Source organism: Lithobates pipiens, unplaced genomic scaffold (assembly GCF_037356315.1).
Source record: "Lithobates pipiens isolate NorthernLeopardFrog02 unplaced genomic scaffold, aLitPip1_a1.2 Scaffold_28, whole genome shotgun sequence".
Lineage (NCBI taxonomy): Eukaryota > Metazoa > Chordata > Amphibia > Anura > Ranidae > Lithobates > Lithobates pipiens.
The window spans coordinates 206,461,419-206,533,223 of record NW_027507789.1 but is presented as its reverse complement, the minus strand read 5'-3'; the positions used below and the strand labels follow the sequence as shown (position 1 = coordinate 206,533,223).

General features: G+C 47.8%; 1 protein-coding gene across 2 annotated transcripts; it reads left to right on the top strand.

Annotated features, from left to right (window-relative positions):
- The first annotated feature begins 39,991 nt into the window (after window positions 1-39,991).
- Window positions 39,992-59,341, top strand: PCMTD2 (protein-L-isoaspartate (D-aspartate) O-methyltransferase domain containing 2). Of its 2 annotated transcripts, none has more exons than XM_077460370.1 (6): window positions 39,992-40,139; window positions 51,580-51,908; window positions 53,730-53,832; window positions 54,382-54,553; window positions 55,542-55,665; window positions 57,338-59,341. In XM_077460370.1, exons 2-6 carry the CDS (start codon window positions 51,602-51,604, stop codon window positions 57,718-57,720), a joined length of 1,089 nt encoding a protein of 362 aa, XP_077316496.1. In that variant the 5' UTR covers window positions 39,992-40,139; window positions 51,580-51,601; the 3' UTR covers window positions 57,721-59,341. The 2 variants fall into 2 exon arrangements, with proteins under 2 accessions (XP_077316496.1, XP_077316497.1); XM_077460371.1 differs by lacking the exon at window positions 39,992-40,139 and adding an exon at window positions 48,542-48,838.
- Window positions 59,342-71,805: the final 12,464 nt, after the last annotated feature.

Sequence of the window (71,805 nt, the reverse complement as noted above, 5' to 3'; positions counted from 1 at the left end):
CACTGTGAAAGATGCTCTTTCTGCCATCAGTAACTATGGAAACTGGCCTAGCAGATTTAGGCAGGATGTTGGCAGGATATATGTCATTGATAATAGCTGGGCTTCACCACCCATTTGCTATTTACACTGAGTGCTGCAAGCTGAGAAGCTTGAGTTTAGATTTTTTTTTAACCAGTTATGCTGTACACAATCAGAAAAACATGTCAAAGTCTGTATTTGCATAGAGAACGTATGACATGATAAGGTCTAGGGATTGGTTGCGTGGGTGAAAAAAATCCAGATCCTGAAAGGCAATCACTCCCCGGATCAATTATTTATTTCCTGTAAATGTGAATATTTATTTATATTTTGGGCTTCTAGAACATTTTTTGCAGCATTCGACTGAAGCTGCTGGAACCTGTTGCTATAGAAGACAATTCCACCTTTTTTTTACAGCTCATACAGTAAAGAATCCTTTCTGTACGTGGAAAGAGCACCTTTATGATGATATCCTTGTTCTCCAAAAACCATCCATACGCATCCACTACGTAACAGCCTTGTACTCTACAGTTTATTTCATGAAATTGTTTTTTACTGTGTTTTTCTGCATCCTTGTAACATCCCCTGTAATGCTCTAAACTTCTCCTTCCCCCCCCCCCCTCCTTAATTCTGTTTGATTGGAATGGCAGTGCACATTAGTTGTGGTCATTGAGTGGGAGGATCTTAAAGGGGCATTAAATACCAGGAGTGTACTACATACAGCATGCAGGGTTCAAGAGTGCACTACATACAGTTACGTACAGAGTGCAAAGTTCAGAAGTGCAATACACACACAGTGCAAGGTTCAGGAGGAGGCTATGTACAGTGTTTAGGAATGTGTTACAGGTTACAGAGTTCAGGATTGTGCTATGTACAGGGTTCAGGAGTGTGCTATGTGCTGAGTGCAGGTTTCAGGAGTGCGTTATGTACAGAGTGCAGAATTAAGGAGTATGTTACGTACACCGTACAAAGTTCAGATGTGCGTTATGCACAGGGTACAGAGTTCAAAAGTGCGCTATGTACAGAGTGCCAGGTTCAGGAGTGCGCTATGCTCACAGTGCAGGGTTCAGGGGTGTGATATGTACAATGTTCAGGAATGTGCTATGTACAGTGTTCAGGAGTGCACTATTTAACGTGTTCAGGAGTGCCTTACCCACAGGGTATAGAGTTTTGGAGTGTGCTATGTACAGAGAGCAGAGTTCAGGAATACATTACCTACAGAGTCCAGGATTCAGGAGCATGATATGTAGAAAGTGCAGAAGTATGCTATGCACAGAGTGCAGGGTTCAGGGGTGCGCTATGTACAGTGTTCGGGAGTGCACTATGTACAGCATTCAGGAGTGCGCCACTTACTGGGTACAGAGTTCAGCATTGCGCTATGTATCGAGTGCAGGGTTCAGGAGTGCGCTATGTACAAAGTGCCAAATTCAGGAGTACATTAGTGCATTATGTACAGAGTGCAGGGTTACAGATCAGGGGCAGTGGTGGATTGGGGGAGGTATATAGAGACCTTCCTCCATCATCACTAACTGCAGATATACTTCATCTGTCCTGTATACAGCTATATATACAATAACAGGACAGATGATGTATATCTGCAGTCAGCGATGATGGAGGAAAGTCTCTATATACAGAAAGGAAGAAAGTGGGTGTATATAGCTGTATACACTACACAGGACAGACGTAATCACAATTTGTGTATATCTGCGTAGTGTATACAGCTATATACACCCACCTTCTTCCTTCCTGTATATAGAGAATCTCTTTAGAGAGTATATACAGGAAGGAATAACGTGGGTGTGTATATAGCTGTATACACTATAGATATACACAAAATGTGAGTAAATCTGTCCTGTGTAGTGTATACAGCTATATACACACACTTTTTTCCTTCCTGTATGTAGCACCCTGGAGTATGGAAGGGTTGCTCCTCACAAATTTACCTGCCAGGAATAATTATTCTGGTTGATTGTTAGAGATCTATTGATTTCTCCCTAAGTTTGCCCTTGTTGCCCCTTTCTCTTCTACCGCTAGGCGGTCGAGTACTTGGTGGTACTAGATACGAGAAGGGCAACGCAAGGTCAGGTTATGGGTATATGGGGTATCTCAGCAGAGATTTTCTTGGATCCCTTGGCCTGCAGGGAGAGCCTATATATTCGGGTGGAGTCAGGTGATCGCGGTTCTGTGCCACCTGGACGGCTGTCTGGGTGGACGTGTGTTGTATTGCCCGGGCTGCTAGGCCAGAGATTGGGCCTATCCCGGGGGCATCTGGCTGCTAAACTGTCTGAGGGCCTATCCAGAAGTGGGAGAGCAGCGCAGGGTTGGGAGAGTGGGAGTGTTTGCAGGCACCCTGAAGACTCCCTAAACACAGACAAATCAGCTTCCCAATTGCAATCAGCTGTGAAAGCGTCCCATAGACAGCTGCGTGTCCGGCGCCTGGACACACTTAAAGGACAGCTTTTAAAAAAAAAAATGTATGACTAGCTTGGGTGGGGGGCAGGTGCCCTTGCGCCCCCCTATTAATGTGAGGTTGTGTGTCTTAAGGCAGATTAGAACTGAGGAGGAGCCTAGTGGAAGCTTTCTCGGTAGAGTTGCCACCTTTTCTTCAAGCCAAACCCGAACACCTTAGCAACCTGGGACACCTTTTGGTGCCCCAAGGAGAAAAGTAATGCGGTGCGTAAATTTCTCTTGCTGAAATCATCACCCTGCCCCCCCAGTGATACAGAACCTGTCCCCAGACAGCCGCCCACAGCTCCCGGGCGGCAACAGATTTGTGTGTGACTATCCTGTATACTTGGGGAGCTGCAGCCTGGTTTGAATAATTTTTCCGAGTTTCAGTCTGAGACCCGGACACATGGTCTAAAACCCGGGCTGTCCGGGTGAATCCCAGACAGGTGACAACCCTATTCCTCGGCTTTTGGCTCTGTTACACAGGAGGGGGATGCTACGTGTGTCGGCAATCACTGCACAGCAATGGATGTCCAGCACCAGTGATGGCATTGGCACCCCACCACCACCATTCCTGTATATTGCAGTAGCTGCACCCAGGAATGGTTGGAGGGTTTAGTGCAGCCGCTCAGAGAGAAGCTGTCACTTCTAAATACAGACAGCAGGCTTCTGTGTTTAGAAGTGAAGATAGTGAGTGGCAAGCACAGCGAGGGGTGATTAGGGTGTGCCCAGGCAAACCCCCAACACACCCTGTGCACAAGCCTATGGTGGCTACCTTCCTACACACAGTGGGCCCATGGAGAAGGAACAATGCCAACCTGAAACATAAAGTCAGATCACAGAGGCATAAGAAAGAAAAATTGGAGATTTGGAGGAGGCTGAGCACAAGAAGGGACTTATTTGAAGTATCACTGAAGGCAAAACTTTTTTTTTTTTTACTTTTGCATAGAGTGGAGATGAATCAGAACCCCTGTCAGTTTTTATTGCTGTCTGTGCCCCTGTTAGGGGGATCCACCCTCTCTATTTGTCCTGTTTACCATTACCATTGAAGGTAAAAGAAAATACTAATTTTGGGTTGTCCCCATAAAATTAATAGAGGGGAAATCTTCCAATAGAGACACTAGTTCTGGTGACCTGGGGATTCCCTTAATTTGCAGGGATTTCTTCTCACTTCCTGTTTTCACTATAAGACAGGAAGTGAAGGTAAATCTCTCCAATGGGACATAGATCGGAAAAAAAAGAGGGTTATGACCCTCCCTTGCTATATCCCAAAAAATAAAATATGTTTTTCCTATAGTTCTACTTAACCACTTAAGCCCCGGACCATTTTGCTGGCTTAAGACCAGAGCACTTTTTACGATTTGGCACTGCAACGCTTTAACGGACAATTGCGCGGTCGTGCGACGTGCCTCCCAAACAAAATAGACGTCTTTTTTTTCCCCCACAAATAGAGATTTCTTTTGGTGGCATTTGATCACCTCTGCGGTGTTTATTTTTTGCGCTATAAACAAAAAAGAGCAACAATTTAAAAAAAAACACATTATTTTTTTACTTTTTTCTATAATAAATATCCCCAAAAAATATATAAAAAAGCGTATTTTTTTCCTCAGTTTAGGCCGATACGTATTCTTCTACATATTTTTGGTAAAAAAATTCTCAATAAGCGATTATTGATTGGTTGGCGCAAAAGTTATAGCGTTTACAAAATAGGGGATAGTTTTATGGCATTTTCATTAATAATATTTTTTTTTTACTAGTAATGGCGGCGATCAGCGATTTTTATTGTGACTGCGACATTATGGCGGACCCATCGGACATTTTTGACACATTTTTGGGACCATTGTCGTTTATACAGCAATCCGTGCTATACAAATGCACTGATTCCTGTGTAAATGACACTGGCAGTGAAGGGGTTAACCAGGAGGTGGCTGTGTAGGGGTTAAGTGTGTCCTAGGGGCGTGTTGCTAACTGTGGAGGGCGTGGCTGTGATTTACAGATCACTGATCTCTGCTCCAATCACAGGGAGCAGAGATCAGTGTCACTTGTTGCTAGGCAGAACGGGGAGATACTGTTTAAATCGGCATCTCCCCGTTCTCCCTCCCCGTGAGACGATCGCGGGTATCCCCGCGGCGATCGAGTCCGCGGGATCTGCGGTTGGACTCGCGGGGGTCCAAACCAGCATGTGCTTGCTCCGCCACCGGCATGCACATGATGGCACAGCGGCAATTTTAAATGGACGTACCTGTACACCAATTTGCCTGTCTGTGCCATTCTGCTGACGTACATCGTCGGAAGCGGCTAAAGAATACATACTTGACTAGAACTACAGTATATTAACCCAGAGTTTAGAGTCACTTTCATCCTTTGCTGACTGCTGTGACATTTTAACTGGGTCTTAATTAGGGTTGCCATCTGTCCAGGTTTGACCCGGCCAGTCCGGGTTTTGAATCATGTGTCCAGGTTTCAGACCGCCTGAGGCTCTAATCGTGTGCTTCCAAAAAAAATAAAATTTATAGAAACCAATGAGTCCGGCACCCCGCATGGAAATTAGGGACCGGCTGTTGCTGGAATAGAATGCCGTAAGATAAAAAACCTTCTGCCTTTACAACCAGTTTAAGCTTTGACAATAAAAACTGGAAGCTGATTGGTTTCCATGCAGGGCTCACTCTAGAAGCTTCAGGTGGTGTTATGATCTACCAGGATGGGGACAGTTTTCTTCGCCTAGTCCCCTTGTGCCCCCCCACTGCACTTTCAGACTTTATGTTGTATGTTTTTAGCCAAGTGTTCTATTTATACTGAATCTCATTTGCCATCTTACAAGGTGATGATGGCCTCATGAGGAGTCATTTGCAGGTACCGTCTCTCCAAACACCCTTCTGTGTTCTCTACCCGCCTACATATCTGAATGTAGCACTAACCCCCGAAGGAGCTGCTGATTATTTTTGGGCTTACCGTTACCTTTCCGCTTCTTCTTATGGCACGTCTAGGGGATGTCCCGTGGTAGATGGCCCAGTAACTTGAGACTGACAATAGATCCAGTTGAATGGATTTTATTTGCAAACTTCAACCATTGAACAGTCTTTAACTTGGGATCAGAAGGTTGGAAAGGAAAGTTCAGGTCCTCTCAATGTCAAAGTCAAAAACGTTAAAGAACTTGCTTACTTTGACTGCATCCAAAGAATAGCCATTCGCAGCTGGATGAACACTCGGGTTGGACAGTCCCTCTCTCACAAGGCCTAGCAGCCAACAAGGTGCTTACTCAGGAACAAAACCTTTATCACGGGCGTTGTTGCAGAACACATAGGAAACTAAGCTGTAGAACACTTGTAGGATACCTGGATCTTTCAACCAGCGTGGTGATATCCACAAGTCCGGATTCTCTCGGTTACTTCAGCCCTTCCAGGCTCTTGTTAAGAAACCCAATCTCACTCGTGGTAATCTTCTAAAGAGTCCTCCCCTGGAATGCTTGAAGCTCAATGGGTCTCTCCCGAACCGGAGATGGCACCCAACCACCTCAGAATCCTCCTCTAGTTTCCCTGCCTTGGGCTAGCCAGCCCCGAGGCATTAAAGTTGGGTGGATCCGCACCCCAGGCCATAGCCTTCCTGGGGGCTGGTCAGGAGGACCAGGATCAAGTACTCAACACTTCATACTGGACCGGAACCCCCGAACCACGTGACGTCCATGCCTTAAATACCCTCTCCCAGAAGGCACAGCGGGAGAGCCACACCCACTGACCTGGCTCCGAAAGAGAGTAACCAAATGCCTGACTAGACCATAGTTTCACCCCTGCCACCAGGGACAGCACCCCCCTGTGGCCAGACTGAACATTTCACAGCCCAGTCAGACTGTAGTCTGGGTAAAGTTTTAACTTTGAAAAACATAGCGGGTGCTCTCCAGGAGCCCGCCGCTACATGAACATTGGTGGATGAGTGGTGCCATTGTTTTATTTGGAGGGAGGGTTCAGGAAGTGATGCCATTGCCTGCAATGCTAGGGTTCCAGCGTTCATATGTAGCTGTGTCACTGAAGATCTGAACCACCTTCGTGCCAGGAGCAGGACACAGAGATGGGAAGGTTATCCTACCAGCCAATGAACCATAGGAGGAAATATTGAAGCCACCTCTCAAGGTCACCTGTCAATCCAAAACGACTTTAGAGTGCCAGCTATGGGCACATCGGGGTGCTGTGTTTATTCTGACTCTGATTGTTGTGAAGCGACTATTCCTTGTGAGACCTCCATGCCTGGCCTGTATAAGATATAATCATAGAGGACAATCCTAATCAGATAGCTTGAACTCACCAAATGCCGATTCCATCCACAAGAAGCTTTTATTCTGAACATCAGGTTACAGCAGATGACAGGATACAAACAGATGAATAGGTCGTGGTATTTATGCGGTCAAAAGATGATATTGTCTGTAGCTTACAATGCAGAATACATGTGGCTTGTAGCTGCATCCATGACACAGGAAGTACAATCACAGGAAGAGGGGTGGAGCATTACATACAAAAGAAAGTGTGTCATAACATAATTGGAAATAAACTTGAGAAAACAAGTGCATTACCACAAAAGGTCACTAGATGGCAGCATGTGAACTAAATATAATAGTCCACAGAAAATGGTTAGGGAACAATCTATATAAATTATATACCCCGTTGGGGCAGCACAGTGTTTGATGCAACCCTTGTGATCCTGCCAAGCATATTTATTGATTGCAAACATTATTCTGCCTGTGCTTTAGTAGGTTATGTTAAATGGTCCCTGTATTGTGTTTTATTTCAGATGTGTAGGGGAAAAAGATACGTTTGGTGGTCGACGAGCTGTGTAAAGGTAATACAGACCGAGGGGCTTCAGATTAAAGTCAAGAACAAATGTTTTACATGTCACAATTTGTTTCTTTTTTTTTTACTAGACCAACTTACCGTCAGTTTACTGCCCTTCAAACACAAGAAGTGGTCTGTGGCCAGTGGTAATGTACTGGTATCAGTGGGTGTAAACAATGTCATAGGCTAGGTAGTCAGCAGAAGTAAAAAAAAAATTATTGGGAGGAAATAGTAACCCATCATTGGTGTCAGTGGGAGGAATAGTGCCCCATTATTGGTGTCAGTGGGAGGCATAGTGCCCCATTATTGGTGTCAGTGGGAGGCATAGTGCCCCATTATTGGTGTCAGTGGGAAGAATAGTACACCATTCAAATAACGTGTTTGAATGACACAGAAGAAGTCCCATTGGACGAAACGTACCTCAGGCCAAACATGGAGCACCTGTGGAGGGTGCTGGACGAACGCTTGCTTTTCCATTTAAGCCTCATTTTATCATCTCTAGTCTAAGTAGAACCTTTAATAAACTCTTGTGTGCTTTTAATGAATGTTGCACAATGAGTCTATCTTCCTCTTCCATATGTTTTACCGTGTGATCGGACTCTGGAGTTCCCTTGCGGGTTAATAGCTGTGGGGCATATCTTTGGAATCCAATAAAATAGGCTGAAGGCTGAACAACTAAATCAGTTATACCCGTAGTGAGGGGTGAATGCTCACTGATGCGTTTATAGACCTTGGGAGGTCTTAATCTGGTAAACAGATATATTTGCCCTATTTATCCTGTGGGGAGCACGGGGTGTTTGCACCGATTAGAAATTAGATGGACACATTTTCAAGTTCACTTTATGGATTTACAGCTGGAATTTTGGACTTCCTTTTTTTCACTTTTCTTCTAATTGATAGACTTTGTGCACTTTATGTAGATAAGGTCATGTTTGACAGAGCAACACGTCATTTGAATTTTTAATCTATGATGTGTACATATGTGTGAGTGCTGCTGTTTTGTCACTGATTATTTGCGTCAACAATTTATATACACACTAGGCGCAATATCTTTTATATATAATAGCATGCCATTGATGGTGTCAGTTGGAAGAATAGTACCCAGTTGTTGGTGTCAGTGGGAGGAATAGTGCCCCATCATTGGTATTAGTGGGAGGAATAGTGCCCCATCATTTTGTATGAGTGGGAGGAATAGTGCTTCATCGTTGATGTCAGTGGGAGGAATAGTGCCCCATTATTGGTGTCAGTGGGAGGAATCATGCCCCATCATTTTGTATGAGTGGGAGGAATAGTGCCCCATCATTGGTGTCCGTGGGAGGAATAATGCCCCATCATTTTGTATGAGTGGGAGGAATAGTGCTCCATCATTGGTGTCAGTGGGAGGAATAGTGCCCCATCATTGGTATTAGTGGGAGGAATAGTGCCCCATCATTTTGTATGAGTGGGAGGAATAGTGCTTCATCGTTGATGTCAGTGGGAGGAATAGTGCTCCATTATTGGTGTCAGTGGGAGGAATCATGCCCCATCATTTTGTATGAGTGGGAGGAATAGTGCCCCATCATTGGTGTCCGTGGGAGGAATAATGCCCCATCATTTTGTATGAGTGGGAGGAATAGTGCTCCATCATTGGTGTCAGTGGGAGGAATAGTGCCCCATCATTGGTATTAGTGGGAGGAATAGTGCCCCATCATTTTGTATGAGTGGGAGGAATAGTGCTTCATCGTTGATGTCAGTGGGAGGAATAGTGCCCCATTATTGGTGTCAGTGGGAGGAATCATGCCCCATCATTTTGTATGAGTGGGAGGAATAGTGCCCCATCATTGGTGTCCGTGGGAGGAATAATGCCCCATCATTTTGTATGAGTGGGAGGAATAGTGCCCATAATTGGTGTCAGTGGGAGGAATAGTGCCTCATCATTTTGTATGAGTGGGAGGAATAGTGCCCCATCATTGGTGTCAGTGGAAGGAATAGTTCCCCATCATTGGTGTCAGTGGAAGGAACAGTGCCCCATCATTGGTGTCAGTGGGAGGAAAAGTGCCCATCATTGGTGTCAGTGGGAGGAATAGTGCCCCATCATTGGTGTCAGTGGGAGGAATAGTGCCCCATCATTGGTGTCAGTGGGAGGAATAGTGCCCCATCATTGGTGTCAGTGGGAGGAATAGTGCCCCATCATTGGTGTCAGTGGAAGGAATAGTGCCCCATCATTTTGTATGAGTGGGAGGAATAGTGCCCATAATTGGTGTCAGTGGGAGGAATAGTGCCCCATCATTTTGTATGAGTGGGAGGAATAGTGCCCCATCACTGGTGTCAGTGGGAGGAATAGCGCTCCATCATTGGTGTCAGTGGGAGGAATAGTGCCCCATCATTGGTGTCAGTGGAAGGAATAGCACTCCATCATTGGTGTCAGTGGGAGGAATAGTGCCCCATCATTGGTGTCAGTGGGAGGAATAGTGCCCCATCATTGGTGTCAGTGGGAGGAATAGTGTCTCATATCAGTGGAAGAAATAGGGCTGGAGAAAGGCAAGCAAAGAGTCACATCCGCCCCACGGGCAGTAATTTGAAGACCCCTGTACTGGGCGATCTTGCCAGTAACCTCTTCCTGCCCAGGGTGACCCCGCTTCCTGGTTGTACTGTATCTATGCAGGAGCAGTGTTGCCCCCCTAGGACAGGAGATCAGAACACCCCTTCTCTTCTACATAACATCGCGGGGAGGTGTTTTGTAATCTTCAGGGAAAGCCGCTAAAAGTTTTTATCAGACACATATAACAGAAGACTTTCAGTGGAATATTTTACAAACTAAAAAGAAGCAAATCAGAGAAGATGATTGTTGGGGTTCACATGACTGTAATCAGAGTGTGGACCCCCGTGCTGGAAGGGGGTGCAGGGGGGGCGCTCTATACGACCTCTGACCCGACCGACTGAAGTTGTGAGGTCTTTTTTCCGTTATTCAAACCCCGACAACAGCTGAGCGCAGCACAACAATGGTAAGTTGTCGCTGAGTGTTCTGACATTCTGCTCTAAGCTGTTGCGGTTATTATGGTAATCAGGTCTCCGAAATAAAGTGGCAGATGGAAAGCAACAGAACCTTCCTTTTGTTTTGTCACTTCACACACAAAAAAGTTTTGGTGGAGCGACTGTTGGAAGTAAGCTTATTATGTGAACACAATGTACGATGGGACAAAAAAATATACACACACACACACACACACACACACACACACACACACACACACACACACACACACACACACACACACACACACACACACACACACACACACACACACTATATTACCAAAAGTATTGGTACGCCTGCCTTTACACACACATGAACTTTAATGGCACCCCAGTCTTAGTCCGTAGGGTTCAGGAGAATGCTTATATTTCAAAGCACTCTCATATCAAAGCGAGTTTCCCCATAGAAGTCAATGTAAACAAAGATAATTAGTTCTGCATTGACTTCTATTGCATGCAATACCGCATATGGCCAGAGGTGGGAGGGGGGCGCCAGAAATAATCGGGGCCAGCTCGACTGAACTCAGAAAGCCTCGGAAACACTCAGGAACTGAGTATTTCCGAGTGTTTCTGTGTATTTCCAAATGGCTCCAAACAGTTCCAAGTGTCACCGGTGCCCCCTGCACCTCTGGCCAAATGTGGTACTACACACCCCATTAGCTTGGATTCTGCTTCTGCCGAGTCAGAATTTAAAAAAAGAAAGTTACTCGTCTTTCAAAACGCTTGTTAACCGCGTTACTCATTAACCAAGGCTCCACTGTAGTCACACAAAAATCTGTTGCCATTCGGGAGCTGCGGGCCGCTGTCTGGGGGCAGGTTTGCCATCACTGGGGAAGGGGCATGATATCAGAAAGAGCAGTTTGGCCACACCCACTGTTTGCTCCTTGGGGCACCCATAGGTGTCCCCGGGTCTTTTATAACCCTATTGTGTATACTACGAAAACAAATGTGCCCTGTGCCGCTAAAGTGTTCGGGTTTGGCTTGAAGAAAAAGGTGGCAACCCTACCCATGCCACTAAGGGGCCCCATCAGGTTTGTCAGCCTCAATAAAACCAGGGGCAGTATTTAAAAATCTGTGTTTTTTAAAGAAAATCCCAAGATTATAGCTGCCCGCCTCTCCAGTACCTTTGTGTGTATGTGTATTCTGTGTGTGTTTACTGTGTGTGTATATTGTGTGTCTGTGTGTGTATACTGTATGTGTGTGTGTGTGTATACTGTATGTGTGTGTGTGTGTATACTGTGTGGCCCCATAATCTATTGCCTGGGGGCCCCATAATTTCCTATTGCCCAGGGGCCCCATAATCTTCTCCTATTGCCTGGGGGGCCCCATAATCTCCTATTGCCCGGGGGCTCCATGAGTTGTCAGTCCGCCCCTGGTCAGGACTATGTGCAGGCCAGTCCAACTGTTGGTAATACAGTGTGTGTGTGTGTGTGTGTGTGTGTGTGTGTATATATACACACACACACACACCCACAGAGTGCCTTGAAAAAGTATTCGTACCCCTTGAAATTTTCACATTTTGTCATGTTACAACCAAAAACATAAATGTATTTTATTGGGATTTTATGTGACAGACCAACACAAAGTGGCACATAATTGTGAAGTGGAAGGAAAATGATAAATGGTTTTCAACATTTTTTACAAATAAATATGTGAAAAGTGTGGGGGGGGGGGTGGCATTTGTATGGCGCCCCCTGGAGTCAATACTTTGCAGAACCCCCTTTCACTGCAATTACAGCTGCAAGTCTTTTTGGGGATGTCTCTACCAGCTTTGCACATCTAGAGAGGGACATTTTTGTCCATTCTTCTTCGCAAAATATCTCAAGTTCTGTCAGATTGGATGGAGAGCGTCTGTGAACAGCAAATTTCAAGTCTTGCCACAGATTCTCAGTTGGATTTAGGTCTGGACTTTGACTGGGCCATTCTAAAACCCCATACACACTATCAGATTTTCTGCTGATTTTGTTCCTTCAGATTTACCAAAACCATGTAGTAGAAGGGCCTGCCTGATTGCATACAAATTAAAACTCCTAAGGTTTGACCTCATATTATATGGTTTTGGTAAATCTGAAGGAAAAAATCAGCAGAAAATCCGATAGTGTGTATGTTTTTAACACATGAATATGCTTTGATCTAAACCATTCCATTGTAGCTCTGGCTGTATGTTTGGGGTCGTTGTCCTGCTGGAAGGTGAACCTCCGCCCCAGTCTCAAGTCTTTTGCAGACTCTAATGCCGCGTACACACGATCAGATTTTGTGACAACAAAAAACTTGGATTTTTTTTCCCAAGGATGTTGGCTCAAACTTGTCTTGCATACACACGGTCACACAAATGTTGTCAGAAATTGCGAACGGCAAGAACGCAGTGACGTACAACCGAGCCGAGAAAAATGAAGTTCAATAGCCAGTGCGGCTCTCCTGCTTGATTCCGAGCATGAGTGGAATTTTGTGCGTCGGAATTGTCTACACAGGCTCGGAATTTACGACAACGGATTTTGTTGTCGGAAAATTTGAGATCCAGCTCTCAAATTTTTGTTTGAATGTCCGATGGAGCCTACACACGGTCGGAATTTCCGGCAACAAGCTTACATCCAACATTTGTTGTCGGAAATTCCGATCGTGTGTACGCGGCATAATAAGTTTTCTTGTAAGACTGAATACAAATATACTCCACACTTTTCACATATTTATTTGTAAAAAAAAATTGAAAACCATTTATCATTTTCCTTCCACTTCAACAATTATGTGGCACTTTGTGTTGGTCTATCACATAAAATCCCAATAAAATACATTTGTGATTTTGGTTTTAACATGACAAAATGTGCAACATTTCAAGGGGTATGAATACTTTTTTCAAGGCACTGTATATATATATATATATATATATATATATATATATCATATATGCATCTGCAACCTCACAAGTGGCATCAATGCAGCCTCATCAGTCCACATTAATGCAGCTTCACCATTACCATCAGTGCAGACTGATCGATGCCTATCTGCCGCCTAGAGAGGACAAACACTGACAGATTGCATACAGTGAGAATCTCCTATGATAGACAGAACACTGGTCCAATGGCGGCCCAGGAGACGGGACTTCCTATTACAGAGGCCGCCAAGTAAACAGGAGATTCTCGCTGTATGTAATCTAACGGCGCTCATCCTGCCCCCCTCCCCGTCCCCTCCGAGGCAGCTAAAATTGAAGTATTGGTGTATAACACACACATGCTATTTGCACCCAATTTTCAGGGTGAAAAAGTGAGTGTTATACGCCAATAAATACAATATATATATATTTATGGCCCAGAGCCCTCTGACCGATACGGATAAGGATGACAAACAAGGTTAACACAAACTCGCTTACTTGAACCGGACCTGAAAGTGTGCCCTGGCCTAACGTAGGGTATACCAAAATAAGGGGGCATACCCTTGATAGAGAAATGAGTAATAAATGAAATGAAAATGAAATGAAGTGAAATGAGTACTCGCTCGAGGAGTAAAATGCTTGAGAAATGCCCTTGACAGGGGATGGGTGGGTGGGTATCGCGCACCGGAACCGACGAGGGAGCCAGGCGAACGGGCTGGTTATATACACCACCGGGCTCCACCCATAATTCCAGGCCACCATACTGGCCTTTCCATTTATGGCCCAGAGCCCTCTGACCGATACGGATAAGGATGACAAACAAGGTTAACACAAACTCGCTTACTTGAACCGGACCTGAAAGTGTGCCCTGGCCTAACGTAGGGTATACCAAAATAAGGGGGCAAAAACACACAGGTAAGGAAATGCCTTTATTGATTCAAGTTTGTTACTGGGTGAGCTTGACAAAGGCCTGGGCCATCTCTACTTGCGGATTGGGTATGTAACGGGCGAAACAGGTGGACTTCCACCTACCCAACTTTTTGATAACGTGGACCGGGACCCCTTGGCGGGAGGCAGTTGAAGCCGCTCCGATCCGAAATGAATGTCCGGAGTAGTGAGCCGGATTGAGGTGAAGGATGCCCAGGAGTATCCTGACGTGCTCCATGAACTGGGCTGCGTTCAGTGGCTTACCGTGGAATGGCAGAAGCGGGCCAGTTCCTGGTTGATCGGCCAGAAGGGTCAACAAGCGGGTGAGCATGGCGACCGGGCACCAGCGGTTGTTAGTTTTATAAAAATGTATGTCCGTCCCTGGGCCGAGCTGCTGCGTCTTGGATACTGCTATATGTAGGATGAAATGGTCTCCGTGCCTGACCAGGTGGTGCTTGCATAGCGTGCGAGCTGAGGGGCTGCTGGAGGTAAACTCGCCTGGCCGCAAGAAGCCGTAGAAGGCCAGGTGTATGGCTGCTTGTATAATGGTACTGGTGTGGAGTCCGAAAGGTGCAGTGGCCAGAATATCGGACATGTTTCTGAAAACGTCTCCTGTGATAGGCAGGCGTTTGAGGGAAGCCGCAGGCTGGCGTTTCTGGATGCCACGCATGACGGCCCGAATGGCGTGAAAAGTGAACAAGGAGGGTTCAGCAGGGTCCTGGAGGGACGTAAAATGTTGTACCCCGGCCAGATATAGTCGGATCGTGTTGAAGGATAACGCCAAGTCCGAGTGGCAATGGGCAATGAAGGCCAGAACTTGCTTGACCCGGGAGGTCTCTGTGGAGCGAGACGTTAAGAAACGGTTAAAGGCCCTCCAGGCTGTTTGGTAGGCCTTGCGGGTATTGTCTGCGAGGGAGTGATTGATGAGTTGCGTCGCGGCTACTAGGTGAGGGGTTAATCCAGGGTCAGTTGAGACCAGTCCGGGATAACTGCTGACGTTGGTCCGGCTCCGGGCACCTGATCGAAAAAGGAAACTAAGTTAAAGCGGGAGAGGGCGTCCGCTGCCCGATTACATTTACCGGGGATAAAGGCACAATGAACATTAAATTGAAACAATAACGAGAGCTGGACCAGCCGCCGCAGGAAGGACATAATCTCCAGAGACTTGGACCTGCCTTTGTTAATGATTTCCGCAGTGGCGAGATTGTCCGTTGAAAAGGTCACTGTTTGACCGGACCAACTGCGGCCCCACGTATGGGCAGCGGCTACGATGGGGTACAACTCGAATAGGGAGGACGTCTCGGTGAAGCCCGGAATAGCCAGTATCTGAGGAGGCCAAGGGGCTGCGAGCCAGAGGTGGCCAAAAATTGCCGCAAAACCTGTAGAGGCCGCTGCGTCGGTCACGACCTGCGGTGACGAGGAGGACACGGAGGGAATGAATAGGGACACACCATTCCAGGACGTCAGGAATTCCTCCCACATGGCAAGATCAGCTATAGCTGCGGGGTCCAGGCTGAGGATATGCTCCGGGTCTTGTGAATGAGACAGTAGGACTAACAGGCGTGATATAAAAGCGCGACCTTGAGGGATGATGCGCATGGCAAAATTAAGCATACCGAGAAGGGACTGTAACTGCCTCTTGGTACAAGTTCTGGTGTGGGTGAAGTCCCTCATGACCGACCTGATGCGGCTTAGTTTATCCGGGGGGAGGCTGGCCTGCATAGTGCTGGTATTTAAGCTGACCCCGAGGAAGGTGATTGCCTGCGCAGGGCCCTCCACCTTGTGCTCAGCAATCGGGACGTCAAGGTTATTGAAGACCACCCTTAGTTTATCCAAATCCCCTGGAAGGGAGCCAGGTAACTCGACCAGCAGGAAGTCATCCAAATAGTGTATGACTCCCTGGCACTGGGCTACGTGCAGCAAGATCCATTCGAGAGCCTGCGCAAACGAGTCGAAGAGCCAGGGGCTACTCTTGGACCCGAAGGTTAGCTTAGTGGCAAAATAGTAGAGCTCCCTCCATTTGATGCCATGCCAGCACCAGAGAGATGGGTGGATAGGAAGGAGCTTGAAGGCGTCCGAGATGTCGGCCTTGGAGAGCCATGTTCCTGTGCCTGACTTGAGAATGGCCTGGATGGCCATGTCTACGGACGCGTACTTAAGGGAGAACTCCTCAGAGGGGATAAGAGAGTTGAGACTGGGGACAGAGGAAGAATAAGGCGCTGACAAATCGTAGACCAACCTAAGTTTATTGGAGAACTTGCCCTTGACAAGCCCAATAGGGCTGACTCGCCAGGTGTTAAATGGGGGCTTCGTGAAAGGGCCTATGATGAAATCCCGGTCTAGCTCTGCCTGTAATAGCTGGTCGATGGCTTGCACGTCCGTGGCTGCTGACCGCAGGTTCTGGCACTCGTGTGTAAGGTGAGGGAGGGAAATAAGTCCTGTATGAAAGCCCTGAGTAAAGCCCTGGACTAGGTAGGTGGCAAGTGAGGGGGTGGGATGATTGGCGAGGTAGACGCTGAGCCACGACACGTTAACCCGGCTTAGTCAAGATTTTCTAGCCTGCTTGACCTCGCACATGAGCCTGGGATGCGCTCTGTTACATCGTGAGCATACGTGGAGCAGCCTGCACTGGCTGAAATTGCACGACCCACTGTTGTAGTTGTTGCAGATGGCTGCGCCCCCCAAGGTCTTGACCGGGCGCCCCAGTTTATCCGTCTGCGGCAGGCGTACCAGCGCCGGTAGGGCCTGGGCAGTGCCTGAGGTCGATGGACCGTCTACGGTTGGGGTTGCCACTGAGCTGGCACACCAAGTCGCGGTGTGAGAAGCCGACTGGCAAATGGCACAAAGAGGAGACCGCAGCCCTGCGAAGTGTCGACAGAACAACTCGGTGTCCAAGACACTCCAATCCGTAGGTGTCTGAAATTGGGAGAGCCTGGCGGCCGCCTTAGCGGAGAAGGAGCGGTGATAGTCATAAAATGCAAAACCGCCGTATTTGTACCCCAGGTCAACTACTACGTGGAGGTAACGATCCAGTTCCTCCCTCCTGCCGGGGGAGGCCGAGCAGATGACATCCCTCAGCATGCCGAAGGCCAAGGTGAACTCGGTGACTGAAAGCTTCCTGTCCAGCCTGGGGTCTTTGGCTTTGAGGACCACCGACACGTCCCCCCAAGTGTAAGCTTTATTTTCTGCCAGCTCATGAATGGATATCAGGAGTGAAGCCAGATTGACGTCCTTTCCCTCTAGGATGTCCTTCCTGATGTTGGCTGATATTAAATGAGAAGGGTACACCACTGGTGTACACCCGGGGGTACCTGCGCTGGTGTTCTCCACTGCTTGTAAAGCTGGTGTAGGAGGAGAAACAACTGGGCGGGTCTCGAGGAGGGCCACCCGACTCTGAACCTCTGACATTGAGGTCGTCAGGGATGACACCAGCGTGTGAAGCTGCGTGATGGAAGCAGCGATAGAGCCCAGGGAGGCCTGCTGGACGCTATCCTCGACCGCGGCTGGGGGAGGAAAAAGGAGCCTGAAGAGCTCGGCCTTTCTGGCTGTAGCTGGGAAGGGTACACCCCTACGCCTCAACTCGGCTGTCAGCCTTGGAATGGTCCATGATCTGAAGGACCTTTGGCTGCCGCTCTCTGAGACGAGAGACGGGGACAACGGAGCCGTGAAGTCCTCGCTGCCAGCCTGGGACATGGTGGCAAAATCCAGGCTTGGTGAGCCTATTAATCCTAGGGTCCGGGTTTTTCTCCTATACGGAACCTAAGGAGGCACCGTCCGACCCGGTGCAGGTTGGACCTACTGAAAACTCGACTGATCTGAGGAGATGAAGGTGAGTTTGTATGAGACTCCTATACCTGCAGAGAGATGTCTAGCTAAATAGTGGAGGTAAGACTTGAAATGTGATGGAAGACATAACTGAAACAAGCTACATAAAAACGAGCAGACAACTGAATTTAGAATAACGTGCATATGGCGACAGAGACGTGACTTGGTTGCGCCGCAGATGCAAAATTTCCTTTCCTTCCCTTTCCCCATTTTTTATTCCTTTTTGTTTCTAACGCAACTTGCACATAGAACGTGGGGCTCAAGCGAAGGTGGACCCTGCCACGTGGAGCTCAGGCAGGGGGGTGAACCCCGCCACGTGGAGCTCAGGCAGGGGGGGGGGGGGGCCTGCCGCGTGGAGCTCAGGCGGAGGTGGAGCCCGCCACGTGGAGCTCAGGCAGAGAGGGGGGGGGGGGGGCCTGCCGCGTGGAGCTCAGGCGGAGGAGGAGCCCGCCACGTGGAGCTCAGGCAGAGGGGGGGGGGGCCTGCCGCGTGGAGCTCAGGCGGAGGTGGAGCCCGCCACGTGGAGCTCAGGCAGGGGGGGGGGTCTGCCGCGTGGAGCTCAGGCGGGGGGTGGCCCCGTCACGTGGAGCTCAGGCAGGGGGGGGGGGGAACCCCGCCACGTGGAGCTCAGGCGGGGGTGAACCCCGCCGCGTGGAGCTCAGGCAGGGGGGGGGGGGGGGAAGGGGACCTCGCCGCGTGGAGCTCAGGCAGGGGGGGAGCCTGCCACGTGGAGCTCAGGCAAGGGGGGGGGTACTGGAATGAGGTGTAGCAGCTGGGCGCACCAGAACGAATCGATGCATAAGGAATGCGGTGGGATTCGAGTTGGAGCGTAATAAGTGACAGAAATGATATGCCATGACAAAGACTAGAATCAAGGACCATGCTTGAACCTGCGAGTGACTCAGTCTCTGGAGCATGTACAGAAATGAGGGCGAACCTTGGGGCACTTCGAAGCGAATCGGTGCGTTGGAGATGCGACGGGAATCGAATCGGAGTGTGGTAAGTGACAGAAATGATAACATGGTTAGAAGTGGCAGAAAATGAAATGATTCGACATAACCGACTGGCAAGATTGAAATGACTGCAATGATTGACATGGAAAGAAATGAGCTGACGGACATAGTACAAACGGTATGAAAAATGATTTTTTTTTTTTTTTTTTTTTTGAACAACCTGAGATTGACATTGCCCGGACTGCTCAATTTAGCGTGACAAGCAGACAGCTGTGCTTTCGAAACGGTTCGATCGATTCGAACACGACGAAATGAGTCGTTCGGTTTAGCAATGACGTGCTACGAAACGGCACGAACGACAAGAACCGAAAAGGTGACAACGACTTCTTCGAAGAAGGGGTAGTGACATGAGGTATCGAATATAAGTTAAGACGTTCGTGTAACCTAAGTGAGTGGTTCGTGAGTTCAAGAATCTAGTTTACGTGACTAAATAACACATGAACGAAAAGGGTGCCGAAGCCCTACCTGCGACAGCCGGCCCAGACGTGTTGTACGACAACGGAAAATTCGATTTAGAGTATAGCGACTCAGACGGCAACCAGACGGACGCTGACGAACGACAAGGCTTTGTCGACACGAGGCGGACGAAAACGTGGAACTCACGAACCCGGCTCACTGTAAAGTCTTGTGGATAGTCGGCCCTTGATTTCTGACGTATCAGAGATCGCGCACCGGAACCGACGAGGGAGCCAGGCGAACGGGCTGGTTATATACACCACCGGGCTCCACCCATAATTCCAGGCCACCATACTGGCCTTTCCATATATATATATATATATATATATATATATATATATTTATATTTATTGAGGGGCATCGGGACCACTTAGACAGCCTGCTCTCAGATACCCCATCCAATCCCATGTCTACCCATGTACAAATTCTGACCTTTATGTTTGGCTGTTTTCTTCCCTACTAGCTATTGCCATAAATTGCCCATTATTTCATCTTTTGAACTAGTTCCATAGTTCCAGCACTATGAAGGAGGTTGCACAACATGGAATGATGTGGTAAGCCACAATACAAACCAGACTCACTGTGAGAAGCCTGCTGAATCTGGCTAACTTGGATTTTATAAACCCCAGATTAAAGCAAAACTGTATTTTTTCATTTAAAGTAAACCCTTAATCTAGGCTTACCTTTAGGTCCAAGAAAATAAATATCTCCTAAACCTATACGGTTTAGGAGATATTTCCAAAAAGACAGGCACCGCTGTCTACGGCGCATGCGCCTTAGACAACGATGCGCAGGCTCACTGGGCAGGCTGCAGATCGCGGTGAGTAACGCGAGTGACGTCAATCGCGGCTCCGGTGTTGTGATTCAGAAGTCGCTGTGGGATCCATGGCAGCGGTGAAGAGGAAGACGGAGGACTGCTTTGGGGGCTTCGTTCTCAGGTAAGTTATTCATAATGAGCTAGTATGCTATGCATACTAGCTCATTATGCCTTTGCCTTACAGGGTGTGCTTTAAAAAAAAAAAAAAAAAAAATGTGCCTTTACTTCCTCTTTAAATGTCCCCCTTTGCTGATGGTATGGAACCCGTTCTGGTTTTTATAAGTCTTCAGACAACAATGGGGTGGCTCCCTAAAAGACGCACATCTAGGTGTCCTGAGTCGGTGGTTGGAGTCCAGGCTGAGGTTGCCACTCTAGTCACCACTTCAGGTGACCTATATGTGTGTCTTTTAGAGGCCACCCCATTGTTCTTCAAAACAGGAAAGTTAACAGGAAAGTCCAAGAAGTTTCAGGAGTCCTTCTCTGCAGACTTGTTCTGGGTCAGTGACTCCAGGGGATGAGCATGACAGATAATTAGCTTTTTCATAAGGAGAGGACGCCAATGGTCTCTGCAGTTTTTTTTTCTCTCCAGGTGAAGAAAACACATTCGCCGTCTGCACTCTTCACTGACGAATCCAGGTCTCCGTCACATTGACCATATTTATAATACTGCGAATGTTACGTTTGCTCTTCAGTTTCCTGCCATCCTCCGCGCCCAAAGCTAGCGAAGGAATTAAACAACCCCCGGCCAAGTCGTAGGACACAAAGGGAACTGACTTAACCTCGCAGGAACAGTTGTTAAGAAGTGGGCGCTAATGTATTCATCAAGCCGGCGAGGGCAGGAGAGGTGACATCTGGGAAGTGAGAAGGATTTTCATGGGAACCTGAACTCCCTCGGCTTGTCTTTTGCTAGGACGTGGTGGGGGGAACAAATGGTGACAGGCCAACTTCTGGCCTTTGGTGTGGACGGGGCAGCTCCCTGGGGTGAGAACTCGCTCTCGCACAAATTGGGGTTGATCGGGGTGGGGGGGGGGAGCAGAAGAGTAAAACGGGACTTTAACAAGATAAATCTTTTGTTGGGAAGACACAGGGGTCTGTTCATGAAGGAATCAAAGTTTCATCGTTTTCTTTGTCGCCATTTACAGTGCCGGCATCTCGCTGTAGATTATCAAGTGGGATTGGTGGCTTACACTGTTGTCGTTTCTGTTTCAGGAAAAGGTCGGTATAATGCAGAATGGGTTCATTTGGTGTTGGGGGTCACCATACAAGTTAGAATCTGACAATTTTTGTACAATCAACTTTAGATTTACCATAATCGATGTAATATGAGGAACTACCTAAGTTATTCAATCAAACTGGCTTTTGCACCACATAGTTCTTGGTGGATCTAAAGTACAATCAGATCGTAACATTGATGGTGTACTCGAGGCTAGGTTCACATCTATGTGTGTTGGGAATTCACACAAAATCACGCACTTTCTGTCAGAAACCATGAAATCAGACCGAGACAGAAGTACAGTTAGGCTCGGTTCACACAGGAGGTGGCACGACTTGCAGCGCCGCGACCTGCCGAGACCTCAGCGGCGACTTGCAAAATGACTTCTGTATAGAAGTCAATGCAAGTCGCCCGAAGTCATGCCAAAAGTAGTACAGGAACCTTTTTTCTAAGTCGGAGCGACTTGAGTCGCTCCTCTTAGAACGGTTCTGTAGTACAGAACGGGGGCGACTTGTCAGGTCGCGGCGCGGCAAGTCGTGCCACCTTCTGTGTGAACCGAGCCTAAAACCACACTTGTTTAATAATAAAAGTAAACAGAATAAACATAGTCAAAACAATGCCAAAGTTCAGTAACCGTAACGGATAGTCAGCCAAGCCAGAAGTCAGGGATCAGGGGCGGGCTGGGCCGGGGGGCAGGGTGGAAATCTCCCCCCAGGCCGTCTAACTTTTAATCAAAACAGGCTGTTTGCTGACATATTTTTTTTTTTTTTTTGAGGAAGTCGGCCACTGATTGGCTGTGTTGCTGCTGCGCTGCATTCTGGGAGTTGTAGTCTGGTGGGTAGAGACTGGAGGGAACTGAGCAGCGAAGCAGGTAACTTCTATTCCCGGCAGGGAGACCCATCACTTCACAGGGGGGCCAGTCAGCCAGCAACTTCAAGCTATCATTCTCCTGCTGCTGTGTTAACTCTCCTACTGGCTGCTCTCCTATAACCTCTCTCTCCTTCCAGGACACATCACGTTTGTTTCTGTTCAGATTCTTTCATTTATTCCAGGCTGATTTCACTCATGCTTCATCCCCCTCCCCCTCCCTCTGTGCACTCATCTCTCCTGGTCGGTACAATCTTGCTGTAGGTAAGTCACACTCTCCTTGCACCAATTCACTTATCTTTTTCCCATTCATTTTATCTTCTCTCCTGTTTTGTAATTCTGCTCTCCTCATATAAATCACTGTAGCCTCTCAGCTCTGGGCATTCCACACATGTACTTGGGCTGACACCCTTTCCATCCCAGTTTACTTTTATCTAATACAATAGTTCTGTCAGAATCATGCCTCAGTCTAACACATGCAGCCCCTCACTCTCCATTAACTTATACTACAGAATTTGGGCTTTTTCACACTAGTGCAGTGATTGGCATTTTTCCACACTGAAAAAAATACCAGTCACTGCTAGAGCACATAGAATACAGCTGTTCTCTATGTGCCCCATTTACACTGCAGTACCGTCCAGAGGTGCGGTGCAGTAAGCTGCAATAATATACAGTAATTCTACATTTTATCGCAGTGCACTGGATGGCACTGACATAGTTATCAATCAGTCCTTCTCAAACTGACAGAAATGCAGCAGCATTTTTTTTTTCCTTCCAGTGACCCCACAGCATGTCACAAACATTATGGCACTATTACCCCCATTCCCTCTTCCACCTGGGGGGGGGGCGCAGTTTGCTATCTTTGCCTGGGCAATGGATGACCTTGTCCCCGCGTTACACAGAGGGATCACCTGCAGAAAAGACTCGGGAATGGTACAGTACATGATGTCCTGCTGGGAGCTGGCCATTCCCTGTGGGTCCTGCTGGAACTAATCATGGCCTGTTGGCAGTGGCGGCTGGTGCTAAAATATTTTGGGGGGGGGGGGGCAAACTGAAAAAAATGTGAAAAAAAAAATTATTCGCAGCCACTGTGCCAATCAAATGCTGCCAGTGTGACAGTGTGCCACCCGCTTGCCTTCTGCCCTGCACTTGCCCTGTCTTGTGGGGCAGCAGGTGACAATGAGTGGGTCCTTCATGCGTCTCCTGCACTTCTTTTCCTCCCGTCCTCTCCTCCCATCAGGCGTCCAATAGCGGCGCCTGTTGTTTCAGCCAATCAGGTGACAGGTAACATGACCTGAGCAACCTGATTGGCTGTGAGCCAGGTCAGTGTTAGAGAACCGAAGACATTGCTTTCCTAACACACCAATAAGTAATCGGCGAACGCACAGCAGTGTGCCCGCTGTTTTCCCTTTTGGAAGCCTATTAGAGCCCATGGCTCTAATCAGGCATTTCCAAAGAAACTCCACCGCTGTAATTCATATGCATGGCGCCCAACAAAGGACCAGGCACATGAATAGGGGGCGGCAGCAGCAACCATATATAGATTCATGCAATCTATCTATGTGAGAGAGCGAGTGACAGGGGGGCAGCGCTCATGCGCCTTTATGGACGCACCACCGCTGCCTGTTGGTCCTACTGGGAGCTGGCTATGGCCAGTGCCCAGCAGGACCCACAGGCTGGGAGCTGGCCATGCACCTGTAGGTCCTGCTGGGAGCTTATCATGGCCTGTAGGGCTCTGCTGGCCACTAGCCATGGGTAACCTTGTAATACAAGGTGGGCATAGATAGTGAACTTATTTGGGGTTAAAGTGGGCCACGTGACTGGACTTGCCCCCCAGGCCTAAGGCTGTCAGCCCTCCCCTGTCAGGGATCAATGTAGTGGAACAGCAAGCAGGATCTGGAGCCAGTCTTTAAACAGGAACACAGGCGATCGCTTCTTGTGATGTGACCAAGGTGAAGGCAGAGTTCCTCTGGACTGGACGGCTTAAGTAGACAGGACTGACGGGCAAGATCATCAACAGCTGAGTAACTGTGGAGAGAGATGGGAGTTGGCAATTAGCCAACAGCTGAGCGGCCAGCTCAGAGAAGGAAGGGCTGAGCCCACCCCTCACACTTTCCCAACATGCAAACATGCTGTGCTGCCATTTATTGTTATTGTTGCACCACGTAGTAAGGTGTGGGGCATTTATGGAAGAGAATCCAATTCCAATTCTTTTCCACATTTTTTTGCGTGTATCAAAATGAATGTGGTGTGTGGGACCGCGCTGAAAACGTGTGATCACACCTGTAATTCCATGGCAACTGCAGAGCGAACAGAGAGGCCAAGATCTCTGCTTCCTTGGCTGTAAAGGAGAGGAGGGTTTGAGGTTGAATAGTGAGGGCATATGCTTCACCCCTTACTTGTGGGGTGCAGAGCAAGACTTGGCAACACCTCCCCACATGCCCTTATACGCATCATACCCCTGTTGCCCACCACCCATGGTCTCATGGTTATTGATACCCCCATGCATCCGCATCACGTGAGCGTTTTTGCATGCCAAATTAAATGGCGTGGCAGAACCATGTTAGTTAGGTGTGGGGCATTTTTGGAAAAGAGTCCAGGAACTTCTTTTCCACGTTTCTTGTGTGTAGGGCAGCCCGTTGAAATGAATGGGGCGTGTGGGGATGCGCCAAAAATGTGCAGTTGCATGTGAAGCTCCATGGCAACTGCAGATCAAACGTAAGCTAACATGTCCACTTCTTTGGCTGTAAAGTTGAGGAGAATTTAAGGCCGATTAGTGTGGATGTAGGCTTCACCCCTTATCTGTGGGGTGGAGAGCAAGACCTGGCACCACCACCTCCTCACATGCCCTCATCTGCATCGTATCCCTGTTACCCACCACCCATGGTCCATCCCAGTCACTTGAGGGGCAGCACCGCTCCTTCTACAGGGCCAAAACCACTTGGAAAGGATGATTGCCGCCATCTTGGCAACTGGTGAGCCAACAAGCAGGGAAGCATACCATCTTGATGACTAGCCGGCCTAGATCCAGGGATTTCTAATTTCTGGATGACCTCACATGGGCCAGACAGGAACAGCCAAAGGGCCGGATGTGGCCGGCAAGCCATAAAAATCCCAGGTCTGGATTTAATGGCTTAAGTTGGACCTTATTTTGGAAATCGGAAGGAAATTGAATGGGCCAGGAACATTATGTTCACATTCTTCAATGGCAATTTTAGGTCTGGGCAGCGTCCAATATGTTTATAACATGACCGATTTTCGACAATCGTAGGCAGGGGCGTAACTAGAAATCACAGGGCCCCATAGCAAAATGTTGTATGGGCCCCCCCCCCCCCATCAAAAAAAAAAAAAATGAACTAATGCCATTGAACAACAGACTACCACACCCATGTGGCACAGTACCCAGGCAACAGCTTATATTAATTTTGAACAACAAAGTATGCAGTATACTGTATGCAGCCCCTGAAGGGAACACATTGCAGACCTCCAGGCCTTCTAACCAATTTCTGTTCTGTTATATAAAATGAAATAGTTCAACTCACCATAATGCAAAATCAGTGGGATCCCTGAGCGTGTCACTTGCCATCATCGCCTGCCACCAGATGCAGATTGTAACTTGTCACAGGTTGCGGAATGTCACCTACCACATGTTGCAGATTGTTCACTTGCCACATCCCAGATTGTCACTTGCCAAGATAGATAAGTCACACATTATGCCACACATTATGGATTGTCACTTGCCACGTCCTGGATTGTCACTTGCCACGTCACTTGCTAAACATTATGGATTGTCACTTGCCACGTCCTGGATTGTCACTTGCCACATCACTTGCCACACATTATGGATTGTCACTTACCACGTCCTGGATTGTCACTTGCCACGTCACTTGCCACACATTATGGATTGTCACTTGCCGCGTCCTGGATTGTCACTTGCCACATCACTTGCCACACATTATGGATTGTCACTTGCCACGTCCTGGATTGTCACTTGCCACACATTAAGGATTGTCACTTGTCACATCACCTGCTACATGTTGCGGATTGTCCACTTGCCACATCGCCTGCCACCAGATGCAGATTGTCACTTGTCACACGTTGCAGAATGTCACCTGCCACATGTTGTGGATTGTCCACTTGCCACATCCCGGATTGTCACTTGCCACGTTACCTGCCACACATTACGGATTGTCACTTGCCACGTCCTAGATTGTCACTTGCCACGTCCTGGGTTGTCACTTGCCACGTCACCTGCCACACATTACGGATTGTCACTTGCCACATCACCTGCCACACATTACGGAATGTCACTTGCCACGTCACGGATTTTCACTTGCTACGTCCCCTGCCACATGTTACGGATTGTCACTTGCCGCATCCAGGTTGTCACTTGCCACGTCACCTGCCACACATTACGGATTGTCACTTGCCACGTCATTACAGATTGTCACTTGCCACATCCTAGATTGTCACTTGCCATACATTATGGATTGTCACTTGCACGTCCCGGGTTGTCACTTGCCACGTCACCTGCCACACATTACGGATTGACACTTGTCACGTCACGGATTTTCACTTGCCACGTCACCTGCCACATGTTATGGATTGTCACTTGCCACATCCAGGTTGTCACTTGCCATGTCACCTGCCACACGTTATGGATTGTCACTTGCCACGTCCCGGGTTGTCACTTGCCACGTCGCCTGCCACACATTATGGATTGTCATTTGCCACGTCATGGATTTTCACTTGCCACGTCACCTGCCACATGTTACGGATTGTCACTTGCCACATCCAGGTTGTCACTTGCCATGTCACCTGCCACACGTTATGGATTGTCACTTGCCACGTCCCGGGTTGTCACTTGCCACGTCGCCTGCCACACATTATGGATTGTCATTTGCCACGTCATAGATTTTCACTTGCCACGTCGCCTGCCACACGTTACGGATTGTCACTTGCTCTGCCACTTTCCTGCTGTGTCACTGAGTCAGGCAGCAGATTATCAGTCAGACAGCAGAGAGATAATGTCAGCTCTCTGCTTCCTGGCTGCCTGCCCAGTGAGGGGGGAACTGCACTGCAGGGATGCAGGGCGGCCAGAGATGAAGTCATCTCTATGCTCCCCGCCTGTCAGCTCCCTGATTGGCCAGCCCGCTCTCTCACCAGCGAACTGGCCACTCTCATCCGCCTCCCACGGATCCTCTGACCGCCCGCTCTCACTCACTGAGCCGCCTGTGGACCACCCGCGGAGCCGCGGACTACCCGCGGAGCCGCCCGCGGACCACCCGCGGAGCCGCGGACTACCCGCGGAGCCACCCGCGGACCACCCGCGGAGCCGCGGACTACCCGCGGACCTCCCGCGGAGCCGCCGGCTATCTCCCGCGGAGCCGTGGCGCCTGTCCTCACCGGGCCCCACTTGACTGCGGGCCCCATAGCGCCCGCATGTGTTGCTATGGCGGTAGTTCCGCCACTGATCGTAGGCCATATCCATGCTCAAATATTTGCCACTGTCAACTCAAATTGGTAGCGATTCATAATGAAGACATTGCTCACTTGGCTACATAAATATGCTGGCCTTTTACCCAATGTTTTGTAGATATAGAATCATTAAAGGAACTGAAATACCAAAAGTTTATGGTGTATATAAAAATTGACCAACACGTGGAAAAGTTTCAGCTGACCACAGGTTCAATCCCTTTCCCACTCACAGTGCAGATGCCAAACACAGCCAGGAGCAACACCAGAGGCAGGTAGGTGTCCCCGATAGATGGATGGAGATCAGAGGTCTATGAGACATGACAATCGCCGGGCAATGTCTGTGGGCTGACCATTGCTCACTGATAGGCTTACCTTCCCTATTGTGTGACTGACAGCATGAATGGAAGCTCAGGTTTGCCACGGCGGCTGTGGATCTCCGCAGACACACAATAGTCATCTCTTCCATTATCCTCATATAATGACTTCTCCATTGCCTGCCTTTGTGTCACACCATCTGTATTCTACTCTCAGGACATCGTATCCCCGTGTCTGCCCGAAATTAAATTATCTTTAGTATGAGGGGAAAAGTGGGAGAAAGGAGAGCTGGGGAAGGGCGGAGATAAGAGAGATATGGAGAGAAGGATATATAGTGAGAGAAAGACAGAGAGATATGAGGGAGAAAAGGGGAGAAATATATATATGGGGATACAGGGCGAGATATATGGAGAGAGCGATGAGGAGAGAGAAGGATCTCAGGGGAGAGAGAGAGAGATGGAGAGGGATATCAGTGGCAGTTGGTGCTCACAATTTTTTTGGGGGGGTGCAAACAAACTGAAAAATTCGGAAAAAACATCAATTGCAGCCTCACTGTGCCCATCAAATGCAACCACTGTGCCTATCAAAAGCTGCCACTGTGCCATCAAATACTGCAACTGTGCCCATCAAATGCTGCCACTGTGCCCATCAAATACTGCCACTGTGCCCATCAAACTCTGCCACTGTGCCATTAAATGCTGCCACTGTGCCCATCAAATGCTCCCACTGTGCCATCAAATACTGCAACTGTGCCCATCAAACTCTGCCACTGTGCCCATCAAACCATCGAACACAACCACTGTGCCCATCAAATACTGCCACTGTGCCATCAAATAATGCCACTGTGCCCATCAAACTCTGCCACTGTGCCCACCAAATGCTCCCACTGTGCCCATCAAATGCTCCCACTGTGCCATCAAATACTGCAACTGTGCCCATCAAACTCTGCCACTGTGCCATTAAATTCTGCCACTGTGCCCATCAAACCATCGAACACAACCACTGTGCCAATCAAATACTGCCACTGTGCCCATCAAACTCTGCCACTGTGCCATTAAATGCTGCCACTGTGCCCATCAAATGCTCCCACTGTGCCATCAAATACTGCAACTGTGCCCATCAAACTCTGCCATTGTGCCCATCAAACCATCGAACACAACCACTGTGCCCATCAAATACTGCCACTGTGCCATCAAATACTGCCACTGTGCCCATCAAACTCTGCCACTGTGCCATTAAATGCTGCCACTGTGCCCACCAAATGCTCCCACTGTGCCCATCAAATGCTCCCACTGTGCCATCAAATACTGCAACTGTGCCCATCAAACTCTGCCACTGTGCCATTAAATTCTGCCACTGTGCCCATCAAACCATCGAACACAACCACTGTGCCAATCAAATACTGCCACTGTGCCATCAAATACTGCCACTGTGCCCATCAAACTGTGCCACTGTGCCATTAAATTCTGCCACTGTGCCCATCAAATGCTCCCACTGTGCCCATCAAATGCTGCCACTGTGCCCATCAAACACAGCCACTGTGCTCATCAAATGCAGCCACTGTGCCATGAAACGCCACCACTTTGCCCATCAAATGCTGCCACTGTGCCCATCAAACGCGTCGTCATGGAGGAGTGAAAGAGGACTCCGGTGGTAACTTGTGAAGCTCTGGTGAACTCCATGCCCAAGAGGGTTAAGGCAGTGCTGGGAAATAATGGTGGCCACACAAAATATTCACACTTTGGGCCCAATTTGGACATTTTCACTTAGGGGTGTACTCACTTTTGTTGCTATCGGTTTAGACATTAACCACTTCCTGCCTGCTGTATACAGAATGACAGCCAGGAAGTGGTTCTGTTATCCTGACTGAGCGTCATATGACGTCCAGCAGGTTAACATGCCGGGGTGCGCCCGTGGGGTCACGCAGTCTGACACCCCGCATCTCTGATCGTGATAAGAAGCTTCTGTCAGAGGCTTCTTATCACGTGATCAGCTGTGATCAATCACAGCTGATCATCGCGTGAACCAGGAAGTTCCAGTAAGTGCCCAGCAATGTGAAAATAATCAATTCTGCCAGTGTCCACCACAGTGCCAATCACTACCCAGCAGTAACACCTGTGAGTACTTATCAGTACCTCATCATCAGTGCTGCCCATTAGTGCCGCCTGTCAGTGCCCATCAGTGCCACCTGTCAGTGCCCATCAGCTGGTGGATGTTAGAGACCTTGTGCCCCTCCACCTTCCGTTTGAGGATGCCCCACAGATGCTCAATAGGGTTTAGGTCTGGAGACATGCTTGGCCAGTCCATCACCTTTACCCTCAGCTTCTTTAGCAAGGCAGTGGTTGTCTTGGAGGTGTGTTTGGGGTCGTTATCATGTTGGAATACTGCCCTGCGGCCCAGTCTCCACAGGGAGGGGATCATGCTCTGATTCAGTATGTCACAGTACATGTTGGCATTCATGGTTCCCTCAATGATCTGTAGCTCCCCAGTGCCGGCAGCACTCATGCAGCCCCAGACCATGACACTCCCACCACCATGCCTGACTGTAGACAACACACACTTGTCTTTGTACTCCTCACCTGGTAGCCCCCACACACGCTTCACACCATCTGAACCAAATAAGTTTATCTTGGTCTCATCAGATCACAGGACATGGTTCCAGTCATCCATGTCCTTAGTCTGCTTGTCTTCAGCAATCTGTTTGTGGGCTTTCTTGTGCATCATCTTTAGAAGAGACTTCCTTCTGGGATGACAGCCATGCAGACCAATTTGATGTAGTGTGCGGTGTATGGTCTGAGCACTGACAGGTGACTGTCCCCCCATACCTTCAACCTCTGCAGCAATGCTGGCAGCACTCATACGTCTATTTCCCAAAGACAACCTCTGGATATGATGCTGAGCACGTGCACTCAACTTCTTTGGTTGACCATGGTGAGGCCTGTTCTGAGTGGAACCTGTTTTGTTAAACCGCTGTATGGTCTTGACCACCGTGCTGCAGCTCAGTTTCAGGGTCTTGGCAATCTCCTTATAGCCTAGGCCAGATTTATGTAGAGCAACAATTCTTTTTTTCAGATCCTCAGAGAGTTCTTTGCCATGAGGTGACATGTTGAACTTCCAGTGACCAGTATGAGAGAGTGAGAGCGATAACACCAAATTTAACACACCTGCTCCCCATTTACACCTGAGACCTTGTAACACTAATGAGTCACATGACATCAGGGAGGGAAAATGGCTAATTGGGCACATTTGGACATTTTCACTTAGGGGCGTACTCACTTTTGTTGCCAGCGGTTTAGACATTAATGGATGTTTGTTGAGTTATTTTGAGGGCACAGAAAATTTACACTGTTATACAAGTTCACATAGGTTGGACTTGATGGACTGATGTGTCTTTTTTCAACCTCACCTACTATGTAACTATGTCAGTTGTACACTCACTACTTTACATTGTAGCAAAGTGTCTTTTCTTCAGTGTTGTCACATGAAAAGATATAATAAAATATTTACAAAAATGTGAGGGGTGTACTTACTTTTGTGAGATACTGTGTGTATAGAGAGATATATGGAGGGAGAGGAGGAGAGAGTGATAGAGAGGGGAGGATTGAGTAGAGAAGCAGAGAGGATTGGGGAGAGGAGCGGAGAGCACTAGATTGGGATGATTGGGGAGAGGAGCGGAGATCACTAATTTGGGAGGATTGGGGAGAAGAGCGGAGAGCACTAGGTTGGGAGGATTGGGGAGAGGAGCAGAGAGCGCTAATTTGGAATGAGGATTGGGGAGAGGTGCAGAGAGCACTAGGTTGGGATGATTGGGGAGAGGAGCGGAGAGCACTAATTTGGGAGGATTGGGGAGAAGAGCGGAGAGCACTAGGTTGGGAGGATTGGGGAGAGGAGCAGAGAGCGCTAATTTGGAATGAGGATTGGGGAGAGGTGCAGAGAGCACTAGGTTGGGAGGATTAGGGAGAGGAGCGGAGAGCACTAGGTTAGAGGATTGGGGAGAGAAGCGGAGAGCACTAGGTTGGGAGGATATTGGAGAAGAGCGGAGAGGATTGGGGAGAAAAGCAGAGAGCACTAGGTTGGGAGGATTAGGGAGAGAAGCGGAAAGCACTAGGTTGGGAGGATTGGGGAGAGAAGTGGAGGGCACTAGGTTGGGAGGATTGGGGAGAGAAGCAGAGAACACTAGGTTGGGAGGATTAGGGAGGGAAGCGGAGAGCACTGGGTTGGGAGGATTAGGGAGAGAATCGGAGAACACTAGGTTGGAAGGATTGGGGAGAGAAGCGGAGAGCACTAGGTTAGGAGGTTTGGGGAGAGGAGCGAAGAGCACTAGGTTGGAAGGATTGGGGAGAGGAGCAGAGAGCACTAGGTTGGGAGGATTGGGGAGATGAGTGGAGAACACTAGGTTGGGAGGATTAGGGAGAGAAGCGGAGAGCACTATGTTGAGAGGATTGGGGAGAGCATCGGAGAGCACTAGGTTGGGAGGATTGGGGAGAGAAGTGGAGAGCACTAGGTTGGGAGGTTTGGGGAGAGGAGCGGAGAGCACTAGGTTGGAAGGATTGGGGAGAGGAGCGGAGAGGATTGGGGAGAGAAACGGAGAGCACTAGGTTGGGAGGATTAGGGAGAGAAGCGGAGAGCACTAGGTTGGGAGGATTGGGAAGAGGAGCAGAGAGCACTAGGTTGGGAGGATTGGGGAAAGGAGCGGAGAGCACTAGGTTGGGAGGATTTTGGAGAGGAGCGGAGAGGATTGGGAAGAAAATCAGAGAGCACTAGGTTGGGAGGATCAGGGAGAGAGGAGGAGAGCACCAGGTTGGGAGGATTGGGGAGAGAAGTGGAGGGCACTAGGTTGGGAGGATTGGGGAGAGAAGCAGAGAGCACTAGGTTGGGAGGATTAGGGAGAGAAGCGGAGAGCACAAGGTTGGGAGGATTAGGGAGAGAATCGGAGAACACTAGGTTGGGAGGATTGGGGAGAGGAGCAGAGAGCACTAGGTTGGGAGGATTGGGGAGAGAAGCGGAGAGCACTAGGTTGGGAGGTTTGGGGAGAGGAGCGGAGAGCACTAGGTTGGGAGGATTGGGGAGAGGAGCGGAGAGCACTAGGTTGGAAGGATTGGGGAGAGGAGCAGAGAGCACTAGGTTGGGAGGATTCGGGAGAGGAGTGGAGAACACTAGGTTGGGAGGATTAGGGAGAGAAGCGGAGAGCACTATGTTGAGAGGATTGGGGAGAGCATCGGAGAGCACTAGGTTGGGAGGATTGGGGAGAGAAGCGGAGAGCACTAGGTTGGGAGGTTTGGGGAGAGGAGCGGAGAGCACTAGGTTGGGAGGATTGGGGAGAGGAGTGGAGAGGATTGGGGAGAGAAGCAGAGAGCACTAGGTTGGGAGGATTGGGGAGAGGAGTGGAGAGCACTAGGTTGGTAGGATTGGGGATAGAAGCGGAGAGCACTAAGTTTGGATTATTCGGGAGAGGAGCGGAGAGCACTAGGTTGGGATGATTGTGGAGAGAAGCCGAGAGGATTAGGGAGAGGAGCGGAGAGCACTAGGTTGGGAGGATTGGGGAGAGGAGCGGAGAGCACTAGGTTGGTAGGATTGGGGAGAGAAGTGGAGAGCACTAGATTGGGATTATTGGGGAGAGGAGCGGAGAGCACTAGGTTGGAAGGATTGGGGAGAGGAGCAGAGAGCACTAGTATGGGAGGATTAGGGAGAGAATCGGAGAACACTAGGTTGGGAGGATTGGGGAGAGGAGCAGAGAGCACTAGGTTGGGAGGATTGGGGAAAGGAGCGGAGAGCACTAGGTTGGGAGGATTTTGGAGAGGAGCGGAGAGGATTGGGAAGAAAATCAGAGAGCACTAGGTTGGGAGGATCAGGGAGAGAGGAGGAGAGCACCAGGTTGGGAGGATTGGGGAGAGAAGTGGAGGGCACTAGGTTGGGAGGATTGGGGAGAGAAGCAGAGAGCACTAGGTTGGGAGGATTAGGGAGAGAAGCGGAGAGCACTAGGTTGGGAGGATTAGGGAGAGAATCGGAGAACACTAGGTTGGGAGGATTGGGGAGAGGAGCAGAGAGCACTAGGTTGGGAGGATTGGGGAGAGAAGCGGAGAGCACTAGGTTGGGAGGTTTGGGGAGAGGAGCGGAGAGCACTAGGTTGGGAGGATTGGGGAGAGGAGCGGAGAGCACTAGGTTGGAAGGATTGGGGAGAGGAGCAGAGAGCACTAGGTTGGGAGGATTCGGGAGAGGAGTGGAGAACACTAGGTTGGGAGGATTAGGGAGAGAAGCGGAGAGCACTATGTTGAGAGGATTGGGGAGAGCATCGGAGAGCACTAGGTTGGGAGGATTGGGGAGAGAAGCGGAGAGCACTAGGTTGGGAGGTTTGGGGAGAGGAGCGGAGAGCACTAGGTTGGGAGGATTGGGGAGAGGAGTGGAGAGGATTGGGGAGAGAAGCAGAGAGCACTAGGTTGGGAGGATTGGGGAGAGGAGTGGAGAGCACTAGGTTGGTAGGATTGGGGATAGAAGCGGAGAGCACTAAGTTTGGATTATTCGGGAGAGGAGCGGAGAGCACTAGGTTGGGATGATTGTGGAGAGAAGCCGAGAGGATTAGGGAGAGGAGCGGAGAGCACTAGGTTGGGAGGATTGGGGAGAGGAGCGGAGAGCACTAGGTTGGTAGGATTGGGGAGAGAAGTGGAGAGCACTAGATTGGGATTATTGGGGAGAGGAGCGGAGAGCACTAGGTTGGAAGGATTGGGGAGAGGAGCAGAGAGCACTAGTATGGGAGGATTAGGGAGAGAATCGGAGAACACTAGGTTGGGAGGATTGGGGAGAGGTGCAGAGAGCACTAGGTTGGGATGATTGGGGAGAGGAGCGGAGAGCACTAATTTGGGAGGATTGGGGAGAAGAGCGGAGAGCACTAGGTTGGGAGGATTGGGGAGAGGAGCAGAGAGCGCTAATTTGGAATGAGGATTGGGGAGAGGTGCAGAGAGCACTAGGTTGGGAGGATTAGGGAGAGGAGCGGAGAGCACTAGGTTAGAGGATTGGGGAGAGAAGCGGAGAGCACTAGGTTGGGAGGATATTGGAGAAGAGCGGAGAGGATTGGGGAGAAAAGCAGAGAGCACTAGGTTGGGAGGATTAGGGAGAGAAGCGGAAAGCACTAGGTTGGGAGGATTGGGGAGAGAAGTGGAGGGCACTAGGTTGGGAGGATTGGGGAGAGAAGCAGAGAACACTAGGTTGGGAGGATTAGGGAGGGAAGCGGAGAGCACTGGGTTGGGAGGATTAGGGAGAGAATCGGAGAACACTAGGTTGGAAGGATTGGGGAGAGAAGCGGAGAGCACTAGGTTAGGAGGTTTGGGGAGAGGAGCGAAGAGCACTAGGTTGGAAGGATTGGGGAGAGGAGCAGAGAGCACTAGGTTGGGAGGATTGGGGAGATGAGTGGAGAACACTAGGTTGGGAGGATTAGGGAGAGAAGCGGAGAGCACTATGTTGAGAGGATTGGGGAGAGCATCGGAGAGCACTAGGTTGGGAGGATTGGGGAGAGAAGTGGAGAGCACTAGGTTGGGAGGTTTGGGGAGAGGAGCGGAGAGCACTAGGTTGGAAGGATTGGGGAGAGGAGCGGAGAGGATTGGGGAGAGAAACGGGGAGCACTAGGTTGGGAGGATTAGGGAGAGAAGCGGAGAGCACTAGGTTGGGAGGATTGGGAAGAGGAGCAGAGAGCACTAGGTTGGGAGGATTGGGGAAAGGAGCGGAGAGCACTAGGTTGGGAGGATTTTGGAGAGGAGCGGAGAGGATTGGGAAGAAAATCAGAGAGCACTAGGTTGGGAGGATCAGGGAGAGAGGAGGAGAGCACCAGGTTGGGAGGATTGGGGAGAGAAGTGGAGGGCACTAGGTTGGGAGGATTGGGGAGAGAAGCAGAGAGCACTAGGTTGGGAGGATTAGGGAGAGAAGCGGAGAGCACTAGGTTGGGAGGATTAGGGAGAGAATCGGAGAACACTAGGTTGGGAGGATTGGGGAGAGGAGCAGAGAGCACTAGGTTGGGAGGATTGGGGAGAGAAGCGGAGAGCACTAGGTTGGGAGGTTTGGGGAGAGGAGCGGAGAGCACTAGGTTGGGAGGATTGGGGAGAGGAGCGGAGAGCACTAGGTTGGAAGGATTGGGGAGAGGAGCAGAGAGCACTAGGTTGGGAGGATTCGGGAGAGGAGTGGAGAACACTAGGTTGGGAGGATTAGGGAGAGAAGCGGAGAGCACTATGTTGAGAGGATTGGGGAGAGCATCGGAGAGCACTAGGTTGGGAGGATTGGGGAGAGAAGCGGAGAGCACTAGGTTGGGAGGTTTGGGGAGAGGAGCGGAGAGCACTAGGTTGGGAGGATTGGGGAGAGGAGTGGAGAGGATTGGGGAGAGAAGCAGAGAGCACTAGGTTGGGAGGATTGGGGAGAGGAGTGGAGAGCACTAGGTTGGTAGGATTGGGGATAGAAGCGGAGAGCACTAAGTTTGGATTATTCGGGAGAGGAGCGGAGAGCACTAGGTTGGGATGATTGTGGAGAGAAGCCGAGAGGATTAGGGAGAGGAGCGGAGAGCACTAGGTTGGGAGGATTGGGGAGAGGAGCGGAGAGCACTAGGTTGGTAGGATTGGGGAGAGAAGTGGAGAGCACTAGATTGGGATTATTGGGGAGAGGAGCGGAGAGCACTAGGTTGGAAGGATTGGGGAGAGGAGCAGAGAGCACTAGTATGGGAGGATTGGGGAGAGGAGTACACTAGGTTGGGAGGAATGGGGAGAGGAGTGGAGAGCACTAGGTTTGGTGGATTGAGGAGAGGTGCAGAGAGCAATAGGTTGGGAGGATTGGGGAGAGGAGCGGAGAGCACTATGTTGGGATTATTGGGGAGAGGAGTGGGAAGTACTAGGTTGGGAGAATTGGGGAGAGAAGCAGAGAGGATTGGGGAGAGAAGCAGAGAGCACTAGGTTGGGATTATTGGGGATAGGAGCGGAGAGCACTAGGTTGGGAGATTGGGGAGAGAAGCAGAGAACAGTAGGTTGGGAGGATTGGGGAGAGGAGCAGAGAGCACTAGGTTGGGAGGATTGGGGAGAGAAGTGGAGAGCACTAGGTTGGGATTAATGGGGAGAGGAGCGGAGAGCACTAGGTTGGGTAGGATTGGGGAGTGGAGAGCCCTAGGTTGGGAGGATTGGGGAGAGGAGAGCGCTAGGTTGGGAGGATTGGTGAGAGGAGCGGAGAGCACTAGATTGGGAGGATTGGGGAGAGGAGAGCACTAGGTTGGAAGGATTGGGGAGAGAAGCGGAGAGCACTAGGTTGGGAGGATTGGGGAGAGGAGAGCACTAGGTTGGGAGGATTGGGTAGAGGAGAACACTAGGTTGGGAAGATTGGGGAGAGAAGCGGAGAGCACTAGATTGGGAGGATTGGGGAGAGGAGAGCACTAGGTTGGGAGGATTGGGGAGAGAAGCGGAGAGCACTAGATTGGGAGGATTGGGGAGGGGACAGCACTAGGTTGGGAGGATTGGGGAGAGAAGCAGAGAGCACTAGATTGGGAGGATTGGGGAGGGGACAGCACTAGGTTGGGAGGATTGGGGAAAGGAGCAGAGAGCACTAGGTTGGGAGGATTGGGGAGAGGAGAGCACTAGGTTGGAAGGATTGGGGAGAGGAGAGCACTAGGTTGGGAGGATTGGGGAAAGGAGCAGAGAGCACTAGATTGGGAGGATTGGGGAGAGGAGAGCACTAGGTTGGGAGGATTGGGGAGAGAAGCAGAGAGTACTAGGTTAGGAGGATTGGGGAGAGAAGTGGAGAGGATTGGGGAGAGGAGCGGAGAGTACTAGGTTGAGAGGATTGGGGAGAGGAGCGGAGAGCACTAGGTTGGAAGGATTGGGGAGAGAAGCGGAGAGGATTGGGGAGAGGAGCGGAGAACACTAGGTTGGAAGGATTGGGGAGAGGAGCGGAGAGCACTAGGTTGGAAGGATTGGGGAGAGGAGCGGAGAGCACTAGGTTGGAAGGATTGGGGAGAGGAGCGGAGAGCACTAGGTTGGAAGGATTGGGGAGAGGAGCGGAGAGCACTAGGTTGGAAGGATTGGGGAGAGGAGCGGAGAGCACTAAGTTGGAAGGATTGGGGAGAGGAGCGGAGAGCACTAGGTTGGAAGGATTGGGGAGAGGAGCGGAGAGCACTAGGTTGGAAGGATTGGGGAGAGGAGCGGAGAGCACTAGGTTGGAAGGATTGGGGAGAGGAGCGGAGAGCACTAGGTTGGAAGGATTGGGGAGAGGAGCGGAGAGCACTAAGTTGGAAGGATTGGGGAGAGGAGCGGAGAGCACTAGGTTGGAAGGATTGGGGAGAGGAGCGGAGAGCACTAGGTTGGAAGGATTGGGGAGAGGAGCGGAGAGCACTAGGTTGGAAGGATTGGGGAGAGGAGCGGAGAGCACTAGGTTGGAAGGATTGGGGAGAGGAGCGGAGAGCACTAAGTTGGAAGGATTGGGGAGAGGAGCGGAGAGCACTAGCTTGGAAGGATTGGGGAGAGGAGCGGAGAGCACTAGGTTGGAAGGATTGGGGAGAGGAGCGGAGAGCACTAGGTTGGAAGGATTGGGGAGAGGAGCGGAGAGCACTAGGTTGGGAGGATTGGGGAGAGGAGCGGAGAGCACTAGGTTGGAAGGATTGGGGAGAGGAGCGGAGAGCACTAAGTTGGAAGGATTGGGGAGAGGAGCGGAGAGCACTAGGTTGGAAGGATTGGGGAGAGGAGCGGAGAGCACTAGGTTGGAAGGATTGGGGAGAGGAGCGGAGAGCACTAGGTTGGGAGGAGTGGGGAGAGGAGCGGAGAGCACTAGGTTGGAAGGATTGGGGAGAGGAGCGGAGAGCACTAGGTTGGGAGGAGTGGGGAGAGGAGCGGAGAGCACTAGGTTGGAAGGATTGGGGAGAGGAGCGGAGAGCACTAGGTTGGAAGGATTGGGGAGAGGAGAGGAGAGCACTAGGTTGGAAGGATTGGGGAGAGGAGCGGAGAGCACTAGGTTGGAAGGATTGGGGAGAGGAGCGGAGAGCACTAGGTTGGAAGGATTGGGGAGAGGAGCGGAGAGCACAAGGTTGGGGCTATTGAGGGAAAGAGGAAGAGTTAGAGAAACGAGCAAGGTGGGGGAGGGGGGCAGGGACATATTAAGGCAGAGGATATTATTCTGGAAATTTGGGACATTTGGAAACTTTCTTTCTCTTTTCTGAGGTTTGTATTGTCCAGAAAGTCTACAAGGTTGCTACGGGTAACAGCAGGATCCAGCTTTGATTGGTTGCAGGGAGAAGTCATTTTGTTTCTTTCTCTTTTTCATGTCTGCCCCCTGGAGGTCATATCTGGTAGAGACGTTTATTTGTGCTCCATTCATATGCAGAGAAATCTCCAGTGAGCCGGCCGCAAAGGAGATGGGAGAGCCGGGCACACACGTTACAATCTGATTGTACATAGCACGTGAGGTGGAATAAAGAGAAGAGTCCATCCAGTTGGACCCGTGTTGGTGTTTGTAGAACAATCAGTTTTCACTAAGATTCACATCCGAGAGTCTTCTCCAATCCCCTGTATATTTATCAGAGTCATGTATGTAGAGTACAGGTAAGCAGGATATCCAATCAGGCCTCACACGTCCTCGGATGGACATTGTACGATCAGATTGTACAGTGTATGGGCTACATTTGGATTACTGACAATGTTGTGGGACAGAAGTCTACAAGACTGGATGAACATGGGAGGATACGTATATTGCACACCATTACACTCCATACATGGATCGATTGATCCAGACAGATGAGAAGTTGTCATTTCTATGGACTGTCCCTTTAAATTAAAGGTCCCAGCGACCGCTGGACACGTGACTGCATGGGCCGCTCAACCAACGCTGCCGAAGGGGCGGGGTTACCGACCAGGGGCGGGCCGTCCCAAAAACAGAGCACGTGACACGCACACTGGCGGCGCAGCAGAAGCTCAGAGGGGCGGGCGGGGGGCGGAGGCCGCGATAAAGAAGCCACCCCCTCTCCTCCCTCATTAGCGTCTGTGGTGACGTCACGGCTGGTCAGCTGGTGGAGAGTGGTTGTCGCTGTGCGGGCTGAGCTGAGGTGAGAAGAGCGGTCCCCCTCCCCTCCCCCCCCCTACACCCCGCACACGGCCCCCAGGGGAGCGGGGTGCGGGCACCGGGGGGAAGGGAGAGCTTCTTTGGGCTCTAATGGAGGGGGCGGGGCTTGTCTGTGTTGTTGTCTCTGATGTAGAGAGCGAGGATGGAGGTGGGAGGAGCCTGAGGTCCCTTCCATGGGGGGAGGGGAGCAACAACAAGTGTGCGAGACACGACTGCACTGTACTGGGGTGTCAGTGCGTGGGCGGAGCCAGGACTGTACTGGGGTGTCAGTGCGTGGGCGGAGCCAGGACTGTACTGTTGTGTCAGTGAGTGGGAGGGGCCAGGACTGTACTGGGGTGTCAGTGCGTGGGCGGAGCCAGGACTGTACTGGGGTGTCAGGGAGTGGGCGGAGCCAGGACTGTACTGTGGTGTCAGGGAGTGGGCGGAGCCAGGACTGTACTGTGGTGTCAGTGAGTGGGAGGGGCCAGGACTGTACTGGGGTGTTAGTGAGTGGGAGGGGCCAGGACTGTACTGGGGGTGTCAGTGAGTGGGCGGAGTCAGGACTGTACTGTCAGTGAGTGGGCGGGGCCAGGACTGTACTGTCAGTGAGTGGGCGGGGCCAGGACTGTACTGTCAGTGAGTGGGCGGGGCCAGGTCTGTACTTTGGTGTGAGTGAATGGGAGGGGCAGGACTGTACTGTACTGTCAGTGAGTGGGCGGGGCCAGGTCTGTACTGTGGTGTGAGTGAATGGGAGGGGCAGGACTGTACTGTGGTGTGAGTGGGCAGGGCCAGGACTGTACTGTGGTGTGAGTGGGCGGGGCCAGGACTGTACTGTGGTGTGAGTGGGAGGGGCCAGGACTGTGGTGTGAGTGGGAGGGGCCAGGACTGTACTGTGGTGTCAGTGAGTGGGTGGGGCCAGGACTATACTGTGGTTTCAGTGAATGGGAGGGGCCAGGACTGTACTGGGGTGTCAGTGAGTGGACGGGGCCAGGACTATACTGTGGTGTGAGTGGGAGGGGCCAGGACTGTACTGTGGTGTGAGTGGGAGGGGCCAGGACTGTACTGTGGTGTGCGTGGGAGGGGCCAGGACTGTACTGTGGTGTGCGTGGGAGGGGCCAGGACTGTACTGTGGTGTGCGTGGGAGGGGCCAGGACTGTACTGTGGTGTGCGTGGGAGGGGCCAGGACTGTACTGTGGTGTCAGTGAGTGGGAGGGGCCAGGACTGTGGTGTCAGTGAGTGGGAGGAGTCAGGACTGTACTGGGGTGTCATTGAGTGGGAGGAGTCAGGACTGAACTGTACTGGGGTGTCAGTGAGTGGGAGGGGCCAGGATTGTACTGTACTAAGGTGCGAGTGGGAGGGGCCAGGACTGTACTGGGGTGTCAGTGAGTGGGAGGGGCCAGAAGTGCACTGTACTGGAATGCCAGTGGGAGGGGCTACACTGTACTGGGGTGTGAATGGAAGGGACCAGAATTGCACTGGGGTATCAGTGAGTGGGAGGAGTCAAGACTGCATTGTACTGGGTGTGAGTGGGAGGGGCTACACTGTACAGGGGTGTGAGTGGGAGGGGCCAGAATTGCCCTGGGGTGTCGGTGAGTGGGAGGGGCCAGGACTGCACTGTACTGGGGTGTGAGTGGGAGGGGCTACACTGTACAGGGGTGTGAATGGGAGGGGCCAGAATTGCACTATAATGGGTTATCAGTGAATGGGAGGGGCCAGAATTGCACTGTACTGGGGTGTCAGTGAGTGCGAGGGGCCAGGACTACACTGTACCGGGGTGTGAGTGGGAAGGGCCAGGACTGTACAGGGTTCTTAGTGAGTGAGAGGGGCCTGAACTGCACTGCATTGGGGTGTCAGGGAGTGGGAGGAGTCTTTTAACCCCCGCTAGCTGCTGAAAAATGGTTAAAACCACCCGCAAAGTGCTGCTGCAGTGGCGCTTTGCAGGTGGGTTTGCAGCGCTGCCCCATTGTTTTCAATGGCAAGGGACACTTTAGGATTGGTGTATACACCGCCCCCTGCAGCGATCCAAAGATGCGGCTTTCGGGACTTTTTTGACCGTCCTGCCAGCGCACCTCTCCAGTGTGAAGGTCCTCGGGGCTCTCACATTGGAGTGCACTGAGCGGCGCTTTTCAAGCACTATTTTTAGCACTTTTGCGCCTCAGTGTGAAAGGGTCCTTAAGGTGTGACCTCATATCATATGGTTTTGGTAAATCTGAAGACAAAAATCTGATGGTGTGTATGGGGGGGTCTTAGCCTGTCTGTGGCAGTATGTTGGCAGTGCCTTGCCCTCCCCGAGCCCCGGTCATCAGAGATTGGAGGTTCCTCAGTCATGTGACTGGTCCTGGCTGAGCTCTCCGTCCTGGAAAGTGTTTGTCCCCAAAAGCCTTCTGCCCGGGTCACTAGAGGACACCGTTTACACCCCTCCCCCATCCCGACACCTTGCCACTGTACAAGTGTGAGAACCAACATCAAGAACACACCCCCCCCCCCTCCCCTGTAAATAGTCTGCAGACTTCATATAGTGAGACCTGTGCCCGGGATTGATCTCCATCTGCTTCCTGATAAAGATACTTTGTTATTATTTATTCTCTAATAATCATGAGTGGGACCAGGGCAAAGATTACCCCCCCCCCCCCCCCCCATGTATTACAGAACAGAAATTAACTTTTTATTAATTTTTTTCAAAATTGTCGCTTTTGCTGCAGTTTTTTTTTTTTTTGTTTTTTTGTTATAGCGCAAAAAAAAAAAAACTGCAGAGGTGATCAAATGCCACCAACAGAAATCTCTATTTGTGGGAAAAAATGAACCTCAGTTTAGTTTGGGTACAACGTCGCACGACCGCGCAATTGTCAGTTAAAGCGAAAAAAATGGCCTGGTCATTAAAAGATTAAAACATTCTATTTTTTTTTTTTTTTTTTTTTTTTTTTCTAACCATTATTATTATTTTATTTTTTTTAAATGGTTTTTTTTTTTTTTTTTTTTTTTTTTTTTTTTAAACAAAAAAAAACTTTCATGCATTAAAAAAAAGCCCACATTTTTTGCATAATGCGACAGATAATGTTACATTGAGTAAATAGATACCTAACATGTCACGCTTCAAAATTACACACACGCAGTATGGCGCCAAACTTCGGTACTTAAAAATCTCCATAGGCGACGCTTTAAAAATTTTTTACTGGTTACGTGTGTGTGTGTGGGGTTTTTTTTTTTTTTTTTTTTTTGGACATTTTATTGAGTACATCAGACAGGGCTGAGCAAATCCAGTAACAAAATGTACTGTAAGAATAGGCTGATACACAAACCAATAAGAAAGTAGCAACATTTAATAGGAACATAGCGAATCGGTTGATGTCAGCATCGCGCCAACTCACCTACGTTAGACTGAATTAAAGAGGAGGTCCGCCCTTCTTTTTTTAAGTCAGCAACCACAAACACTGTAGCTCCTGGCTTTTAATAAGGACACTTACCTGTCCAGCGAGCCCGCAATGTCGTCCCCCAGAGGCCGATCTGTCCATCGGATCGGGTGCCGGCGCCGCCATCCTATCGAAGGGAGACAGCCAGTGGGGCCTTGTGGCTTCAGTGCTCATTTCCTACTGCACATGCGTGAGTCACACGGCGCTTTGTGAATGGCCCTGTTGTTTCCTGGGAGACACACATGTCCCAGAAGGTATTTGCACCCACTTCCAGGCATAGACTCCCATGGGAGACTATGCCTCTTCCTGTCCCGGCATGCTGTCTGCTGGGACACAAACGGGTCCCAGAGACAGCGCGGACCATTCCCGTTGCGCTGCGTGACATGCGCAGTAGGCAACTGGGAAGTGAAGCTGCAACGCTTCCCTTCCTGATTCCCTCACCGAGAATGGCGGCGGCAGCAGCCGAGAGCCGAGCGATCGATCGGCCTCGGCTGCCGGCATCGCTGGACCCCGGGACAGGTGAGTGTCCATTTATTAAAAGTCAGCAGCTGTAGTATTTATAGCTGCTGGCTTTTAATTTTTAATTTTTTTTTTTTCCAGTGAAATCCCTCTTTAACCACTTGCAGACCGGACCATTTTGCTGGTCAAAGACCAGACCACTTTTTGCGATTCGGCACTGCGTCGCTTTAACTGACAATTGCGCGGTCGTGCGACATGGCTCCCACACAAAATTGACGTCCTTTTTTTTTTCCCCACAAATAGAGCTTACTTTTGGTGGTATTTGATCACCTCTGCGGTTTTTATTTTTTGCGCTATAAACAAAAATAGAGCGACAATTTTGAAAAAAAACGCATTATTTTTTTTACTTTTTGTTATAATAAATATCCCCCAAAAATATATATATAAAAAAAAATTTTCCCCTCAGTTTAGGCCGATACGTATACTTCTACATATGTTTGGTAAAAAAAATTGCAATAAGCGATTATTGATTGGTTTGCGCAAAAGTTATAGCATTTACAAAATAGGGATAGTTTTATAGCATTTTTATTAATAATTTTTTATTATTTTTTCTTTTACTAGTAATGGCGGCGATCAGCGATTTTTATTGTGACTGCGACATTGTGGGGGACCCATTGGACATTTTTGACACATTTTTGGGACCATTGTCATTTATACAGTAATCACTGCTATATAAATGCAGTGATTCCTGTGTAAATGACACTGGCAGTGAAAGGGTTAACCAGTGGGTGGCAGTGTAGGGGGTTAAGTGTTCCTAGGGGTGTGTTACTAACTGTGGGGGGGTTGGGCTTTCATTTAGTGAACACTGATCTCTGCTCCAATCACATGGAGCAGAGATCAGCGTCACTAGTTGCTAGGCAGAATGGAGAAATGCTGTTTACACGGCATTTCCTCCATTCGGCCGCTCCGTGAGACGATCGCGGGGATGACCGCAGCGATTGAGTCCGCGGGTCCCGCGACCGGACTAACGGGGGTCCCGACCAGCGCGGCGGCGCGCTCCCGATGGCAGGGCGGCATTGAATATTGGACGTACCTGTACGCCAATATGCCTGCCCGTGCCATTCTGTCGACGTACATCGTCGTGCGCTGGTCGGGAAGTGGTTAAGAATATTAATTTTTTTATTTTAAGGTGGCCCTCCGCTTTAAGATGCAACAGTATAAAACACTAATATCGCCCCGAGTCAGGAGTGCACAAATTTTCCAATATGACAAAAAGACATTACATCTCATAATTGAGAGGGCAGGAAGGTAAGAGTCATGCCCCGTACACACGGGTCGGACATTCCGACAACAAAATCCATCAGATTTTTTTCTCCGAAGGATTTCGGCCCAAACTTGTCTTGCATACACACGGTCACACAAAGTTGTCTGGAAAATCCGATCTTTCAGAACGCAGTGACGTAGAACACGTACGTCGGGCCAGTAGCCAATAGCTTTTGTCTCGTAATTTATCCTGAGCATGCGCGGCACTTTGTCCGTTTAGAATTTAAACGATCGGATTCCTGCTCTCAAACTTTGTGTTTCGGAAATTCTGATGGAAAAAGTCAGATGGAGCCCACACACGATCGGATTTTCCGACAACACCGTCCGATCGGACATTTTCCGCCGGAAAGTCCGGCCGTGTGTACAGGGCATTAGTGGAAAAAGAACCAGAGCAGGCTCAATAGAAACCGTCGGAAAATGAGAGTAAAGACTTTGAGGAGGGGGGAGGGGGGGGAGGAGGGGGGGGGGGTGGTTGTGAAAGCAAATGGTAACACATACACAGCTACCGAGGGGACCACAAAGGTGTTATAATCTCGAGAAAACTGGAAATGGTGCCGGTAAAACCAGGTTTTATTGAATTGTTCCTCCTTTTGGTTTAATGCGGCCGTCAATTGTTCCATCAGGTTATTTTCGTTTACCGCAGCTATCCACTGACCAACTGAAGGCAAATCCGAGCATTTCCATTTTTGCGGCATACATATTTTAGCGCCATTAAGGAGGTGGATCAAGAGGGACTTCTTATATCGACGTCTCGGCATCGCAGTAAGGTGAAGTAAGCACTGCAAGTGAAAAATGTCTGTCAGTCTTCAAGTCTCGCTGCTCCGTCTTTTGATACAGATGTCAGGACTCGGCTCGGCCCCCCCCCCCCCCCCCGCGTCAATGCATTTGATTGACAGCAGCGGGAGCCAAGGGATGCACCGCTATCGATTTTATCCAATCAGGACCCAAGACACTGGCTGGAGTGGGGTGTGCTTGTCCCCGGAACAGGAACGATCGGGCTCAGGTAAGCAAAAGGGGGGGGCTCTGGGGGGATGATTTCACTATAAGAGCTTTTTCCCCTTAAAGAGGAGAGCCAGCTTTAAAAAAATTTTTAAAAGTCAGCAGCTGCAAACACTGTAGCTGCTGACTTTTAATAAGCGCACTTACCTGTCAAGGGAGCCCGCGATATCGGCCGCCCGAGGCTGACCCGTCCCTCGGCTCTCGGGTCCCGGCGCCGCCATTCTATCTAAGGGAAACAGGCAGTGGAGCCTTGTGGCTTCACTGCCCGTTTCCTACTGCGCATGCGCGAGTCGCACAGCGATTTGTGAATGGGGCGCGCTGTGTTCTGGGACACACAGTTCCCAGAACACAGCGTGACCCATTACCCAGAAGACAACACGACCCATTACCCAGAAGACATCGCACGGAGGAGAGAAGACAGAAGATCACAGCGGAGGAGGAAGAGGCAGATTAGGACGATGTGCCTAGCAACAGGCATTTCTGGTAAGTTTAAAAAAAAAAAACATTTTTTTTCATTTTTATTTTAATTTTTTGCTAATTTTTTATGTACTTTTGTTTTTCAGGGTGGCCCTCCACTTTAATGCATTGAGGTGAAAAACCGCGAGGGTTTACAATCCCTTTTTTAAGGGGGTAAATCCTTCCGGGGCTGAAGTGGTTAATGTGACCTATAAACTACAACTCCAGTTGAACAACAGACTGAAATCTTTTAGGTGGAGGGAAGCAAAAAAAAAAAAAACTAAAATAATCTAGTTGAAGTGTGCACACCCTTACACTAATACTTTGTTGAAGCACCTTTTGGTTTTATTACAGCACTCAGTCGTTGTGGGTATGAGTCTATCAGCATGGCACATCTTGACTTGGCAATATTTGGCCGCTCTTCATGGCAAAAACACTCCAAACCTGTCAGATTGTGAGGGCATCTCCTGTGCAAAGCCCTCTTCAGATCACCCCACAGATTTTCAATGGGATTCAGGTCTGGGCTCTGGCTGGGCCATTCCAAAACTTTAATCTTCTGGTGAAGCCATTCCTTTGTTGATTTGGATGTAAGCTTTGGGTCGTTGTCATGCTGAAAGATGAAGTTCCTCTTCATTGTCCGCTTTCTAGCAGAAGCCTGAAGGTTTTGTGCCACTATTGCCTGGTATTTGGAACTGTTCATCATTCCCTCTACCTTGACTAAGGCCCCTGTTCCAGCTGAAGAAAAACGGCCCCAAAACATGATGCTGCCACCACCATGCTTCACGGTGGGTATGCTGTTCTTTTGGTGATGTCCAGTGTTGTTTTTGGACTAAACATATCTTTTGGAATTATGGCCAAAAAGTTCAACCTTGGTTTCATCAGACCAGAACACATTTTCCCACATGCTTTTGGGAGACTTCAGATGTGTTTTTGCAAAATTTAGCCTGTGCTAGGATGTTTTTTTTTTTATTTATTTTTTTTTTTTTTTATTCTTGGTAAGAATAGCCCAGACATATGAAGAATACGGGAGATTGTTGACACTTGTACCACACAGCCAGTACTTGCCAGATATTCCTGCGGTTCCTTTTAATGTTATTTGTAGACCTCTTGGCAGCCTCCCTGACCAGTTTTCTTCTGGTCTTCATCGATTTTGGGAGATGTCCAGTTCTTGGTGATGTCACTGTTGTGCCATATTTTCTCCACTTGGTGATGACTGTCTTCACTGTGTTCCATGGTTTATCTAATGCCTTGGAAATTCCTTTTAACAATGAGATCCCTCTGATGCTTTGGAAGTTCTCTGCTTCTGCTGTAGGATGTGACTAAGAAAATGTCAGGAAAGACCTACTAGAACAGCTGAACTTTATTTGGGGTTAATCAGAGGCACATTAAATGATGACAACTTGAGTTTGAATGTGCTTAATTTTGAACACAGCTACATTCCCAGTTATAAGAGGGTGTGCACACTTATGCAACCACATTTTATTTTTTACATTTTTAAGGTTGGGTTCGCATCTAAGCCGCATGCGGCTCGCAGCAGGGGTCCGTGGGGCTGAATATTTGCCTGACGGAGCCAAAAATGCACAGGACCCTTGTGTAATCTGCTCTGCAGCCGCCTCGCAGATATGTGAACCGAGAGACCATAGAGAGCCAGTCACGGTCTCCTGTCATGCGATTTGGGTGCGGAGAAACCTACATCCAATTCGCACTAGTGTGAAAAAGTGGAAAAAGTTTTGAAATGATTTCTCTTTTGTCTTTTGTCTTTTTTCATCACAGAAACCTGACATTTTAAAGCAGTTGTAAACCCCCGTGAATAAAAAACAAAAGGCTGTAAGACAAAGGCATAATGAGCTAGTATTCATCACATACTAGCTCATTATGAAATACTTGCATTAGAACGAAGCCCTGCAGCGGCTCCCTCACACCGATGACACGGCCGACACCTTCACTGGGGTTTCTTCTGGGTTCGTGGGCACTGTGATTGGCCGGAGCCATGATGACGTCACTCCCGCACATGCGCGCAAGAGCCGCCGGTCACGGCACAGGCCCTGAATAAAAGGCACGGGCGGCTGAGTATACAGTAAATAAATCCTAAATGGTGCACGTTTAGCAGATATTTACAGTACCTAAAGGTAAACCGCCTTATAGGCTTACCTGTAGGTACAAACAAGAGGAGTTTGCTTCCTTTTTAACAGGGGTGTATACTTTTTATATACACTGTATAATATATATGCAATTATTTTTATATTTTATTGAAAAGACTAAACCCTAAAGTTTAGATAGAAGAAGCCCTCAAATACATTTGCATTGGCATCCTGGCACAGGAGGATGCAAGAAGCTGTACTCAAGCTACAGTTTACATCCTGATTAATTTGCATGTGCTGTTTTTTTCCTGAATGCACACATGTGCCACATTGGTATTAGCACCTGCTGTTTGGATCATAGGTGCGTGCAGGAGAGGGTTGGTAGCCTTAGGCCTGGGTGGCAAGTTCGGGCAAGTGGCCCATTGAACCACCGAATCGGCTCACCGTCCATGGCCACCTGGTTTTTTTAATGCAGCCTGACTGGTGCCCATCCAATGCAGCCTGATCACTGGCGCAGGGTATATTCTGGGGGGGGGGGGGAGGGAGTGATGTGAGGGTCAGCTGGGGGTGTCGGGGTCTCTCACCTGGAAGCTCAGCTCAGCAGGACCTTGCGTGCCACGACCTCCTGGGGGTGGTGGCGGTGATGGTCCTGGGGCCCCGCAGGGGTCAGCTGGGGGTGTCGGGGTCTCTCACCTGGAAGCTCAGCTCAGCTCAGCAGGACCTTGCGTGCCACGGCCTCCTGGGGGGGTGGGGCTGATGGTCCTGGGGCCCCGCAGCTTGAGCCAGTCATGCGTCCTGCGTCCCTGGTATGCCCTGCCTCTAAGACTCAGGGAGTTATAGTTTCTTCTGTGCTGCTCTCCACACTGAGAGATTTTGCGTGGACCACAACTCCCGGAATGACATAGAGGCTGGCCATGGCCATGCCCCAGCCCCCTGGTCCAACTTCCTAGAGAAGAAAACAAAATGGCAGCGGCCGCCAGTTGTATTGAACAATTAGTTAGGGCAGCTTGGGGGGAAATTGCCACTCTGCCCTCCTCCCCCACAGCCCAGCACACCCCTGTGTGTACTAAAGCAGAGTACTGAAACCAATAGCAGCCGGTTGGCAGCCTTTATTCAGCTTTTACCTGGTAGAGGGCAGCGTCTGATGCCAGCGATGGGGTGTTATTTACTCCCACTGGATGCCAGGACATTTTTCTACTCCCACTGGCCTTAGTGTGTACCCCCTAAAGTCTAAAGGACGGTAAGCTGGCCCCTTGTTTGGAGAACCCTGGACTACATCCTAGAAAGCCCCTTGTACTGGCCATTGGGACTACAGGGACTTTCCTGGCGAACCGATGGCTCAGTGGGCTGGTTTCAGTGACAGTCAGTGGCATCGCTAGGGGGTGGCTTTTGGGGCTATAACCCTGAATCTGGGGCCCATAGCCCCGAGTCCCAGGGGTCCCCAACCACGGGTAGTGGGCTGTGGCCTCTTTGCGGGCAGGCAGCACGGGAGAGCCGGGCGGGCGAGAGAGCAGAGAGATGACATAATCATCACCGCTGTTCCGCCCTCACTGCAGCCATGGGCAGCAGTGAGATTACATCATCTCTTACTGTTTGCCTTCTCTCTGGGGACCCTAATGTAAATGGGGAGGGGCTCTCTGGGGACTCTGCTGTAAGGGGGAGGTATTTTTTGCAGTGTGTGTGTGTGTGTGTGTGTGTGTGTGTGTGTGTGTGTGTGTGTTTTTTATTTTTTATTTATTTTATTTTTTTTGTGCGTGTTTGCAAAATTAAAGTGGGTCGGTCTGGATGAAGTCCAGCACCAAGTTTTTCTCCCAGTCCAGCCCTGTGATTTTTTTTTATTTTTTTTTATTATTATTATTATTATTATTATTATTATACATGTTTTATATTGCGCCAACGGTTTGCACTTTAAAAAAAAAAAAAAAAAAGAAAAAAAAAAAGTAGTGAGAGTGAGCTATTAAGATCGTCTGTAATATATTGGCGTATTACCTTGCCATTATTAAAGTTGATGTTCCACCTACTGGATAGGGGGTTGAATCTGTTGGGGGTCTCCAAGTTTAGGCTCTCCCTGCCCCCTCACAGCCATTGTGAGGTCAAGTGATTGGTGAGGTCCTCTTGTATTGCTTGTAGCAATGAGGTGGAGCTGTATGTGGGGTTTGCCATTTGAGAAATGAATTGTCTTTTCAGCAGCGGATGTGATTTTAGGTATAGGGATGAGTGAAATTTACTAAAATTGAATACATTCAACAAAATGCTTTGAAGTAGTGAAGGCAAAATGGAGGTCGTTTTTAAAAGTGAAATGGGCTTTTATTCTTCAGAAGGTTTGGAAGGCTCCTAGATGGCTCTAGGGGCACTCTGGTGGCCCTATCAGAGAGCAGGTGTCCTCCAGAGGTTGCTGGGGGTTCCTTGGGGAATGAGCAACTTTTGCCTCCCAGATAAGTTTCCACTGACACCATTGATCTTTTTAACTATTTATAAGGGGGTAATTCTTTCCAATGACCACAAGTGTACGGAGCACAGACCATCACTCTTAATGCATCAAGGGTTGTAGCTATAGGAATTTTTAGCAGGGGTTTTCTGAGACCAAAAAGATATTTCAAGGGTTCATCTGTGTTGAGAAAGGCTGCTCTGGGGCCACGATGACTCTAGGCCTTTAACTCACTGTAATGAAATCCTATTGGTCATTGGCTTACATATATTCTCTTTTGCGGCTTAGGCAAGTCACAAGTCTAATCGCCATGGGAGGAGCTGTGAGTGCCGGAGAGGACAATGACGACTTAATTGATAACTTGAAAGAAGCTCAATACATTCGCACCGAGGAGGTGGAGCAGGCTTTTCGAGCCATTGACCGGGCTGACTACTACCTGGAGGAATTTAAGGAAAATGCCTATAAGGACTTGGCATGGAAGCACGGGAACATTCACCTTTCCGCACCGTGCATTTATTCCGAAGTGATGGAGGCATTGGAGCTCCAGCCAGGATTGTCCTTCCTCAATCTGGGCAGTGGGACCGGCTACCTTAGCACAATGGTTGGGTTAATCTTGGGTAAGCCAAACCTCTATTAATCTTCATACGTCAGCTGCTGGGTATCGTGTCCCACCATCTTCCTATTCATTGGTATCTTGGGCTGGCCCTCGGTTCTTCTCTGGTGGGACGCTGGGCACCAACAGATCTGATGTGGCAATGGCTGCTATTGACAGAGGACTGTTGGGGTTTTTCTTAATGCTGAAAATCTTCCAATGTCCATATAGAAGCAGCCATGCAAGGTTTCCAATGAAGTTGGAGATTAATATATCTGTAAGCCTACATAAATGTATCTAGTCTTTATCATATGAAATGATTGCCCCTGCTGCATTCGATCATTACTGGTTATAGTAATAACTTAAGACTTAAGCTGTGAAGAGCTGGGGTGCAAACCAGGACGGAGCCCACTCACACTCCGGTATCAGATGATGCAAGTCTATAAAAAGGAGGATTGCACACCGCTGGTATCATCCACAAGAAACTTTATTGGACACTTTTCAGAAAGAACCTGGTCCTGCCATGGTGTTGTGTGAACAGACGCCTGTAAAGTTTCCGGTGGATGATACCAGCGGTATGCAACCCTCCTTTTCAACCGGCAAAAAATGGTATCCTCATAATTATAAGTAGATGTCCAGAGCATCCCACCATCAGAAGTCAAGAGTCCTCCACCTTCTCTTTCAGCACAGTGCACCCCTTGTTATCTTGTGCTGCTGCCGGGAAGAAGCTGGGGGGAGAAACTGGAAAGAAGAGAGTGCATGGTCTGGAGGAGGGCTGGAGTCAGCTGTTGAATGCAGAGACCAGGAGAGGATGAGATGAGGGGGTGCTGCGGCTGCACTAAAAAGGCGCAGGATCTGTAGGAGTTCTGTCTTTTTCTCTGCTGCCAACTGCTGAGTTGAGGAGGGTGCCACAGATTCAGGAGAGGTGTGAGGGCCACGTGAAATGGCCTGGTGAGCCGGATTCAGCCCGCGGGCCTTGTGTTTGATACATGCTGTAAAAGAAAAAAGATTTGTATGCTTGCCTAATCTAAGAGTGCTATGGTCCGATCACAGCCTTCAGTGAAAATGGCTGCAGTGCCTGGGCAGTGATGTCAACCATAGACTTGATATGGGGCATCTGTTGTCGGATGTCACTTCTCTACCCTGAAGTCGGCGCTGTGAGCCAATCGCGTGACCGGATCGTTCTACCCTTAGATAAGGCAAGTATACGCATCTTTCATTTACAGGATAGTTAGTATAGAGCTTGGTATTAGCCTGGACTTCCTTTGCATAGGGTGAGAAAAAAGGGGGCTCTGTTGGAGAAATTTCCCTTAACTTCCTTTCATGATGACACCATCTATCACAGACAGGAAGTGAGAAGAAATCTGCAACCGGAACACAGCTATAAAAACTATGACCGGGATTCTAGTTTTTCCCCTGGTGCTGTTGGTGACTTTCTTTCACTTCCTGTCTCATAAAATGTCAGGACAGGAAGTAAAGGGGAAATGTCTCTAACCGAGCCCCAGGTTTGTTCTTTTGTGAATGGGAAAACGCAAACATATTGTGGGGTTTTCTCAAGTTTCACTGCAAAAGTCGATATACACGTTAAAATATAATCTAAAGCCAAATTGTTGTATTTACATACACTTTAAGATCAACCTCAAAATACACTTCCTAACAAAGCTCACGTGCCGTGCCTTCTTCCTGTACTCTTCTATTTCAAAGTGTATTGTTTGCTCCAAATGGGTGCACTTTATGGGAACTGGAGCTTACTGGTATGATTACCATGTACACAACGCTTTGGTGTGAAATTATGGGAAAGAATGGGACAGTGTAACAACATTAACCGTTCCTTCTGTGCCCTCAGGACCATTTGGCATCAATCATGGTGTTGAGCTTCACCAAGATGTCATTGAATATGCCAAGCAAAAGTTGGAACAGTTTGTCCGCACCAGCGACAGCTTTGACAGGTAAGGCTTCCATGGTGAGGAGGGATTATCAAAGGGAACCTATCAGGGCAGAGATAAGGTGGTGGCCGTTGGTAATAAATATGCAGAATCTAAGTTGTCATGCTGGTTCTTGTTTAACTCCATAGTACGTTCTGGACCTGGAACATGTACGCATGTCATGGTTTCCTGACAAATCTATGGCTGCATACTTCTAGAACTGAATATGTATCTGTGGCTTCACCTTCTTTAACAATCGGACCATTTGTACTCAGCTGGTATCGGGTAAGGACACAGCATGCACATAGCACTTGGTCACTTTGGCAGCAGATAAGGAAATGGGGCACCTAAAGTAGCCTTGTGTGTGCCCTCCCATACTTGGTTACAGAAACTCAGGGGGCTCTGTATATAAATGCTAGCATTTATTCTTGAGTTTGCACTTGGGGCCCATCTCTCCCTTCTTACTAAAGTCCTGCTTGGACCTTCCTCTTCCCACACCTATCGGTTCACAACCACGATGAGTGATTAATAGGGAGGGCGGCAGTCCCATCGTTTCTTGTCTCTCCTTTCCAGGTTTGAGTTCTGTGAGCCTTCCTTTGTGGCTGGAAACTGCCTAGACATCTCTTTGGAGTCCTCCGCCTATGATCGCGTCTACTGTGGAGCCGGGGTGCAGAAGGAGCATGAAGATTACATGAAGAATCTACTGAAAATGGGTGGGATTCTTGTCATGCCGCTGGAGGAAAAGGTATCTCCCATTTAACATTTCCAGCTCATCAGAAGGCTCTGTGAGAGAATCGTTTATTGCTATATTTACATATTTACAGCCTTGACTGACCCTATAGGACTTTACTGATTACATACAACCCTCCTTATCCATTTATAACAGCCAAAATGTGTAGGCTGGCTTTGCTTATCTGAAAATACAAGTTTTATGGGCTCAGTACTTTTGAGACCCTGATTTGGGACATTGGAGGTCCTGATCTGAGCATTTGTTCCCAGAACTTGGAAAGTGCTGAAACCTTTGGATTGGCATAACACGGCCAACTAGTTTTTCCAGGGCAGATTTTGAATGGCAGTCTCCATATGTCTATGGAGCTTAGAGGACCTGGGATGATTCCACTTGAACCTGCTTTGACTTTTGCTTTGTTTGCTTCTGAAGAAACAAAGTGAAATGGCAACCACCCAACCTATAACGGGCCTCTGCAGCAAGGAGCACACGGAAGGGCAACACACATCAGAAACAATTTCCCAGCTCACTTACCAGCTAGCTTGCAATTGAAGCACATATAGCAATGGATAGGTTAAGGGCAGGAAGCCCACCCCTCAAAGGTACAGGGGCACCCAATAAGAGTACAATGGCAGCTGAAGGTATCCTATAGGTATTGCTATATGTGCTCCAGTTTGGGAGACTCTCAAAAATGATAGTTAGGACTGCAGTACACTGGGGTGTCTTGACCTGGCCATTGCGGCTTACACGTGTGTGTGTGTGTGTGTGTGTGTGTGTGTGTGTGTGTGTGTGTGTTGAAACCCCTTGTTTTGTAAGATGAACTGTTAGATGGGGTTAATGTGTTTTGTTTTTTTTGCACGCTAGCCGGTGAGTGTGCTGGGAATTTTAGTTTGTTTTTGATGTGCGTTGCCTTTCCATGTGCTCCTTGCTGCAAAGGCTAGTTATAGGTTGGAGTGGTTGCCTTTTGTATTATTGTATCTCAATGTTTATCTTATTTCTGATCCAGCTGACAAAGATCACACGTACTGGACCTTCAAGCTGGGAGACTGAGAAGATCTTGGCTGTGTCGTTTGCTCCTCTTGTACAGCCCAGTAAATCCGACATGGTGAAGAGGCAGCCTCTCAATCTCCGTAAGTTAACGTTTTAAAAATTGCAACTCCTTTAAAACCTTGCTGTTTTGCCCATTTTTTTTATTTTTATTTTTTACTTAAAATGGAAATCCAAACAGAACTTGGAGCTTGGTAGGAAGCAGAAAAGGGTTTGAAGGTCTGTCTGGTGGTTGCTGTGTTCCTGATGAGCAGCTTGCCCTCCCTTCCTGTCCCGTAGCTTGCCCTCCCTTCCTGTCCCGATGTCACTGGATGAAATGTAGGGCCAATCAAAGGCTGCTGGCGCCTCTTTTCTGGATTTTATTTTTATTGGGGTTTGTGATATCTGCTGGATCTCTCCTACATTTTATATCCCATCACCCAGGACAAACCAAGAAGAAAATATCAGAGTTATCAGTTGTCACCTGATCATGTGTCCCCAGTTGGAGATTGCTCCTCACCTCCTGTTCCTGTGATATGAAGAGAAATCTTAGTTGGGACGCCTGATCTGGCCACACCTGTCAACTCCTAGAGAACTTTGCAGAGATTTTCATTCACTTCCCTAGAGTGTAACCAGCACAGGAAATGAAGGGATAATATCTTCCCAGCAAGAACACCTTAATAAAACCAGACTGAGATTCCAACCCTTTCACCTTCTATCAAAAACTGAAGAGAAAAAATGCAGTTGGAGTTGACCTATCTATATAGCTAAAACAAAGACTTGGTTTATCTACAAATCTTTTATTCGCTCCAGTTTGGGGTGGCATGGTGGAAGTCAGTTTCTTGCTACCCTAAAGCAGAACTGGGTGCTTCCAATTAGTCATATTATTATATAAAGTCATATATATCTAAATTTACAATATGCTGTAAGGAACCTAACTTCTCAGGAGGTTAGTCGCTTCTCCAAGCTGTCATCTGAAATGCTGGTGTTTCTTTTTGATCCTCTATATCCTGGATTTAAATACCAGCCCACAGATGACTCCGTCCACCAGTCCAGTAGGTCTCACATGTCTTCCCCTTTTTCAGCCTAAGGTATGAATTGATCAGCAGATCAGGGGAAGAGTTATCCCGGTCTGTTATGACTATATATGTCACCATGAGCAAGATGCCAACAGTGTGCCTCTTACTGTGCATTTGTCGGTAGCTGGAAACCACTAAATAAAAATGAAAAGGAGAGACTCTATTCTTACATTGGTGGATCTGTGGGAAGAATATTCCTTACATTGGCGGTCAGTTGGAAGAATGCCCTCCTTACATTGGCGGTCAGTGGGAAGAATGCCCTCCTTACATTGGCGGTCAGTGGTAAGAATGTCCCTTACATTGGCAGTCAGTGGGAAGAAGATCATCTTTACATTGGGGGTAAAAAGGAAGAATGCCCCCCCCCCCTTTTACAGATGGCTTTAAAGATCGTTGGTTTTGCTGGTGTCTTATCAAAGGGGCAAAAATTTGGTCAAGGAGCCCCAAACAATCTCTGGGGGAACCCTAGTTTATGAAATCTGGTCTAATGGATTCTATTAGTATATTCCTTTCCTATTATGACACTTTAAAGTTGCAGTGGGTCCATAGTGGGTGGTGGTGACTGAACCAGTAAATACACACTAGGTCATTTTTACATGCTTAGTTTTTAGGCCTATTTAGTGGAAGGTGCTAGTAGGGCAGCCTGGTGCAAGCCATATCACGTTCTATCAAATTGTGTCTCCTCGTTCTTACTCCTTAGCCCTGCCAAATGTTCGCACTCTGCAAGATCTGGCCCGCATTGCTATCAGAGGGCGCATTAAGAAGACCATCAACCAAGAAACCAGAGCCAGAGTGAGCGGAGTGCTGAAAAGCCAGCCTCGTTACAAGCGCAAACGCCTACGAAGGCGCCGAATGGGGACCATCGTCTTCTTAGACAAAGAGGTCTTCGCCAGCCAGATTCCAAACCCATTCGACGACAACAACAATTATGAAGAAGCTGAAACCGATCTACGGGAGGAGGAGGAAAAAGTGGTCTACGACATGAAAGCCGATCCACCAGTCAACTTTCTCAGAGAGAAAATCCTCAGCCTGCCTCTGCCGGACCCTCTGAAAAACTACCTGCTCTATTACAGAGAGAAGTGAATGCTGGGTATTTTTTTATTTTTTTTTCCTGCAGGCCAAGCCTGAGGCCCCCATAGGGCTTTTGTTGACTTGTCATCTCCACCCCCAGATGTGCGTGTGTACTGAGATGACCATCCTTTTCTGGTTTTGTGGAGTCTGACCAACGTTTTTGCTCGTGTTTTTCCTGCCAGCTGAGTAATAAAGTTTTCACATTTCAAAAGGAAAAATGGCCGCATTTCCAGAGAATCTGTGCCTAAAAGATTCTTGCTTCCGGTGCAGGGTTTGGATTCTTGTAGAGCGCATTCTTCCAAGACCCTTTTTGAGCAAAGTATGCTAACAATTTTCTGGAATTTAGGAAAGTAACATCCAGCCACTGTTAAGGGTTGGGTGGCTGTGAACATCATGGTATCTTTCATGTCAAAGGACTTTGCAGAGTTGTTGGGTTTTGTTTTTTTTCTAAGACTTTTTTTCCCGATTTTTGGAAGACTTTAAAGGTTGTACATGGGCTTGAGCCAAGGTGGAAGTTTTATGCTTTTGTCCCAACTTATACTAGAAGTCAGTGCATGGAGCCTTCCATGGTAAACTAGTTTAATACTACTTCTTCTGCATTGCCGATTCCTTAGTTGCTTTGGACAATGGCCTCCTGAACCTCCGAAGAGGACAATGTTCAGACTCCTTCAAAGCAGAACTTTCCAGACCCAACATACGTGATACAGGAGTAACTTTGTTTAATAAGTAGAAGCTTCCTTGTGTCTTGCTTAACAGTAGCACACTTTAAAGTGCCAGCCTTGCCAACTTTAAGAAGTGGTGTGTGTTGTGTGTTTTTATTTTTTTTGTTAATTTTTTTGTTTTTTGTTCTCTGGTCAAATTTATTTTTATTTTATTTTTCTTCATTTTTTTTCTTATAGTGACTATTAGGTATAAGGTTATATGAAAAAAAAAAAAACCTCCCTCCTATTTAAGAGCTGTTAAATTGCGACTTTTTTTTTTCTCCTTACCCAAAGGGGGGGCTTGTTAATCTTAGTTGGTTAGCTAAGTGCAAGGTATGTTGCAGATGATGATGAACAAAATGCAGCTTATGGTGTGTCCTTTTCAGACTCGTTTATGGCTTCAAAAGTTAAAAGCAATATTTTGCGATATGTTAATAATAATAATAATAATAATAATAAAAAAAGGTTTTCCAATGTTTAATGTTGCCATGCTAGCTGCGGTGCTCACCAAGTTGTAGCCTGTTGCAGTTCTCCTATCTAGCCACAAGAGGGGGGTAGGCCTGTTGTGTAACATGCTACGGACACATTGATGGATCATTTTCTGTTCTAGGACTTGGAAACGTTTTTGCCAGCTGTGTGTTTTTGGCTTTTTCTTTTTTTTTTTTTTTTTCTTATGTCTGTGATGCAGAGTAATCAGTTAAAGACTTTTTCTTTTCTGAACTCTCTAACCTATTCCGTTCCCAAAATGCTTGCCTTTTATTGGAAGTGACTGACGGGTGCTCTTTCGGTGCCAAAGGTTCCATCGTAACTTTGTAATGTCGCATTGAAGTGCTGGGCTGAGGTTGTTTCTGAAAGCTTGATTTTATTTTCTCTTTTTTTTTCATGGTGTTTTTCTGTAGTGTTTAAATAATACATGTTGTTTTTTTTCATAATCGGTGTTGTGTGTATTTTTTTTTTTTTTTTTTTATTTATTTTTTTTTTTTTATTATTGAATTGGTACCCCTCACATTTTTACATGCTTCTGCTCCTATGGTTTCATGATTGTGTCACAGGTTGTAGATGGCCGCCTCTGTTGGCTGTCTAAAGACCGTGTAGTGCAGCAAGGGAAGCCCCATCCCAAGGTGTCCCCAATAGTTCTCCTTCTTCTCCTCCTCCTTCTCCTTCTCCTTCTCCTTCTCCTTTAAAAAAACAGTAAGCACAAACCATTGCAGGAAGTGCACAGCTTCCATGTATTAAACATTGAAGGTGCCATTGCTCCTCTCTTGAAAATGCTATTTGGCTGGCTCTCATGCTGACCCTCCTCTTTCAATGAGGAAAGATCTCAACAGAAGCGATCCAATCCTAGCGTGCAGTCTGCAACACAAGGCTCTGCGTGTCTTCTCACTCCAAGTACAATATATGAGAAGAGCCAGCGACCCCAAAGACCTTGGTGCAAAAATGTATTGGCCAAATATGAGCATTAAAAAGCAAACGCTGGCACGTTTTGGCGTGAGCCTTAGCCCTTGCCATCTGTGACTAATGCTCACGCTGAAACACGTCAGCTGTTGCTTTTTAATGCACATATGTAGCCAATAACGTTTTTTGCAGCAAGGTCTTTGGTGCTGCCGACTCTTCTCTCTAATACCTCCTCTTTCAATACTTTATTTTAGAGATGCACAGAAATTTCTGAGCCGAAAATGGTGTTATTTGCATTTTTCTGACAAGTGAAAAAGTGCTGATAATGGAGCCAAAACTGCATATGTGTGTGTGTGTGTTTTTTTTTTTTTTTTTTTTTTTTTTTTTTTTTTGGTCATGTGACTTAAACCCCGCATTAAAAATCATAACGTGGGTGCGTTCTTGCTGCGTTTTTTCAATGCATTTCAATGAGGTGTGTTGCAAGCAAGATTTTTAACAGGAAATGCAGCGGACCAGTGCAAAGTCATACGTTTTTCTTGCGCTAATGGTGCCGATTAATGGCCGACGAATTCATGATATTAATTACAAAGTTGAAATGGGGAAAAAAATGTGTGTGTGTGTGTGTGTGTGTGTGTGTGTGTGTGTGTGTATATATATATATATATATATATATGTATGTATGTATATGTGTATATATATATATATATATATATATATATATATATATATATATATATATATATATATATATATATATATATATATATATATATATAGTTTATAAAAAAATTTTTTTTATAAACTGTCATTTTGTTTTTGTTTGTTTATTTATTTTTTTATATGCATCCTCAACTTTTATTCACTACCATTTTGGCTCTTGTACATTGGGGAAAATAATAATTTGACCCCCTGCAAATTTTGTAAGTTTGCCCATTTTTACAATGAAGGGTCTATAATTTTTAAAATATTTAAAAGTATTTGATCTCCTCCCCCCCCCCCCCCCCCCCCCCAAGCAAAACATGACTTGGTACTTGGTGGAGAAACCTTTGTTGGGAAGCACAGAGGTGAGACGTTTCTTGTAGTTGGTGATCAGGTTTGCTCACATCTCAGGAGGCATTTTGGTCCACTCTTCTTTACAGATAATCTGTCTAAATCTAGTTTCTTGGCAATGCAATGTTTCAGCTCCCTCCGTAAATGTTCTATAGGATTAAGGTCTGGAGACTGACTAGGGCCACTCCATGAACTTAATGTGCTTCTTCTTGGGCCACTCCTTTGTTGCCTTAGCGGTATGTTTTGGGTCATTGTCATGCTAGAAGACCCATCCACGACCCATCTTCAGTGTTCTGGCTGAGGGAAATCCAAGATTTTACAATACATGGCCCCATCCATTCCTATCCATTGGCCCTTCATTGCGACAAAGTCGGCCTGTACCTTTTAAGTAGAAAAACAGCCCCAAAGCATAATGTTTAAACCTCCATGCTTGACTGTAGGGATGGTGTTTTTAGGGTCTTGATCAACATTTTTCTTCTTCCAAACAGGGCGAGTCGAGTTACTGCTAAAGAGCTCAGTTTTCAGTTTTGGTCTCTGAAGTTTGCCAGTGGACATCTCAATCCTTCAGAGAAGGATTGGGGAGAAAGTGCTGTGGTCAGATGAGACCAAAATTGAGCTGTTTTTGGTATTGACCCGCTGTGTTTAGAGGAAGAACAATGCTGACTATGACTCTAAACATCATCCCTACAGTCAAGCACAGAGGTTTCTCTTCTAAAGGTGCAGACCGACTTTGCTGCATTGAGGGGGGCCAATGGATGGGGCCATGTATTGTAAAATCTTGGATGAGAACCTTCTTCCCTTGTCCAGAACACTGCAGATGGGTTGTGGATGGGTCTTCCAGCATGACAACGACCCAAAACATACCACCAAGGCAACAAAGGAGTGCCTCAAGAAGAAGCACATTAAAAGTCATGGAGTAGCCTAGCCGGTCTCCAGACCTTAATCCTATAGAAAATGTATGGAGGGTGAGGAAAGTTTTTGAGTTGCCAAGAAACCTTAAGGATTTAGAGAAGATCTGTAAAGAAGAGTGGACCAAAATCCCTCCTGAGATGTGAGCAAACCTGATCACCAACTACAAGAAACGTCTTACCTCTGTGCTTCCCAACAAGGGATTCTCCACCAAATACCAAGTCATGTTTTGCTTGGGGAGTAGAATTATTCGTTTTATGTGTGTGGGTGTTTTTTTTTTTATTTTTTTTTATTTATTTTTTATGATTTATTATATTCAACTTATTAATTTAATATCATGAATTTAAATAAGTGTTCATTTATTGTCAGCAGCTTTTTTAGCGCAAGAAAAGCTCAAGAAAAATGCATCCCTCCTTCAGTTCTGTGTGTCTTTACACTGGTCCCTTTGTGGTGTTTAAAAATCCTGCTTGCTGCATTTTTGGTCAGTAAAAAAAATCGCATTGAAAATGCATCAATAACGCACCCGTGTTACTTTTTTTTTTTTTTTTTTTTTTTTATACGAGTGAGTTATTGATGTTTTCAATGCAAATTATGAGAAAAAAAAAAAAATATATATATATATAAATTTTTATTTATTTTTTGTTTAATGGGGAATTTGAGTCGCATGACCTATGAAAACCACAGTAAAATCACGGTCAAACTGTGGCAAAACCGCACATGCTTTCAGCACCATTATTACCACCTTTTTACTCGCAAAACACCATTTTCGGTCCTTATGTTTTGGCTGCTGCAATTTCAGTGCAGCTCTTCTAATGCCGTGTACACACGGTCGAACTGTTTGACGTACTTAGTCCGTCATACAATCCGACGGACAATCCGTCGTACTTTCCACTGAACGGACTTGACCACACACGGATACACAAACAGTCGGTCGAACGCTTGCACGATGACGTGTACAGCACGTACGACGGGACTAGAAATAGGAAGTCCAAGACACAGCAATGCAACCTTCCGCCGTGTAAATCCTTTCTGGGCATGCGCCATTCTTAGTCCGTCCAACTAGCATACTGACGAGCGGATTGTCCGCTGAAACCAAAGTACGACGGACAGATTTTCGGAAAAACCGAAATTCTTAGTACTCCGGACTGCACGCTGAAAAAGTCAGCTGAAGCCCACACACGAGCGGATTGTCCGCTGAAATGTGTTTCAACGGACTAAGTACGCCATACAGTTTGACCGTGTGTACGCGGCATAATACATCAAACGCACCCCCCCCCCCCCCACAGATTGATAATGATGCTGCCTGTTGTGCTTCCTGTGCTCCTTACACCAGAGTTGTCTCACTAATAGCAGAGATGTGTTATTGGCCGGATCTCCAGGTGGAAACAGAGGGAGCAGAAAAAAAGAGAGAAGAAAACGAATGCAGCCGCCACATCTAGTGATTGGTAAGCTGTAATATATTACATTTTTGGGTGTAATACCACTTTAATAAATTGCCATCTGAAGCCTAACCCCAGAATTTTAGATCCTTCCTGGTAACATTATCCCCCCCCCCCCCATCTCGGGGTTTTGTTTAGAGTTGATTTTTAAGTATTTTTTTGTGCATGCGCTACGGGTGAGCTGAAAACATCACCGATCACTTTGCTGCAATGCATAAGCTGCGGAATATACAGAGAGAAGAGCGGAGGAGGGGGACTTGTGCGGATGGCCAATCGTTTTGAGGAGGGTCGATCATTGACAGAGGTTTCCTCGGCTGATTGGAGGGGACGGCTTCAAAATCAAGAATGTTCTACAATGGAGCGCCCCCCGCCATGTCTACTCTCTGCTGGCAGCCATAGTTGAGGGGATAGTGTGTGTGTGTGTGTGTGTGTGTGTGTGTGTGTGTGTGTATATATATATATATATATATATATATATATACACACACACACACAGTGCCTTGCGAAAGTATTCGGCCCCCTTGAACTTTTCAACCTTTTGCCACATTTCAGGCTTCAAACATAAAGATATAAAAAATTTATTTTTTGTGAAGAATCACCAACAAGTGGGACACAATTGTGAAGTGGAACGAAATCTATTGGATTTTTGAAACTTTTTTAACTAATAAAAAGATGAAAAGTGGGGCGTGCAAAATTATTCGGCCCCCTTGCGTTAATACTTTGTAGAGCCACCTTTTGCTGCGATTACAGCTGCAAGTCGCTTGGGGTGTCTCTATCAGTTTTGCACATTGAGAGACTGAAATTCTTGCCCATTCTTCCTTGCAAAACAGCTCGAGCTCAGTGAGGTTGGATGGAGAGCGTTTGTGAACAGCAGTTTTCAGCTCTTTCCACAGATTCTCGATTGGATTCAGGTCTGGACTTTGACTTGGCCATTCTGACACCTGGATACGTTTATTTGTGAACCATTCCTTTGTAGATTTTGCTGTATGTTTGGGATCATTGTCTTGTTGGAAGATAAATCTCCGTCCCAGTTTCAGGTCTTTTGCAGACTCCAACAGGTTTTCATCCAGAATGGTCCTGTATTTGGCTGCATCCATCTTCCCCTCAATTTTAACCATCTTCCCTGTCCCTGCTGAAGAAAAGCAGGCCCAAACCATGATGCTGCCACCACCATGTATGACAGTGGGGATGGTGTGTTGATGGTGATGAGCTGTGTTGCTTTTACGGCAAACATATCGTTTTGCATTGTGGGCAAAAAGTTTGATTTTGGTTTCATCTGACCAGAGCACCTTCTTCCACATGTTTGGTGTGTCTCCCAGGTGGCTTGTGGCAAACTTTAGACGAGACTTTTTATGGATATCTTTGAGAAATGGCTTTCTTCTTGCCACTCTTCCATAAAGGCCAGATTTGTGCAGTGTACGACTGATTGTTGTCCTATGGACAGACTCTCCCACCTCAGCTGTAGTTCTCTGCAGTTCATCCAGAGTGATTATGGGCCTCTTCGCTGCATCTCTGATCAGTCTTCTCCTTATCTGAGCTGAAAGTTTAGAGGGACGGCCAGGTCTTGGTAGATTTGCAGTGGTCTGATACTCCTTCCATTTCAAAATGATCGCTTGCACAGTGCTCCTTGGGATGTTTAAAGCTTGGGAAATCTTTTTTTATCCAAATCCGGCTTTAAACTTCTCCACAACAGTATTACGGACCTGCCTGGTGTGTTCCTTGGTCTTCATGATGCTCTCTGCGCTTTCAACAGAACCCTGAGACTATCACAGAGCAGGTGCATTTATACAGAGACTTTATTACACACAGGTGGATTCTATTTATCACCATCAGTCATTTAGGACAACATTGGATCATTCAGAGATCCTCGCTGAACTTCTGCAGTGAGCTTGCTGCACTGAAAGTAAAGGGGCCGAATAATTTTGCACGCACCACTTTTCAGTTTATTTGCTAAAAAAGTTTAAAATATCCAATAGATTTCATTCCACTTCACAATTGTGTCCCACTTGTTGGTGATTCTTCACAAAAAAATAAAATTTTATATCTTTATGTTTGAAGCCTGAAATGTGGCAAAAGGTTGAAAAGTTCAAGGGGGCCGAATACTTTCGCAAGGCACTATATACAGTATATATTACACACACATTTTATTTGTGTGTGTGTGTGTGTGTGTGTGTGTGTGTGTGTGTGTGTGTGTGTGTGTGTGAGATATATATATATCTCTATCTTTCACAATGTTTTTGAAGGAACTTGGCAGGTAGGTTGTTCCAAACATCTTGGAGAATTAAGCACAGATCTGTGGATGTTGGCTGCCTCAAATCCTTCTCTTCATGTCATTCCAGACAGACTCCATGATGCTCATGATGCTGAGATCAGGGCTCTGTGTGGGCCAAACCATCACTTCCAGGACTCCTTGTTCTTCTTTACCCTGAGGCCGGGATTCACACCTTTTTGTGAATTAGATGTGGGATTACCACATCCAATTCGCAATAGCAGGAGAGTTTGAACAGCTCTCTATGGATGTGGGTCCAGTGCGTTTTGGAGAGTGTGTTTTTTGTGCGTCTCTTGGTCCGTTTTTTTATTTTTATTTTTTTTTAGTTCTGAATTCAGCCCAAAATTCGGGCTGAAATCGGACCTAAAGCAGTGAATGAGCCTCAAGATAGTTCTTAATAACATTGGCTTTATGTTTGGCGTGGTTGTCCTGCTGCAGAATAAATTTGGGGCCAATCACACGCCTCCCTGCTGGTATGGCATGATATCTGCCTGTATTTCTCAGCATTGAGCACACACTTGATCCTGACCAAATCTCCAACTGCATTTGCAGAAATGCACCCCCCGAATTTGTAAATAACCTCCACCATGCTTCACAGTTGCCTACAGACACTCATTATTGTAGTGCGCCCCAGCCTTTCACCAACAAATTTCACATTGTGATTCAATCAATCCAGAGCACCCGCTGCCATTTTTCTGCACCCCAGTTCCCATGTTTTTCTGCATAGGAAGTGGAAACAAGGCTATGAGCCCCAACTATGCAGGATAACCTAGGAATCGGGGTGCAGAAAAATGGCAGAAGGCGCTTAGGCCTAATGAGTGAAAATTTAAAATTGGTCCTGCATTCACTTGGGCATTTGTACAGCGGTTGCAAATAGTTGTAAAAAAAAAAAAAAAAAACACACACACACACTATGAGATCTATTTAAAAAAAGCATTCCCGCAGTTGTTAATAATCTCTGTAGTGTCTAATATGTGTATTTTATATGATTGTCAGCTCCATCTGGTGTCCATAATTCCGTGTCATCCTGAGTTTACATAATCTGGAAAAATACTGCATTATGGCCACTAGATGGAGCAGATGATCATAGGAAATACACATATTAGACACTATGGAGCTGGGTGCTTTATATAATATATATGGACCCAGTAGGGTTTTTTATTTTTTATTTCTTTGTATGTGAAGTATCCAGTATAAATTTACAACCATGGACAAAGTTCTTGGTAACCCTACAGCTCCTTGAATGCTTCATTCCTCCTTAGAAGTGATAAAATTTAAATCTGTTGTCTCATGTATCCACAACCTCAATCTTGTAATCGGCCTACCTAGGCCCCAAGGCGATGTATGAGATCCCAGAGTTTTGGTACGGATGGAAGGTGTAGGTCCACCATCCAGCCGGTAATGCCACGTACACACGACCGGACTTTTTGACAGCAAAGGTCCGACGGAACGAGTCCGTTTGACAATTCGATCGTGTGTGGGCTCCATCGGACCTTTGCTTGCCAAAAAGCCGGTGGACTTTAGCAATAGAACATGTTTGAAATTTTTCCACGGGAACTCCGCCGTACCGAGAAATCCGTTCGTGTGTATGCTAGTCCGACGGACAAAAACCGACGCTAGGGCAGCTATTGGCTACTGGCTATGAACTTCCTTATTCTAGTCCAGTCGTACGTCATCACGTTCGAATCCATCGGACTTTGGTGTGATTGTGTGTGGCCAAGTCCGTTCATTCGGAAAGTCTGTCGGAACTCCACCGAAAGACCGTCGGACCTAGTCCCTCAAAGTCCGGGCGTGTGTACGCGGCATTAGTGTTTGAGTGGCTGAAAGCTGTTTTGGTGGAACGGTGCACCGAGTGGTACTAACATTTCGGGCAGTATGTGCCCAGGGAAGAATGCCCAGAATGCAGTCTGTGTTCAGGACATTCGTCCCTGACCTAAATGTTTGCCGTAGCAGCTTTCACCCTCTCGTAGAACTTTACAGGCTCCCGCAGCGGGGCTGGATGGTGAACTTGTGCATGTTACCTGCACCAAAACTCCAGGATCTGATGGACGGGGTCTAAATGACCAATGTGTGTGAGGCCTTTAATGGAGAAAAGCAGTCACTCTGCTGTTTGATATCATTATATCCATCCCACTGACCATGAGCCAGAGAAAGGAGAGTATATGAGAGAAAATTTTAGATAAGCATGTCAAAGGTAAAGGCTTGAAGACCTTCTCCAAGCAGGTTGACGTTCCTGTGACTACAGTTGCAAATATTGAGAAGTTTAAGGTCCATGGGCAAGTAGCCAATCTCCCTAGACCTGGCCAAGAGGAAATACGACCCCAGATTAAACAGAAGGAGAGTGCAAATTGTAGACAAAGAGGTAAAACTGACCTTTGAGGTCAATATACATTATCAGGGTGGGGTGGCACCATGCATCACTTTTTGAGTGACAGCGTACTCCAGAGGTAGGACTCCACTATTGAAGGAAAAGCATATTGACTAACCCCAGTGCTCTACGGCGAATGTCTCTGGACAGATGAGCTAAAGCTGGAGCTTTTTGGAATGCCACATCAGCTCTATGTTTACGACTGAACAAGTAAAGCTTTCTAAAGCCTCATACACACGGTCGGACTTTGTAAAAACTTTTCCGTGGACTTTTGTACAAAGGGCGTGGTCCACAAGTTTGTATTGCATACACACGGTCTGACTTTTTGACAACAAACACGAACGTGGTGACGTCACAACGTACGGACGCCACATCAAAAGAGGACGTTCAATGACTCCAGCGCCACCTTTGGTCAACTTCTGTATTGTAGTTTGATCGTTTGCATTGGTGCTGAGCATGCGTGTTTGTACCTTGTACAAAAGTCCGATGCTTTTGCATACACACGGTCGGACTTTGCTCCATCGGACTTTTGTTGCCAGAAAGTTTGTCCGTTCGCACAGCCAACAAAAGTCCGATGAAAACGGAAAAAGTTTGTCCGATGGAGCGTACACACAGTCGGATGTTGCTCCAAAACAGCTAATTTGCATGTTTGTTGTCAAAAAGTCCGACCGTGTGTACGGGCCTTAAGAAAAAACAATGTACCTACTGTGAAGCATGGTGGAGGCTTTACGTTTTAGGACTGATTTGCTGCATCCGGAATTGGGTACCTTGCCTCTGTGTAGAACTCAATGTAATCCCAAAACTACGAAGGAATTCTTAAACGACAGGTATTGTACAGTGTCAGAAAGATTTGTCTCAGGTACAGGTTATGGGTCCTCCAACAGGCTAATGACCCAAAGCACCATCTGTATGCACTCACAGAATGTCTAAGCATGGAGCATTGGACTATTCCGAAGTGGCCTATGGGCCCTGATCTGAATCCTATTGAAGTTCTATGAAAGGAGCACAAACGTGCAATCGGGAGAAGGCACCCTTCAAGCCTGCAGACATTTACACAAGAAGAGTGGCCCAGACTTTGTGTTGGCAGGAGCCGAAGTCTCATTAAGAGATACAGAAAACGCTTGTGTCTCTGAAGGATGTGTAACAGAATCGTACATTGAGGGTTCCATCATTTCATCGTTTTTGTCCATGTCATTCGCATTTGTTTTATTTAAAATATTCCATTGAATCAAAAATCAAGAGCAAAGTCTGATTTTTAATAAATATGGACTAAACAAGAGTGGGTGTCAGTTTGAAGCTATTTCTGAGAAAATTTTGGGATATATATTATTATTATTTTTTTTTTTGTAACGGTGTGCCAACATATTTGCCCAAATTTCTCCATGGCTGTAGGTTCCCTTTTTTTTATTTTGTTGTTTTTTTTGTTGTGTTTTTTTTTTTTTGTTTTGTTTCTTTTAACCATTTTTAATGGTGACCCGTGCACATTTGGGTCCCTTTTTTATGGTGTTCTGTATACATTTATCATCTTACACCCCCCCCCCCTTTTTTTTTAATGGTAGTTCCCTCTTTATACGTGAGCTTTTCTTCTCCTCTTCCCTTCCTCTTCTCTTTTTCTTCTCACTAGTTTGTGCACTGGTGTGCAGTCATGTTGGAACAGGAAGGGGTCATCGCCAAACTGTTCCCACCAAGTTGGGAGCATGAAATTGTCCAAAATGTCTTGGTACGCTGACGCCTTAAGAGTTCCCTTCACTGGAACTAAGGGGCCAAGCCCAACCCCAAACCATATTCCCCCCCCTCCACCAAACATTTTACTTGGTACAATGCAGTAAAGCAAGCGAACGCCTCTCCGCTGTTCGAGAGTCCAGTGGCGGCGTGCTTTACACCTTCTGCATCCGACGCGTTGCATTGCACTTTGTGATGTAAGGCTTGGATGCAGCTGCTTGGCCATGGAAACCCATTCCAAGAAGCACTGTTGTGCTAATCTGAAGGCCACACGAAGTTTAAGGCCTGTAGCTATTGACTCTGCAGACAGTTGGCGCCTTCTGTGCACTGTGCACTTCAGCATACGCTAACCCCGCTCCATCATTTTACATGGCCTACCACTTTATGGCTGAGTTGCTGTTGCTCCCAGTTGCTTCCACTTTAATACAACTAACGGCTGACAGTGGAATATTTGGTAGCAAGGAAATTTCACGGATGAACTTATTGCACAGGTGACAACCTATCACGGTACACGCTTGAATTCACTGATCTCCTGAGAGCGACCCATTATTTCACAAATGTTTGTAGAAGCCGTCTGCATACCTAGATGCTTGGTTTATTACACCTGTGGCCATGGAGGTGATTAATGCACCTTTTTCTTTTTGTTTGTGTCCCTTAAACACATGGATACCTTTCTAGATCGTCCTGTATACATTTTTTTTTTGCCAGGATCCTATATACAGGTGGAGAAAATAATTATTTGATCCTCTGCAGATTTTGTAAGTTTGCCCACTTACAAAGAAATGAAGGGTCTATAATTGTTATCATAGGTGTATTTTAAATGATAGAGACAGAATATCAACCAAAAATCCAGAAAAAACACGATACAAATGCTATAAGGCTACTTTCACACTGAGGCAGTTTTCAGGTGTTTTAGATCTAGAACTAGGCTTTAAAAAGCACCTGAAAACAGCTTCCTGTTCAGTGCAATGGATGCTTCCACACTGGGGCGGTGCCCTTGTGGGACGTTAGAAAAAATCCCGCAAGCAGCATCTTTGGGGCGGCTTGGGAGCACTATAAATAGCGCTCACAAAATGCCCTTGCCCATTGAAATGAATGGGCAGCGCTTTGAAAGCGCCGGAAAATGGGTCTTTTTTTTTTGTTTTTTTTATGTTTCCGTTGTCACACAACCTAAATAAGCCGGCCTGCTAGCACCCTAAAAGCGACGCTAAAGCACCGCAAAAACAATCAACATTTTAGCGCTGTTTTAGCGGTGCTGCAGTGTAAAAGGGGTCTAAATTAAGTTGCAGTTCAGTGAATAAAATAAGTATTGGATCCCCAAGCAAAACATGACTTGGTGGAGAATCCCTTTTTGGGACGCATGGAGGTGAGACGTTTCTTGTAGTTGGTGATCAGGTTTGCACACATCTCAGGAGGGATTTTGGTCCACTCTTCTTTACAGATCTTCTCTAAATCCTTAAAGTTTCTTGGCTGTCTCTTGGCTGACTCGAATTTTTTAGCTCCCTCCAAAAATTATCGATAGCATTAAGGTCTGGGGACTGGCTGGGCCACTGCATGACCTTAAAGAGGAAGTAAACCCTGATGAGTTTACTTCCTCTTTCATTCCCTGCAAAGGTAAAGCATAATGGACTACTATGCATCGCATACTATCCCATTATGTGTCACTTGCCTGACACAGGAGCCAGCGATGTCACCTCTGTCCCCTGTAGTCCAGCGCATCCATCTTCTCGGTGGGTCTCGCAGCTCCGCCGCTGTCATTCGGCGAAGCCGCGATGAACGTCACTCCCGCGCATGCGCATGGGAGCCGCCACTCGCGGCATATCGCCGTTGACCGCGGCGCACTTGGTGCGCCTGCGCGCCGCTGTCTATGGCGCATGCGCCGTAGACAGCGGTGCCTGTCTTTCGGCAAATATCTCCTAAACCTTGCAGGTTTAGGAGATATTTCTTGGACCTACAGTTAAGCCTTAATCTAGGCTTACCTGTAGGTCAAAGTGTGTTGTAAGGGTTTACAACCACTTTAATGTGCTTCTTTTTGGGCCACTCCTTTGTTGCCTTGGCGGTATGTTTTGGGTCATTGTCATGCTGGAAGACCCATCCACAACCCATCTTCAGTGTTGTGGCTGAGGGAAGAAGGTTCTCCTCAAAGATTTTACAATACATGGCCCCGTCCATTGGCCCCACAATGTGGCAAAGCTGGCCTGTACCTTTAGCAGAGAAACGGCCCCACAGCATCATGTTTCCACC

Excerpts from the sequence above, each read along its gene's own strand:
- PCMTD2 (XM_077460370.1), top strand. The coding sequence starts at position 51,602 with ATGGGAGGAGCTGTGAGTGCCGGAGAGGACAATGACGACTTAATTGAT. Across the intron at positions 51,909-53,729 it reads AATGGTTGGGTTAATCTTGG|GACCATTTGGCATCAATCAT; the intron begins GTAAGCCAAACC and ends CTGTGCCCTCAG. Across the intron at positions 53,833-54,381 it reads ACCAGCGACAGCTTTGACAG|GTTTGAGTTCTGTGAGCCTT; the intron begins GTAAGGCTTCCA and ends TCTCCTTTCCAG.